At 38.1% G+C, this 72089-nt stretch overlaps 3 protein-coding genes across 3 annotated transcripts in view; all 3 read right to left on the bottom strand.

The window, feature by feature from the left end:
• Positions 1 to 25883: 25883 nt before the first annotated feature.
• LOC139126092 (guanylate-binding protein 1-like) lies at positions 25884 to 45511 on the bottom strand. Its single transcript, XM_070692146.1, has 10 exons — positions 45407 to 45511; positions 40627 to 40896; positions 37654 to 37861; positions 36112 to 36310; positions 32642 to 32921; positions 31694 to 31992; positions 31288 to 31560; positions 30824 to 30943; positions 30104 to 30163; positions 25884 to 27095 (listed from the first exon to the last, which is right to left on the bottom strand). The coding sequence occupies exons 1-10, from the start codon at positions 45420 to 45422 to the stop codon at positions 26862 to 26864; spliced, it is 1959 nt and encodes a 652-aa protein (XP_070548247.1). The 5' UTR covers positions 45423 to 45511; the 3' UTR covers positions 25884 to 26861.
• A 21535-nt stretch (positions 45512 to 67046) lies between these two features.
• On the bottom strand, positions 67047 to 69332 carry LOC139125916 (uncharacterized). Its single transcript, XM_070692001.1, has 3 exons — positions 69152 to 69332; positions 68613 to 68672; positions 67047 to 67930 (listed from the first exon to the last, which is right to left on the bottom strand). Exons 1-3 carry the CDS (start codon positions 69170 to 69172, stop codon positions 67709 to 67711), a joined length of 303 nt encoding a protein of 100 aa, XP_070548102.1. The 5' UTR covers positions 69173 to 69332; the 3' UTR covers positions 67047 to 67708.
• Positions 69314 to 72089, bottom strand: part of LOC139125770 (guanylate-binding protein 3-like) — a 7676-nt gene continuing 4900 nt past the window's right edge. Inside the window, exons 5-6 of the mRNA XM_070691866.1 lie at positions 70111 to 70409; positions 69314 to 69601 (exon numbers count right to left, since the gene is read on the bottom strand). Coding sequence (XP_070547967.1) covers positions 69314 to 69601; positions 70111 to 70409 — 587 coding nt within the window. The remainder of the gene's footprint in view (positions 69602 to 70110; positions 70410 to 72089) is intronic.

Raw genomic sequence — 72089 nt, 5'->3', positions numbered from 1 at the left:
AATCAATTTGTGCAGACAGTGATAACGCAAAATGTAACACTGACATTGACGCTGACCCGTGTTTGAATAGGCGTATAGTGGCACTGGTTACTAATTTGACAACCCAGTGACTGTAGACCCCCACCTTGTGGTGAAGGAGAAAAACTTTGAGAGCTCGTGTGGCCGTGGTGCTTACAGTAAGAATTGTGCAGGGAATTTGGAAGACAAGGCGCATCCTGAAACCTCACAAATGTCACTAGTTTCAGTCAAGATCACGCTGCCGTTATGACGGAAACAACTGACTGGCATTTTGAAAGTGCAAGTTTCCTAAAGTCTCAGGATAAGAGGTAACTAATTTATGTGGGTCTTACTACTAGATTTTCCAGAGATGAATGTTACAAATCTATTGTGTATATTTGAGAAATTGATATCAATATGGGCACAGTTTCAAAGAAAGTCATAACATCGCTATGAAAGCAACTTATAATTGGAATATATCTCGGCGGCGAAAATGTGAAGCCTGTCCATTTCAGCAGAATCAGCTGCAACAGAGTGAAGTGAAAAACGTCAAGCACTAGCATATGACCAAACATTCATATTGGAAAATAGAAAATGGATGTTAAAATATTTACAAATAAATCCAATAACGTTAAAGGCATTAACTCGATATCTTTTTGCAATATTCGATATTGTCTGTTTGCGTCAATTAAAGGTTATGGCAAGTTTCTTGTTATCTAGTCCTCTTTGAACTACCATCAAAGCCCTTACTTTGTGTCTGGCGCAACATGTAGGGCACCTCCGCCTCTAACTATACAAGTCAATAAAAACGGAAAATAGGCAAGATAAACTCTTAACTTCTCTCTGCTTCGAGGCGGTTCGATTTTCAACGAAGGGATTAGCCTTCTCACTACAATTCTTTACTCCAGGTATCCCGGATGTCCAAGAAAACACTACGACATTTGCTAAAGAGTCTATGATAGCCCCGCGCCCACACGAACATTCACGTGCATGAGTAATAGGAGTTCTGTACATTCTACCCTCTCTGTGAATATTTCATGATTTACTTTACGTATTTACATAACCTGTGCTTTTGACCGGCCATTGCGTGGAGGTCTTGCTTCTACCCTTATGGCTGTTCCGATTAAAGTGGCAACGTCCTAACAAATTCACCTAGCACAGCTTAAAATGAACTGTATACAGTGTACGGATGTGTGATGCATTGATTTCATTCAAAGAATAGATATTCGTAATTTGTGCCAAATTCTAAGCTTAGTGTAATGGATACTTTATGTACATCTGTTGTGCAAAAGATATTCCGCTTGCTAACTACAAAAATTAGAATAATTATTAGGTGCATTTTCTCTGGGAAAGTACGCCAGCGCCGGTAGTATACCAGACAGGTTTAGCCTAAAGGGGCCGTCCTGGTCTTACTACTGAAGTTGATGTACGGATGTGAATATAAATAAAACACTTAAAAAAGCCCAAACATTAAGATACAATCGAATTGAAACATTTTCAAGTTAAATTGTTGAAAGATTGTTAAAACACAGACAGTTACCCCCTAATTTAGCCAATGTAGATAGTAAATTGCCGAAACAATACAGTCGAGAAATCTGCCTCGCCAGTACAGAACCTTTTTTCATGCTGTTGCAGTGAGTATCTGTTCAGTTATTTACCTATGAACAATCACGTTGCGCTGAGCATTCTTCAATAACAAGTTCACGGAAGCAAACCTCTGCTGCAGATTTATTGTTAGGCCTGTGTAAGGCAAGCCCATAGAAACAGCTGAAGCACATAGATGTGGAGAGTCATACTATAAAACTCAAACGGTCGCTGTACAGGGGTACAAGTTTCCCTTTGTGAGCTGACGTTTGAGTCAATGTATTTGCCAAGACGATATATTTAGATGATTTTAGGACACAAGGCCTTGAAAGCAATACCATAAAGTTCGAAAGAAAAACAGCTTTGCGAAGAAACTTCTCGGCAGACATATCCATCCATCACTCAATACTATTGAGAAAATTATCCAGCTTTCAAGGTAAGAAAATTAACATGATGTATGGGCGGCTGGAAACAAATACATTTTTCTTTTGCTGGGGGCGGATTATGCTTTAGCTTCAGATTTCTTCTCCATTATAAACTTTCATCAAAATGGCCCAAGGACTTCCGCACAAAGTCATTTTGAAAGAATATGTTTTCCGCGTAGTGAAATCATGAGAGAAGCTAATAGAGTAACCAGATATGAACTGAATATGCTCACGTGTTTTACAACAGGTTTATTAATGGTAGTGAGCTTCACAGAACAATGAGATATATGTTATCACTATATGTAGAAGGTTTTTTTCAACTTCGCACAGTACTCTCAGAGTTTAATTACAAATTACAAAACTTTACTTAATATGCAAATGAGCTGTTCATTAACTTGACACTGCTCAATGCTTTATGGGACAATTAGATATCCATCAGATCAACATTAGTAGCACGTTTTATTTAATTTAATGCTGTAATGTTAGAGTAATGTCACTAATTACAAAGTTCATTAAATATGCAAATAAACCCAAATTAACTTGACACTGTTCAATGATTCATAGCACAATTAAATATTTATTAAATCAATATCTGTAGCATGTTTAACAAAATTTTTTATGCCGAAATTTCAGAGTTATATAACTAATTACAAAGTTTATTAAATATGCAAATGAACCCTTAATTAACTGTACACTACTAAATGCTTTACAACACAGTTAGATATCTGTCGTATCAGTATGTGCAGTAGTTTTCATCACATTTGATGCACTTATTTAGGATTATATGACTAATTATATGATTTCATGAAATATGCAAATGAGCTAAATATTAACTTGACACTGCTCAATGCTTCTCAGTACAATTTGATATTTATCAGATCAACATCTGTAGCAAGTTTCATCAAATGTAACGCTGTAATTTCGGAGTAATATCACTAATTACGAAGTTCATTAAATATGCAAATGAACCCTTAATCAACTTCACACAACTAAATGCTCTGCACCACAATTAGTTTTTTTAATTTTCCGTGTTTCAATATTGTTCACTGGATCATTATCGATATCTTACTTTTAAACATGACTTTTAGATTAGACTTTTCTGACTTTCAGTCTGAAGAACTAAGCTGACAGCTGTATCGGTCACATGAGAACAGCTTTCTCGAGATTTAATGAGCATTCAGTAATTAAATTTGGGGGATGGTCACGTTTTAGAAAACTATCCATATGGAGGGTCAATTTTATAAACCTATCTTTGGGGGAGGGTCACTTTTAATAGAAGCTGATTTTATGGCGAAACCTTCGATTCGGTATGTGATATTTCTTGAAAAAGAAATCACCGACGAAATACACCTGTTCTTTTGTATACATATTTATCAACAAGTTTCACAAGCAAAGACGATGCAGTGGTATTCTACATTAAACACCTTACACGGTTAAACTTGATGAAAGACAAGAGACAAAAACATATTGGAAAGGTGGTAAGGTGTATGTCAAGTATAAAACGTCTTTAAATGCATAAATATTGGTAGTTTTATATCAGAGAAAAAATGTTTATAGTTCTGTCATAGACTAATATATATAGTGAATCAACATTTCGGTGAAATTCCAAAATCCAATTTCTTGGCCTCACATGGACTTGTAACCACCCTCGTCTAATCAAGTACATTTATATCAAATGAAAAAAGTTTCATTGTTTCCTCATAGACTACCATGTATAAGGAACCAATATTTCAATGAAATTCCAAAATCAAATTCCTTGCATACGTGCGGACTTGTAACCACCATAATCTAATCGAGTACTTAAAAATGAATCATCAAGCGTCTATAAATACACAGATTTGGCTAGTCTTGTATTGGAAAAAAATAGTCATAGTTTCCTCATATACTACCATGTATAATGAATCAACATTTCGGTGAAATTCCCAGATTAAATTTCTTCTACACATGTGCACTTGGAACCACCCTTGTCTGATCAAGTAAATTTATGCCAATTATCAAACGTCCACAAATGCACAGATATTGCTAGTTTTATAGTTGAAAAAAAATTGTTCATAGTTCTCTCATAGCCTACCATGTATAGTTAATCAACATTTCCCATGAAATCCTAAAATCTAACTTCTTGTACACAATGCACGTTTTACTTCCAACTTCAAGCAAAGTACATTTACATATATTATCAAACATATAAATGTACAGATATAGCATATTTTGTGGGGGTTGGGTGGAAATGGCAATAGTTTGTTTGATAGACGGCTGCATGTATCATGATTGTTTTTGAGGAAAGCACTATATCAGACACATCTGACCTTCTTATAGCTACACAAAATATTGTGACCCTCCAGTAAATGTACGAAATATCATGTTCCTTCAAAAAATGCTATTGTGATAAATGGCGACCCTCTTCCTGTAATTTCTGTCCCTAACTAATATAACAATTAACCAATTGTTATGTAAATTAGCTGATACTGTTTCAGTTATTCCTGAGCAGTATACTGCAGTGGTTGGGGAGGGGATGGTCACGTTTTAAAATATCCGAAAGGGGAGGGACACATTTTAGACAGGAGGACGGGGGAGGGTCACATCTTACAGTACAGGCGTGAACGAAATTCCCTCCCCCCGTAATTACTGAAGACTCCCTTAGTGTTTTCTTTGAGGACTGCGCTCGATTTCCAACAGTTGATACCAAACGTTTAGTATGCAGTATCCAATTTCTTTGACGACTTACACTCCTATGGGGTGAGATTGGTGCCAAAACACTTGTGTTAACATTACATATATTTCTCTTTCATATGATTTTTTTCGTTATGTTCACATTTTTAATCAAATGTATTTTGTTTGTATTTTTATTTCAGTATAAAAACATTTTTATTTTATTCTTTCATTTTGTTTACATTTTTATTTCATTCTTCGTTTTGTTTGCATATTTTATTTGATTATGTTTACATTTTTATTTTATCTTTTTCATTTTGTTTGCATTTTTATTTGATTATGTTTACATTGTTATTTCGTTTTCTCATTTTATTTGCATTTTTCTTTCATTATGTTAACATTCTCTTCATTTTTTATTTTGCTTGCATTTTTTTTCATAATGTCAGCATTTTGTCGTTTTAGTTTGTTTACATTCTAATTTCAGTATGTTTATGAAATAAAATGTAACATAATATGGCAAAAATGCAAAGAAAATGAGAAAACGAAATTAATCTGTGAATAAAATGAAATAAAAATGCAAACAAAATAGAAGAATAACATGAAAATGTAAACATAATGAAATAAAAATGCAAACAAAATGAAAGAATAGACTAAAATGTAAACATAATATGATAAAAATGCGAACAAAATGATAAAACAAAATAAAAAAGTGAAAAAAAATGAAAGAATGAAAAAAATGTAATATAATTTAATAAAATTCCAAACAAATGAGAAAACAATATTAAATGTAAACATAATGAAATATGTAAATACACGTGTTTTGGCACTAATTCCACACTATACACCACAGGTCCGCGTCCTTAAAGGTAAGAATCAATTTGTGCAGACAGTGATAACTCAAATGTAACACTGACGTTGACGCTGACCCGTGTTTGAATAGGCGTATAGTGGCACTGGTTATTAATTTGAAAACCAGTGACTGTAGACCCCCACCTTGTGGTGAAGGAGAAAAATTTTGAGAGCTCGTGTGGCCGTGGTGCTTACAGTAAGAATTGTGCAGGGAATTCGGAAGACAAGGCGCATCCTGAAACCTCACAAATGTCACTAGTTTCAGTCAAGTTCACGCTGCCGTTATGACGGAAACAACTGACTGGCATTTTGAAAGTGCAAGTTTCCTAAAGTCTCAGGATAAGAGGTAACTAGTTTATGTGGGTCTTACTACTGGATTTTCCAGAGATGAATGTTACAAATCTATTGTGTATATTTGAGAAATTGATATCAATATGGGCACAGTTTCAAAGAAAGTCATAACATCGCTATGAAAGCAACTTATAATTGGAATATATCTCGGCGGCGAAAATATGAACCTGTCCATTTCAGCAGAATCAGCTGCAACAGAGTGAAGTGAAAAACGTCAAGCACTAGCATATGACCAAACATTCCTATTGGAAAATAGAAAATGGATGTTAAAATATTTACAAATAAATCCAATAACGTTAAAGGCATTAACTCGATATCTTTTTGCAATATTCGATATTGTCTGTTTGCGTCAATTAAAGGTTATGGCAAGTTTCTTGTTATCTAGTCCTCTTTGAACTACCATCAAAGCCCTTACTTTGTGCCTGGCGCATCATGTAGGGCACCTCCGCCTCTAACTATACAAGTCAATAAAAACGGAAAATAGGCAAGAGAAACTCTTAACTTCTCTCTGCTTCGAGGCGGTTCGATTTTCAACGAAGGGATTAGCCTACTCACTACGATTCTTTATTCCAGGTATCCCGGATGTCCAAGAAAACACTACGACATTTGCTAAAGAGTCTATGATAGCCCCGCGCCCACACGAACATGCACGTGCATGAGTAATAGCAGTTCTGTACATTCTACCCTCTCTGTGAATATTTCATGATTTACTTTACGTATTTACATAACCTTTGGATTAATGCCATGTTCGGACGAGTATGATTCTGCATAAAGAGCGTGGGCGTAAACGGATTAACCGTTCGATCTAAACTTGCTGTTTGCTGTCAAGTCCACCGCACGCGGGTATAAGGAGTTATTAGTTATAGCAAGAGTGTAAAAATTAATTAATTTATGATTATAAATTTTATTGATAAAAATTCAAATTTTTATCATTATTGTATACTAACAAAAGTACCCTGCTGCACTCAAATCCTAAATGAGATAAGCATCTATGCAAAGTTCACGCAGTTGTTGTACAGACCCTGCCATTACTAAATTTTATAAATATTTTTGTTTATAATTATTGTTTATTAATATTTCTGTCACTACATGGTGCAAGGCTGTACGATGTCGAACCTCAGACAAAAACAAAACCGATACCTCACATCAATCAATCAATTAATCAATCAATCAATCAATCATATTAATTGATTGAGCGAAAAAAAGTACTAAAGTAATGCCAAACAAAATATATGAGTGCAAAAGCCCGCTGATCCTAGGCATTTTTAGCATTTTCAAAACTGTAGTCCCGGTCAATAAAAAGAAAATTAAAAAAATTCCTCCAACCGACCTACACTGATTTCGGAGGTATTTTACCAGAAACACGTTGATAGGCCTGCTGTTCAATAGCGTTTTATCGAATGAGAACAAAGTTATAGAAAGTCCGACAGAACAAGCGAGTCTTGATAATGTGCTTACATTTATAAAGGTTCATCAGTTACTAACATATTTAATTAGCAAGGACTGATAGAATCCCACGCCTCAGTGGGCCAAGATGGAATATCTCATACGATTTTAGCAATTCCTGTCTCCAAATATTTCTGTTAATTTGTATATAGTACTTATTCATCTTCATCAAATGTTTTGCAAAATATATTTGTAATATCTTCTTCATTTTTCAAGTACACCATAATAAGAGGGAGAGTCACAGAGTGGTTTTCGAAATTGATCTTATAAATCATCGTCAATTCAAATATTATCTTATCTAAATTGCGACACTGAGACTTATTACCAGACTTCTTCTTTGCCTAGTTGTAGACGCATGCGCACTTGTATGCACGCCGCTTGCTTCGGCGAGAATCCAAAAATGTGAGTACGTGTACGTTTTCCCCTTGTCCTGCATCAAAGGTGCGGCATGATACCCTAAAAAGGAAGCAAAACAATCTCTCTGCACAAGATAAATTAAAACAAAGATATAACTGTAAGGTGACTGAAGCAAGCCATATCAAAAACATGTTTTAATCGATATTTTTTAAGCTAGCAACGTGATTTTTTTTATCTAGGAGAGACTAGAAACTGAAAGGCCAGCAAAGGTGACACACATCATGGTTACTCAACCCGTTGGGTAGAGTAACTATGCACCTCTCTCTCTCTCTCTCTCTCTCTCTCTCTCTCTCTCTCTCTCTCTCTCAACTTTTTAATTATATTTATCTTATAGAATTTAGGGATTGAAGCAAGCGTGATTTTTATGTTTTATTAGGAAAATTCACCGGGCTATTAAAAGCGGGCTGATGTTTAATAACGTCTCGGGATTACAATGCTTAATTCGCGCATAAATATAAAAGTTCTTACCTATGCTCACATTTAAATATAATCACATTCATGTCAATCAGATTTACGTCCAGGCTATGACCAACCGATGCAGCGTCACATAAAATATATTTTAGTGTTATTTTATGCAGGATTATTTTGGTCGAGCGGTTTTGACTGTGATGGCTTCGCTAGGTGACTGGACTCAGATCTAAAATATAATGAATTCACTCCGATCCAATTCCATGATCACGTTCGTAAGAATTTGTGAGAATCATAACCACACAATCGTGCAAATCAACATCGAACTTCTACAGTGCGGCTGAGAATCGAAAAGTTATCGCGTTCTGCTTTTCCCTATTGTTCCTGTCGGTACTGGATCATTATCCATATCTTATTTTGAAACGTTACTTTCAGATACAGACTCTCGGTCTGAAGAAATAAGCTGACTGCAGTCACATAGAAACTGCTTTCTCGAGATTGAGTGCTTTCTATAGGACCGCGCCTCAATTCACTATGGTCGATACCGAACTTTTTGAATGATGTGTCCGATTTCTTTCACGTACACTAAAGGTGCCAGAAGGGTGGGATTAATAGATTGCCCACACCGTCGATTCCACACTCCCAGTGGCCAGGAATGTGAGAAAAACTTGTGTAGATAGTGATAAAGCAAATGTAAATGTGAAACCATAGACCGTAGAAGAGAGACTTTGTCTATGCTAAACCTCACCAGTGTTTTACTTGGTAGAGTAGATACTCATCCGAAAACCTTAGATTCTGGACCGCCGCTTTCAACATCGTCCTTACGCAAATATCAACATCCCCTTAAGCTCTCTCTGTCCCCTTATTCGTTTGTCAAAATGTTAACAATGAGCAACGGTTAACCCTTTAAATTGTGCGTATGGCAAACAGCAACTTCTGTCAGCTGTGTCCATTGCATTGAGCGATTTTTTTAAACAAAGGACATTTAAAAAGAGCTCGATCTTCAACAGGTACAAGCGGTCATTCGGCTACATGAAGTTTGCCAATAACCTCCATTCGCCCCTAGAGACTCAGAGAGAGAGAGAGAGAGAGAGAGAGAGAGAGAGAGAGAGAGAGAGAGAGAGAGAGAGAGAGAGAGAGAGAGAAGAGAGAGAGAGAGAGAGAGAGAGAGAGAGAGAGAGAGAGACAGACAGACAGACAGGGGGGTCGACTAGTGCAGTTACTTCTACATCTGATTTGGTAGGGTTATTGGTCTTACACTACTAGTGATTAAAATAAAGTATGAACTTCTCGTTCAACATTTGTTCCATAAGGTCATCTGTCTGTCAGATATAACACTTGTAACGCTTTCGACATCTCCACATTTTATATTGCCCACTTACTTGTGAAGAGCTTGTCGACAAGCTGTAATTTCTCCACTTGAGCGAGTGGCTATCTGCAAAGTCCATCATCGTCCATCATGGTTTAAGTGCTTTTAAAATTGAAGGACAGGCAAAAATAACTTTTCAGGTGGTAAAGGCGTTCTCTTGGCTACGTCCTCTCGGCCAAATTGCCTTCTGTATCCGCCCCTAGAAGACCTCTCGATAGACGTTAAATTGAAGTGGCGAGTCGAAGGAAAACAAAAAACTTGAAAGGAAATGATCGAGGGTGTTTCTACATCCGATTCGCGGAAGTCGCTTTCTTCGCCCTTAACGAACAACTTTTAAAAAACTTGCAGGGGACTATATAGCCTTGCATACAGGTCTGTGTGTTCCAAGCGTTATACGGCCTCCGGAGGCCATATAACGCCAGGAACACACAGACCTGTACGCAGGGCTAGGGACTATAAAGGCAGCTTTTCGAGTTTAGGGATATGGGGGTTTGGCTCAATTTCTCCTATTCGTGGGCCAAGGCGCACGAACTATATGCTGCGTCGTCTGGTTTTAGAAAATTAAAATGTTTGTTGGGGGAGGGTTAGCGTTAAAATCAAACTTGAGACGCAATGAGTTTCATGCAATGTTTTAATTACTGACTATCTCTTACATATGGCTTGTGAGCAGCATGATGCAATGTTCGCCAGAGTGAAAACACGGTGGGCATGTACCTGCCTTGCCTTTGTTTCTTTTGTGTACGCCAGCCACCGCTGGCTTTGTACACGAGATTATAGCAGAGTACACCGAATAAAAGTGAACGGAACTTCAAAACTCTGGATCGAGCGTAGTGAGTAATGTGGATACGTCGTACTGCCATGATATGAGTTGAGATGAAGAAAACGACAATAAATTACAATGCCTGTGTGTCTCAGTGAATGTTCCGAGATATCATATCAGTTCCTGAACACGATTTAAAAAAAGTTACGTCTGTTTTTTAACAGAACTCGTGTATATGATAAAGATCGCTTGGTATTCCGATTCTGAATTATCCTCTTCATCTACACTTCCTGTGTTTCTGTATAAACCTTCAAGATTAGTTCCAGCGACGACGACGACGACGAAGATGACGATGATGATGATGATGATGATGATGATGATCATCATCATCATCATTATCATATTTTATCAAAGTTAATCATAATAGTAATTTTCATATTGATTATTAAAATTAATAACTAGCAGCCTGGATTTTCCAGTGGGATCATCATCTGTTTTCCTCACTGTACAGACATAATAGAGACCTAATACATTCGTCTAGCGCGTGTGCCATGTCATAGAGTACACGCATCCTATATTCGCCAAGGGCGTGTTACAACCGATAACGTAGTCAGTAATGAACCGATAACGTAGTAATTTTTCCTAACCGATAATGTATCAAATCAACCGATAACATATCAACAAAACGCATATGCACCCTACAGGCCCATATGCGTACATAGGCCGATATGCTTCAGGCTGCGTTCAGAAAACCTCTCTTGGGCGGTAAACTTACCTGACTTACGTAAAATTGCTTAAACCATGCCATTTTTTTGCGTCAAAAGAACGTTGTTTGTTTCAATATGCGCCTTGGCAGTGGATAACTTAGGCTTTTGCTGAAACTGTCTTCAATGAACATTTCAATCTATGTCTCAGCAAATCAAAAATACAAATCTGGGGTCATCGTGCAAAGTTTGGTACTGGCGACACAAAATTACCGAACACTTACGATATTTGAAATTCAAGATGGCCGCCATCCCTGTGCTAACTTTATGTAATAAAATTTTCGATTTTCGAGAAAACTAAGATGGTGAATTTTTTCTTGTTCGGAGAGCTTTATAGGGAAACCGTAGTTGGAGCTGCGCCTGTGCGAGTTTCTTGTCAATGTTTACAAACAATGTATTTCGTGCAAGATATCTAGATGCACCTCATCATCATAGCTGCAACATTTAAATCATATGATGTAGATTATGACAGACGTGTTTTAACTTTCATCAATCACCATCGTACCTTGGATACAGTGTTTACATTGGTCGTATGGGTCCCATACGACCTTTGAGCGCAGTTCCGATTACTCTATCCCTTTAAGCTACAAATGTAGATCTGGAAAGAATCGTAAAAAAATTGAGATCAGTCCACAGTCCCTCGTGGGCTATTCAGCTCTGGGACTATTCGCCCCGTAGACGAGTGTACAGAAGCGAGAAACAGTTCTGTACACTCGTCTACGGGGCGAATAGTCCAAGAGCTGAATAGCCCACCTGGGACTGTGATCAGTCCGAATATCTGTCCCAGTACTAGTGTCCTTGTACGCGCCTCGAAATTGAAAGACCTGAAATTTTGCTTAAGCATTCCCGTTCGAAATCAAGCACAAAAATCAGGTTTCACGCGACAAAATTCAGAATTAGAGAAATAAATTATCCAATATTTACCTGCACCTGGAACTCAAAATGGCTGCAAACTGTACGTTAACTCTGGGGAGAATTAAATTTTCGATTTTCACAAAAATAAACCAGTGAAAAATGAAATTTCTTCATGAGCTTCGAAATGAGCTTCCTCGAAGGCAGACCAAAAACGTAATGTAAAACGTTTGATTCTGAATATCTGTCCCCGAGGCACATCCTACCTTAAGAGTATAGGACTCGTACGAACGTAGCTATCGAGATTACATGTACATTGACCTTTTCATCTAGTGCAGAATGTTTGGAAATTTATGCTGACAGTCTATACACAATAATTTGCCGTGCTTCCACAGCAGAGATATGAAAGCAAGGTGTGTGAAGTAACCAGACTGATTTGTACCTGTTGATTCTGACTGAAACCATATGGGACCCTCTTTCATCACCCACACTTGATGACAAAGAGTAACTTCAAGTGGAACAGTATGCATATATATTCACTGGCTATGAGGTATTAGTCCTGGGGTAATTAGCTTTACATCTATTATGCTTCGGGCCAGAGTCACTCAAGAACCATTCTTTGATATGACCTCGATGATTTTTGTGAGACTCATATTGATAGACTCAAGGCGAATAAGATGCTATAAAGCTGTTCTAAAGTATAATCAGAGAAACGGTATGTTATTTACATTACATTCAATCACGTTGATTGTCAGTCGGCCGCGGTCCAAAATCGGGCCGGCCACCAATTAAATCAAGCTTGCTACTTTTCAGGGTTGTTCCATCCATTGTGAATACCTAAGCCGTAAGTCTTGCCTTGAATGTTGTGGTAGCTTGTGTTTTTAACATTCTGCAAACCTCTATACTACTGTCTAGTTGTACTGAACATAGACCCCCCAAAAAGAAAGTTTTGTCAAGGCCCATGAACTGAAGTAGGCCTAAATGTGATGTTTTATGTTAAGTCTCGTATATTTTCTATTCCTGTAACTCTTTTTCGGTTTTAAGTTTATCATCGTGGCTTGTATGTTTTCATGTTAATCCGTGGGAATTTTCTTGTTGAAATGTCACATCCCTAGAGCTGATCACGTCACTATGACTATCAAATGGGAGCTGCGGGCTTCAGAATTATCACGGACTACATGTTTATTAGGACTTATATGACATAATAGATAGTTTGATTACTCTGAATGTGTTTATATTGTGAAATACGCAAATATGTAAGCTTCAACTAAACAAGACCCAGGCCTAATGATATCGATGCCGCCATGGCGTCACTGATTTTTGTTTTTACTAGTGCAAAATTTCCGTTACGTGGGGTCTGAAGCTCGAGTTGCGAGCTAGCTGTTGGTCAACTCCCATCCATCGTACCGCGTTTTACAATCTGTTGAAATCTGTGATTGTTTTTCGATTTCGCGGGAGCTCAATTACGTAAATAGCACAACGTCTGCGTATTACAAAAGTGTCGCGAAAGATTTGACCAAAAATATAACAAGATCTGCGGTTTGTTGTTCCATTGTTGCAAACTTACAGAATTATATGGGCGTGTGGTTCATTTACTTTGGATAGAACACCCTACTATACTTTGCGTGAAGGAGAAGAAGTTCATGTGAAGTCGCGTATACCGCTTTTTAGTTTTCTTTTCCCTACGAATAGACACTCGAAAATCTTTTTTTTCGAGTATCTAGTGCTTTAAGTAATATATCGGCCATATATTCATCACACGCAAGTTTGCTTTTTCAGTTTCATGGTGTAAGAATGCACAAAGTGTTCAAAATAATATGTTACATTTTCAAAAAATGTTTCAATCAACTTTGAGGGATACGGCGGACCCCTCTCTGCCAACCCCTCCCCCTCAAACAAGCAAGCAGACTGAGTTTGTGCCTCTCTTTGCTGCGTATAGGCCTAAGCCGAATCGATATTTATAGAACCCCGCATTTAAATGCCATTTGTTGAAATGGCTTTTGCAAACATTCATCGAATGCAGATTTTTCGAGATGTGAGAGGAGTAACCGAGTTTCCAATTTGTTTCCAGTGACCAGTTTTTATTTTTGAACAGGATAAAGTGACATCTGTTTTATCATATGCAGAAACTTGAACTGTGCAGTCCGCCGTCACCCCTGCAGATCGAAGATATAGTTCATATCGGGTGGGGTATCCTCCAAAATTATTATGAGTTGAAAGGGGGAACCTGTAAAAACATGAGAACATTTTCTACACCCCCGCCCTTGACTTTGTGAACGCAGTCTAATGCTGTTGGATGCGCCAGAGAGGATTGTATGACCCGTCAGAGAGAAAAGAAAGTTAAAGCCTCAGTTATAATTTGCCGAAACTATATTGATAATATCATGGAGGTACCAAACTACCTCCATGATAATACCATATTTAATAATTCTGATATTAAAGAGGCACTCCCACTTGGTAACATTTTTAAAACACATTTTTTTTAATGCCAACGGTCCATATTTGATGTGGCGACTGCGCTTGGATCGCGAGATATCGATAAAAACATGTCAATTCCCGAGCGTATTTTTCACATCCAAAGGTTTACGATCGTTTCTGATTTTGACCCGAAATCATCCGAAGGTTTGTTGTTGGGGCTAATGTGCAGCGCTGAATAAGATCTGACCCAGTTGGGTAGCTGAATCTGACCAATATAATGAAAACAATGCAAATAGACTCCCTAAGTGGTTGTGAATAGTAATCAAAGTGAGACTTGAGTGGACACCGTGGGTTATCAGTATGTATTAGGGAGATGTGTAGATATTTCATGGATAGTGTTTGACCATTGCACATTTATTATTTTTGTGAGGTAGGCGTACTTAAGTGCGTCTAGCTGTTAGTTTGGTAATTATTTAATTATGGAACAGCACATGTTCATCAGACAGGCGATCATTAAATGTGCACACTAATTTAGAATGTAAGGCTTAGATTTCTATAGAAAAACTGGATATACAAAAAATTTTGAATTTGTTTGCATGCATTATTGATTCACTTGAAATCATCATCGTAGACAGCGAGCCTCATTGTGCTCAAGTTTATGGGAATAATCTGACATAGAATGCAATTTAAAAAGAGGATTTTCATTGATAAATAGCATAGAGAGTAGTAGTCTCTCTGTACAGACTGTAAGTAGTGACAAAGAAATGTCAATACTGTCATACACAAATTATAGAGTAGGTATTTAATGTGAATGAGAAATCTACAGGCTTACTGACCATTTTCAAAACTGAGAACAAAGTGTACTGAGAAGTGGAGAACTGTATCACACATGACAATTTGTGTAAACATTTATTATTCTCAGTCTTTGGCGCAAAACATCACTTAACAGTGGTGAGAAAGGGGATGACTCAATTTATGACCGAAAGTCTACTAATGATAAATGAGCATGCATTTCTGCTTATTTGAAATGAGTGTTATTTGTTTTGAAAATTATTTTTTTTCCATTCAAATGTCACATTTATGTGTGTGAATTGAAGGCTGCAAATATTGACTTATGATCACTGAAATAAGATTCAAGTACATGACCTTCAATAGGATCAATATTGGTGTAGATGTGATCAAGGCATGAATTATAATCAGTTGTTGGAGAGTGTATCAGCTATTTGTAATCATATGTTTCTGTCATTAACTGTAAAAGTTTCTGTTTTCTGACAGAATTGTCTTGCATATCTACATTAAAATCACCGATTATGACAATGGGGTCATTGGGATGAAGTTTAAGATGCAGGTTAAAAATCGCCTTTTCAAAAGTTGAAATTACAGTATTTGGATTACAATATGTACCAATAATTTGCAAGATACCAATAGGTGTTTGATACTTTGATAGTTTGAATTCAATGCCACCATAATCAATGCTTTGTGGTGTTTCAAAATAGCCATGTCTGGAGTAAATAACAGTGCCATGTGCTGATCTCTGATTTCCTGATGATGACCCATCATGTCTGTAAGTTACATAGCCTGGTAAGTCATAACTGGAACTACCATTTGGGGACAGTTTTGACTCTGTACAAATTATCACATCTGCAGCTGTTAAACTGTAATCACATGCAACATCTTCATAATGGGCATGTAATGATCTCACATTTTGATGTGCAACTACAAAATAGGTCTCATCGTATTCGTACAGAAATTGTAAATTTGGTTGTAACATTGCTTCAGTGCGTAAACGATTCATTTCTGTTTGAACATCACTGCTGACTGTTATATTTTTTCGATGCAGATTCAGAATATGAAGACCTTCTAGATGAGTTACACGACTCAGTGCAACATAATGTAGATGATACTGTTTTTTGTTTGGCAGATCTACAACAACCTGTTGGAGTGTGTCACCTTGTGAAAGGTGTATTGTTTTCGCACTAGCTGGACGAATAGGAAATTGTTTTCGTAAGACTTCAGCATTTTTATAACGACCTACTTTGAACTGTCTTGATATTTTTTGTATTGGAGTCCACTGAGCTTTGATACCACTGTGCAGTAGATGTTTCTTGTCATGACGTGTTTTGCTGCCTACAGACTGATCATCAAACTCAATCCACAAATTGGTGACATTGTTGTTATCTAGTATATCAATGAATCGGATTATTCCTGATGCACCATTTATGAGGCCATCTTCAACTGATAAATTTATGCAGAGGTCAATTCTCTGTCCAATGGCAATATGCAATGTATGTTGTAAACCCATTGTCTTTTGAGCTGCTTTTGGAACACTGTTTAGGATTTTAGTTTTAACAGCTTGATCAACATCACCAATAACTGTGTCTACTGCTTCAGTGGTTGTCTTAAATCCTGTCAATTTGTTAAAAGCTAGCATGTTATGTGAATTAACACTGGCATTGCTGTAGAAAATGTGGACTATGTCAGTAACATGTTCTGTGGTTTCATATTCATAGTTCAATTGCACAATACGAGTCTCAAGGTATTTAATGTCATTGTCTGTATGGTTTCCTTCTCGAAGTCGGTTTAGTAACTGAGCAAAGTTTGCATCACCTTTTTGTCTCATTATTTCTGTTAATTCAAACATTGTAAAACATTCTTGCCAAAAATTTGTTGCTAAAGGCCCATAGTTCACATTTAGATCTTGAAAAATCCAACCATCAAACACAGGTTTGAGTTGAAACAAATCACCGGTACTAATGATACTGACACCACCAAACAACTTCTTGTTACCCATTATTTGCTGCAGCCGTAGATTCACATAATTGAACATGCCATTACAAACCATTGAGATTTCATCAATAAATATTACTTTCACGTTTCGATACTTTGCTTGCAATGTATTGAGCTTATCTGTTGAGAGTGCTCTGTAGTGAAAACCTTGACTAGCAGGTATTTGAAGTGCACTGTGAATAGTAGTACCACCAAGATTGTATGCAGCTTTTCCAGTTGGTGCCATTAGAATCATTGTGATAAGGTCAGGGTTTTCACCTGGTAGACTTTCAAGGTATCGTTAGAGTGCTTGGTATATTGCTTTGACTACCATACATTTGCCAACTCCTGCTCCACCTGTCAGAAACATTTATAAATGAGCATCTTTAGTTTTTACCCAATTGAGAATATGATAAAATATTTCTTTCTGTTTTTCATTTAGTTTCCTTACAAGATTATGGAAATCCTGCTTGTTCATTCTGGGTTGCTGTAAATCCTCAATGCATGGGTTATTGACAGCAATACCTAGGTCTTGACCAATATCATAATTTGAATATTCAGGTTTGTCTGGATTGAAAGATGCATAGCCATTGTTTTCAATTGAGCCCTGGTTAGCATCTTGTTCATCATTGCATTAGGTGCTACTAGTACTGTACTCACAGCATTATTTTGTTCAGCGTTTTCATTCTGCAGATTCTCTATTGCTTGCTGGAGAACTTCAGCATTATGTTGGTATTGACATCTCTTTGCATCTACGTCTGCCTTCAACTGCATATATTTCTCTTGATATGAATCACAATTCTCAAGGAGTTCACTTTCAGACTTCCAAGGATGAAACAGCATTAATAGTTCTCTGTAATGATTCTCATGTTCTTTTGCTTTGTGGAAGTTAACATATCTAATTACTTTACATTTTTGACGTTTTTTGTAGATCAGTCCACCAACTTTGTATGAAACATGTGACTCAGATGATGGTTCTACAAGTTCATCATCATCATTGTCATCATAGCGGTTTGTTTGATTATGTTTTGTGTCATCTTTGTGGAAGTCAAACCAAGCTGCAAAATCTGCCAGACACCATGCCAAGAGAGGTTTTGGGCGACGTTGGTACTTTTTAATGAGACTGTCAGTTTCTATGTCAGTTGATTCTGGAGGCATTCCTTGAATTTCACAGAGTGGTTTCAACAAAATTGTTCGACTGTCTGGTGGTGATGTATTAATAAACACAAAATCACGTGTAGCATGGCGCAGTGACATTTGAAGTACCAAATATACAGCTTCTTGAGCACTCACTTCTACATGGTTAAGAAACTTATTTCCAATATGTCTAACTCTGTCTTTGATATCTTTATTACCTTCTCTTGCTTCCTTGGTGGCACGCTCTAGTAGGTTACTCATACCTCGCTGAGCCTTACTTATAGATAGATAGAGATAGATAGACAGAATATAAATATAAAAAGATGTTTATCCGTTTGTATGTTTATTTATTCCTGATATTGTTCATTGTTTATGTTTGTGTGTATGTTTGTTTGTTATTTATGTATTTGTATGCCTCTTTTATGTTTGTATCGTTTTTGTTTATTTATTTATTTATTTGTTGGTTTATTTCTTTGTTTGTTCTTCCTGGCTTCCCTGTGCACACACGTACTCAGTACGTCCGAAGTGAAGGACGCCATGATGGAAACGCCGATTCACGGGTCAAGTTTAAATGCCTGTAAGTTTGTATCCAGACCTTGAGCCAAACTGAAATTACGTCTGAAGATTTCTAAAACCACGAAGAATCTATTGCAGGTCTTCTTTTGGGCGTAAATATCATTGCATGTATTTGCGGCATCGCTAAACTTGGGCCATCAGTCGATCCCAAAAAACCAATCATATCGTTAAAATGACAGTTTCAAAGCATAGAAATCCTAAAAAAATTACATGCGAATACTTTCCAACTGTATCATTCAATATCACCATAACGTAGATACGACTGACCAACGATGACGGTAAAATTCAGTGATGAAAATCTCCGTGAAAAATTACTAACGGTCAATCTCCGACTAGAGGGCGCTGTCTGAATTCAAACGTAACTCCCATTAATGTATGCTAATTAGGTACCCTCCGTTCAGGCTGTTCAGCTTGGTGAAAAACACATTTTTTGATTCGCCAAAGGCCTGTGGACTCGCTTATTTTTGCACAAATGTGCTACATGGACATATGAAAAAGTTGTTGAATACTCACTGTTTCAGTGAATCCGCCATGATGAGAGTTCTCAAATCAAAAACTGTTGCCGAGCTCGAATACAAAGGTCTTCTCATTAAATTACGTCATTGTTATACAAGAGCTAGCATTCGAAAGTTTGTCACCCTGATTTTTTCAAAGTTTGGAGAAGGCTGGCATTTCCATCTGAATGATTGAACGACGTGAAACGCAAAATTCCATCGCATATTATCTGGCAATATGTACAGTAGAAATACTGTTTACCTATACCGTCTCTCCAGGTACGTATAAGCTTATACTCTACAAAATGGCCACAGGCGGCGTGAACTTTCTGAAAGGATTTCCTAAACGTCCCAATTGTTACCTTAGGGACTCACTTGTGATGTCCTGAAAAATATTCTCTGCAGTAATTACAGTTTCTGTCAACAGGCAAAGCTCAACGACAAGATTATAGCACGAGACGTAGTGTACAGACTACACATTCACGCGCAGTAAACTCAATTGCGCACGCTCATATTGGCATACTACACTAGCAAACGAGTGCGCATGCGTGAAGGTAAATTTGCAGCAAATACACTGGCATACACTCTCCACAGTTGCTGTGCCTTATTTTGTGCACGCCCACGACTGCCACGAGGGGCCTGCATTCGAACACCTCTTTTTCAGAATTTCCACAGCTTCAATGAACTGTTATTAGATTTCTATATAATACTTATAGCCCCTAAACTTGTAATAATAATACCGGTAATAATAATAATTAATATAAGTATTATATAGAAATAATAACGCGAATAATAATAGGTTCAATTTCCGTGAAAATTTCACAATTAGGGTATTTTGGGTCGAAAAGACCAAATATGATATCGATTTCACTGCCCCATGTTTCCATGGTAACCATTTTAGGGGTTGAAAATATCAATTTTTGCAATATTCCATGAAAAGTTACTTTGATTGATATGAAAATTATTTAGTGGGGGAATTTGGGTCAGAGAACACAAAAACAGACTTATTTTAATGTTTCAAGTTGCCATGGTAACTATTTTGGCATTGAAAATGTTCCTTTTTCCCTTATTCCTATTAAAAATGTACTCAAGGACATAAATCCCAGTATTTTGGGAATAACCTTATAATTATACACCTTTTTAAATCCAATTTTACCTCGAAAAAATCAAAATTAAAGCCTTTTTGGGGATGACCATCCCGCACTGCACTGAGCGATCGCGAGCAAACTGAGAACGCGTTGAGTGCGTCCGCTAAGCGCACAGAACGAAATTTCAAACCCGCGCAGCGCAGTGTACGTGTGAGAAATTGTAGGCCGGCAGCATAATTTCACCCGAATTCACAGGCTTTTGATTCACCACTACTAACGTTGTGAAGTACCCAATGTTTAGAAGTATTTCCCCGCATTGACGTAATGGTGTTTTGAGGTCAAATGTCAAATAGCGTCCAATAACACCAAAGTTATTGTACTCCGCGGCAAAGTTATTGGACTCTGCGTCCTCTGATACCGAAATTTACTGTACGAAGAAAACTCCAAAGATTGCAGACGCAGGTGTATAATAATAAAGATAATGTATATTGGGGCCATTCTGGTCAAAATTATGTTTTCCGTTAATTTTAGTGTGTTAGAATTAATTTTATATAGACCAGATATAATTTTTCAAGCATTTTTAATTTTGGTTCATGCAGTCATCTCAAATAAGTGTTGTGTAGTATATTACTAACTTGGCATTCATCGAATTAAGTTTATGCCTTCAAATTAATTTTATGTGATAAAATTAATTCTACTAGTATCTAAGATTAATTTTGTGACCCCAATTCCCCTTAGCACCCAAGATTCGCTGGTACTTATTTATTTTATGGATTGACAATTAATGATTTCTTTGTCTCATTCCAGGAAGAATAATGAAGACAAATTATTTCTGATTGTTTAACTATAGTAAAATTATGACCATGTAGTGGTGCATTATTTTAAGGTGACCTGGCGTGACCCCATAAACTCTATGACTAGCAAGATCCCTTTCCATGGTAGCAACGGCTTAATTTGAACATGGTGCCTGTATACCTTTAAACACTTTTTTAAAAACCCAGCAGGCCAAGACAAGGGGAAATATTACAAGATATCACGTTTAATACTGCCCTACTTGACATAGTATAGGGCTCTCACTTGTGCGAACGTAGTAGGAAACACTTATTGCAACAATTTACCCTACATATAAAGAATCGGCTGTCAATGGTTCTACTCCGGAATAAAAAGGACGCGATGTGTTCTACAGACTCAGTACGCCCAAATAATCACGTGATGCCGGTACAAACAAGCCCACATGTGTACTAACGCGTATGGAAATACACGTACGTCTATGCGCACATGGCTTTGTTTGTACCGTGGTCGATTCGAATTCCGGGTTTGCCCTATTAAACTGCGGTTACTAACCAACCGGAGGTAAATAGTGAGACTATACGTGCCCAGAAATACGAGCGCAATAGACTAATCGTTTTGGCGCGTGCCAACTCAAAATTATAGAAAACCGCAAAGACTAGTCGTTTTGGCGTGTGCCGGCTAATCGGCTAACAAAAAACAGGAAACCGCAAAACCGCAAAAAGTGATAAAGAAATGTAAATAGCTATAGAATAGTGTCTATAAAAATCTCTACATATGTATATCAACCAGGGAATAAGATTTTGACCTGTAGCACGATGCTCAATGGAATAGCCAGTATTATTGTGAAAGGCGTTCGTCATATCAAACTACTGACGTGCTACAAAATAATTAATATTTCCACCTTTCAGCTTGGTGAAAAACGCATTTATTGATTCGCCAAAGGCCTGTGGATTCCCTTATTTTTGTACAAGTTCTACATGGACATAGGAAAGAGTTCGACTCACCCTCTGGATTGTTGAGCATAGAACTGACTGTTTCGAATTCAGTGAATCCAACATGATGAGACTGAGAGTTCTCGAATCAAAAACTGTACTGTAGCCGTGATCGAATACAAATGTCTTCCCATTAAATTACGTCATTGTTATTCAACAGTTAGCATTCCAAAGTCTGTCACCCTGTTTTTTCAAAGTTTGGAGTAGAGAGCGGCATTTCCATCTGAATGACGTGAAACGCAAACATTTCCATCGCATATGTTCCGGCAATATGTAAAGTAGAAATACTGTTTACGCTGTAGTTACGTAAGCTTATAAGCTTATACTCCACAAAATGGCCACAGGCGGCGTGAAGTTCTGAAAGGATTTCCTAAACGTCCTACTTGGTACCTAGGACACTCACATGTGATATCCTGAAAAGTATTCTCTGCAGTAATTCCAGTTTCTGTTGACATTCCATCATTTTTTAAGCTAACGACACGATAGCACGAGACGTTCTACTGTCACGCGCATGCACTCTCAATTGCGCATGCTCTGGGAATCGCGTCGCGCCTCTGAAGGGCGCGCGCATGTTCCAACAGAGAAGAACGCGACTACCAGACTACACTGCCAGACTACACTGGTTAGATTTATATAATGAACTTTTAATGTTACCCCTAATGTATGGAAAATATTCGTTCGGTGGTCGCAGCATGGCAATTTCACTGCCATGCCGAGAGAGAGAGAGGAGAGAGAGAGAGAGAGAGAGAGAGAGAGAGAGAGAGAGAGAGGAGAGAGAGAGAGAGAGAGAGAGAGAGAGACAGACAGACAGACAGACAGACAGACAGACAGTTAATTTATATTGGAAATCTTTTTCATAGGAGAGAGAGAAAGAGAGAGAGAGAGAGAGAGAGACTTTTGATGCAGAGAGAGAGAGAGAGAGAGAGAGAGAGAGAGAGAGAGAGAGAGAGAGAGACTTTTGATGCAAGAAAACTGCGCTGCACGTAGGCTACATCAATTGGAAGTCACCCCTATTGAGAAAATTAAAATATACAGCACCTCTCTATCAGAATTCCCACACAGCCTCAATGCACTATTATTAGATTTCTATATAATACTTATAGCCCCTAAACTTGTAATAATAATAATAATAATAATAATAATAATAATAATACTCATGCAAAACTAAATATGACCCTGCAAGGAATACATTTTGCATCAGAGTCTAACATAACGCAAAATACGCCCTCAAATGTTTTGTATGATGATACTTCCACATCTTCTGTTGACACAATTGTAAAGATTTCAAGCACAGTTATGTGTATTACTCCAATGAAATTGTGAGGTGCTAGTGAAACTGTAGTAGAATTAAATGTATGTATGTATGTATGTATGTATGTATGTATGTATGTATGTACACTTCGAAGTGTACACAAATCAAGACTGGCGATTCTTTAGTCACAGGACACGGATAATCGTACATTTTCAGATTTTGTAAGGCTTCAACCACAGTCGCTCGAGAGCTATTCAGCTCTGAGACCCTTCGCCCAAGAAGCGAGAAACAACCCAAGTCTGGAAACGGAATGGCTATTTCGTATAGGGATTTTGCCACCATGTCAACTTCCATGTTCGATTTTACCGTGAAAAGTAGCAAGTTCATCTATCATGTAACCGTCGAATTCGGCCGAAAATCACACGAAACGAGCGTTTTTGAATCAGATAAAGTATCAGGTATAAATTTTTAGAATGGTAGGGAACGATCGACGGTTGCATGATAGGCGAACTTGCTAATTTTCACAGTGAAATCGGACACGGAATGTGACATGGCGTGGTTTTTATAGCCATTCTGTTTCCAGACTTGGGGTATTTCTCGCTTCTGTATACTCGTCTATGGGGCGAATAGTCCCAGAGCTGAATAGCTCTCGAGCGACTGTGCTTCAACCTCAGCCAATATGTATGAAAAATTCTAACACGCTTGAAAACCTTTCTTAGGGAAGCTACGTTTGATGGTCACTTTCCCCGTTCAGTCGTACGATTGTTTCATGAAGAGGAACGAAACAAAGTAGTGTCAAGACAGCATATGTATCGTTGCCTTTGCTTCCCGGTTGCTGTTCAAGTTGTTGGTGTTGTTTTTAGTTTTGTCGGGGAGGAGTTGTAGCTTTTATAAAAAATTAGTTCATAGATTCGTCAGTTTCCCTCCTGTAGAACACTGGGCCTCACTGAAAGTTCCCCCTATGATAATAATTTGAATCAGACTCAGAAGTCTGGGAGTTCCGGCACTCAACAAGGAATGAAATGCAAACACAGTTCGTTTGGTAATGACAATTAATGTGTTCTATGACTGACCATGGGTCTGTATTCTCTAGTCTGGTAATTTTAACCATCCGTTCGTGTATTTTAATTCCACGTTTCTCTTGTCTAAGCAATCACTAAGCACGTTCAGTAAAGAAACAAAGAAACTTTCATATAGTCTTTTTGAGGGCGCACTTCTTATCGGAACTTCCAGGGTTACGGTTAACCCATATTGAGTTTCACACCTTGAATGGAGGTTGCTTCATCATCACTCGTCCGCTTAACCTCAAGTTCAAAAATGTGATTTCATGGCAAAATGGTTTCTATTATTTATCATACAAAATTGTATTTCTTTAAATCAAGCATTTTAGGGGACCTCGCTGCGTATTCAACACTTTGTGCACAACTTCACAGAGCAGGGTTTTTTTTCCAATTTCCCACATTTTTGTTTGCACATGTACGACGCTTTGCAAGTTGCACAGGTAAATGATAGCATTACTTTGCTAATCAATCCGTGTCGCGATGTTTGTTGAGAGAGAGAGAGAGAGAGAGAGAGAGAGAGAGAGAGAGAGAGAGAGAGAGAGAGAGAGAGAGAGAGAGAGAGAGAGAGAGAGAGAGAGAGTGAGTCAAACAGACAGACAGACAGACAGACAGACAGACAGACAGACAGACAGACAGACAGCGACACGGAGACAGACAGAGACAAATAGACTAAGACAGAGACAGATTTATGCTCTAAATAGATTGCAGAACATCATCTACACCATATCTTTACTGTTAATTCCTCAAGACATATGATGATACAACTGTACGGCTCTGACCATGATAAGCACTTTGTCGACATCGTTTCTCGTAGGCACTTCAGTCATTGCACGGGCTACGCCCTTCACCCCGATACCTCGTTAAGCAAAAACAGCATTTCCGCTTTAAATGACCAATGTTTGCTCGGTAGATTGGAGTAATAGACATCAAATCAGATCCAATAATCATTATCATTCAAGGTAACTACGAAATTTACCAGGTCAAAGGAATATATCGAAAATGACAAAGGCAATGGGGTCATCTTGAACCACGAAATAGTGGTGGTACCAGGTGTCCGGAATAGGTAAGCGTACCCTGCCAGCTAGCCGCACCCGTCAAGATTGACCAAAAGCGACAAATCCATTGTTATTTGGTGAATTCACCAATTTACTTTTGTGAGTCAAAATTAGGTATGCTGTCACTCATCATTTGCGAAACAGACAATCACTGCTTGAATTTGCATTGGTGTCAGGCTCGCTTTTCCACCCACAACCCAATGTTCTTTTATTTTGTTAAAATGCAACATCGTCTACGAAAAAGAATGTCTGTGTGTGTGTATATATATATATATATATATATATATATATATATATATAGATATAGATATAGATATATATAATGTGTGCCTGTCTCTGTGTCTGAGTCTGTGTTAGAGCGTCAAATATCACGACCGAGCTATTATTAGACCATATGATACCGCTACTTTATTAGCATTCTTGCTGGATAAAATATACTGCTTTTTTCGCACTATTTGAAAACATCACAAAATACTGCGGCAACTATTTTGCACATAATTTACCAATTATCCTGATAAAAATTTAAAAATTAAAGAACATCAAATGTCACCAAAAGGAGCAAATCCTGTTTCATCATCTGAAATGTCGACGGGGAACTTTTGATTTCGTATTACAATTTATAGTACAACAACACTTTCTCATATACTTTTCATTTAATATTTGAATAGGCTGCTATTTAATAAATGAATTCTCACTGCAAATATAGGAAACTGGTAATAAACACAATACCTTCAGATCAATCTAAGATATATTGGTAAGTCCAACGTATATTAAAAGCAATTTCCATGTACATAAACTACAAAGTTAACTGTAGTCCGATTAGAATCTGAGACAAAAAAATAATTCATTAATCTTTTAGTCTGATGCAAAGAGACTAGTTTAACAGCACTGCATATCGAAACATTCTGAATAACTTTAACATGATAAAATAAGAAAGATATAAAATAGATGGTGTTGCACAATTGCTTGAATAAATTGTAAAGCAGCAGCCAATTGCTCGACAAAGATAATCATAGAACAACATATAGACCAGCTCAATACAAAGGTATGAATCTCTGGTGGTATGAAAGTAAATTCGCAAACGTAACAGAATACTGCCATGCCTTCGCGAAATGGGGCGGGCTACATAAAGGCGAAAATCACAAAAAGGAAAACTAGTAAAAGATAGTGTCCAAGAAAAATGTAGCGATCATCAATGGTCATATAATTGATACCGCCAGCTTCTACACACTTTCGCTAGCATTCTGGATGCAGACAAATAATAAAAGAAAAAAATTACTTAATGTCCATCCTTTGAACCAATAGCATGATACTGCCGATGAAGTATAGAAATCAACTAATGGGATACTATCAAGTTCTCTATTGAGATTTCTCCGACATTGTCATTCTTCGCTGATATTTTTTTGTCAGCTCGTCTATTAACGTTTCGTGTTCTCTTGAGAGCTCTGTGTTAATCATTTGTAGTTGTTTGGCAAGTTCATGATGAGTTTTATACAGCTGTTGAATCTTCTTTGCTATGGCTTCACTTCTTTCCTTGTTGTCATCATCAGATTGTTGTTTTTGCCTTTCAACGTCTTCACGCATTAACCTCCTCTGAATAAAAAAAAACAAGCAAAGAAAATTATAATTCCTCTTGGAAACGGTCACCACTCGGATAAACACGAAACATCTCCAAAGAGGCACAATGATGTACATGCGAGTACTTAGTGTCAATCATATCTGCAGCATGTCAAGATTGTCTGTTTTGTTGTAGGTCGTACCAATATTGTTGATGGCGACACCTTATATTCTGCATTTGCTAAGTATAGTTTCTATTTGCTTTCAAATGAATCCAGAGGTCGAAAAGGGAGCGTTCAGTTATTATGGCCGGGGCGGGCTGGCAAATTCTTCCTGCGCATCAGTCAAAATAATTGAACCCCCCTACCCGTTGCACAAAAAATTTATGACCCCCCTCCCCCCCCACATTGCCCTCTGGGGGCGATTTAATGAAGAGGGATGCTCAAATTTTTCACAAATGATCCTCCTTACAACTCACAAAGTGTTAATGTTCAAATTTCCCCTTGTGAGTTGCTATAATTTTGAAATTACCCCTCAAAGGGATCGGACAGAAATTACAGGTGGATCACAATATTTTTGCGCAAGTGTGTGTACAAAATTTTGATATTTGGATTTAATTATATTGATAGTCAGCTGTTGATAATGTTGAGTCACTATACATGGTAGTCTATAGGAAACTATCTTATACCTTTTTCAATACAAAACTATACCTATGCATTTATACATACATGATATTTGACATAAATGTACTTAATTGGAGTAGAGTTATATGTGGACAAAAATTTACTTTAGAATTTCAACAAAAATGTTCATCCACTATACATGGGAGTCTATGAGGAAACTATGAATATTTTTTCCAATAGAAAAGTAGGTAAATATATGTATTTATGTACTCTCGATTATCAATATTAATGTACTTGATTAGACTACAAATGGATATGTGTGCAAGAAATTGGATTTTAGAATTTCACCGAAATGTTGATTCACTATATACATGGTAGTCTATGCGGGAAACTATGAATATTTTTTTCTAATACAAAAAGAGATAAATCTGTGTTTTATAGACATTTGATAATTCATTTTAAAGTACTTCGACTAGGATGCTGAAAGGTTGATATGTGTGTAAGAGATTTGATTTTGGAATTTCACTGAAATGTTGATTCACTATACATTGGAGTCTATGAGAAAACTATGAATATTTTTTGTATAATGCTAAACTAAATTAATTTGTGCTTTTATAGGTGTTTGATAATTGATACAAATGTATTTGATTCCAATAGGGTATTTTAAAGTTCAGATGTTGACAACAATTATGGTATTGGAATTTCACCTAAAAGCATTATATAACTTTTCATGGTACAAGTAGTCTACAGGTAACTGTTAATTCTTTCCCTGACAAAACTTGCTATACCTCTAACATTATATTTGAGTAATACGAATTGTTCTTTGCCCTCAGTGAGCTCGATTTACAATAAAACAAGCCTCATAGCTGCCAAGTCAAGATGTTCATGTGATAGATAATTTTACTTTTGTTCAGATTTACAGTTAAATGACTTCAGAGGATGAAATAATGCAGCGAATCATTTTTATCTCCCTGAATATTTCTGAACACTGAAACTGCTTTTTGACGGGACGGATACTTATGAAAGTTAAGTGACCCCCCCTTCTGAACTGTTTGAAAAATACATGCCCCCCCCCCCCCGTTTTGCAGTTTTCAAATTTAAGGTTATCCCCTGGATTTTGCCGGCCCACCCCGGCCGTAATAACTGAACGCTCCTTCACGGAGGATAGACTGCAACCCTCAGTCTTGACAGACCGCCAATTTTTCGGAACGCCCTTATTGTTTGCCGGTTAATCTCTGCCCAAGTTAATGGTTATTCTGGTTGCTTAGGGGGAGATTAACCTGCAAACAATCAAAGATATTCCAAAAATAAATTGACGATTCTGGTTAAGACTCAATTTCAGTTATATATGCTTTAATGGATTAGCATGACCCACACGTTACAGCGGTAAACAAAATGTCACTAACCCTATACGGTTGTCGTCAGATACGACTTATTAAAGTGGCACTCCCACTTTGTAACATTTTTAAAACACGTTTTTTTTAATGCCAACGGTCCATGTTTGACGTGGCGACTGCATACGGATCGCGAGATATTGACAAAAACATGTCATTTCCCGAGCGTATTTTTCACATCCCGATTATGACCTGAAATCCCCCGAGGGTTTGTTGTTGTGCTGATGGACGATATTCTAGGGAGTCTATAATAAGTTCGAACGATGCAATTAATTTACGTACCACTATGAAGACTATATACAGTATTAAGACTTTACCTCAGGTAAGTTTTTTGAAAACTTCTCCCTAGTTTTTGTCGTTTTCATTAATCTCAGTTGTATTATATATTTATCCAATAGCACATAGATATCAGTTTTCTACCAGTAAAATATTAGCCGCCTCTGATGACTACATTTTGTTGTCTGCCACACAGTTACGTGACTTCGATACATAGCGGCCGCCACGTGGCATGCGTCTATGCATAGTACCACGCGGCGGCTGCTATGTATCAACCAAACGTAACTTTGCTAGTCACCTATGCGAATTCTGTTGGAACCAGCAAACATTGTTTTTCGTTTTTTTTTGCCTGGTCAGTAAGACTCGGATTTCTCCCCAGGGGGGGGCATGACCGATCACCAACGCGAGTGGTACTGTGGCGTACAGCAGCGTTAGCGTAAATTCGTACTCCATAGCTTAGTTGACAATGGCCCCAGTGCCGAACGTTTGATGTTCGGAAGCTGAATTTAGGTGGGCCACCGGAATTCAAATTTTACTTTTTTGAGGACATGTTTTTATCGAGATCTCGCGAGCCGTGCGCAGTCGTCACGTCAAATATTGACCTTTGGCGTTAAAAAAATGTGTTTTAAAAATGTTATCAAGTGGGAGTGCCACTTTAAGCATGGACGATATGTAAAGAAGTTGTTATAAGATTGGAACCAGAAAAATGTCTTATCCTGTTTGCTTTCTATTAATAGTATTGCATACTTACAATGTGTTGCTCAACGTTTTGCTTCATTTCTAAAATTTGTTTTCTGAATCTCTCCCTCTCCTACAATACAGAACAATTTCGTCATCAGCAATTTATCGTTCTCCGAAACAACCATTTTTATTCGCACATGAAAAAACTGTGGATTTCAAACTATAGAAACCTTACATTTTGAAAGCTTTTCTAAGCTGTTGAAGATGTTATCTATAGTTATGGTTATGGTCTTAAATTGTCCAAAAACTTTCTCGTATAGCCGTGAGATAGAAACACCTCGAAGCTGCCCGAACAACGGTGATTGTACTATACATTCTGCCATCAACAAATGAATGACAAGAAGCCTCTTAAGCGGTAACTTATCCTTAATAATTACCATCTCCTCACGAAATAGCTGTAACTTTTCAATGAGAGAAACACACACACTTTGGTATAATATAATATAATATAATATAATATAATATAATATAATATAATATAATATAATATAATATAATATAATATAATATAAAATAATATAATATAATATAATATAATATATTATATTATATAATATAATATAATATAATATAATATAATATAATATAATATAATATAATATTATATTATATTATATAATATTATATTATATTATATTATATAATATAATATGATGTTATTTCTTATCGTATACTTTTAACTTATTATCTTTTCTAACAAGCATACTTTCAATTAGCACTTGGTCCATACCTCTATCTCTCCGCTCTCTACGTTTACGGCTTCACTTTTGGCGCCGTCGGCTTCAGGGACATTTCTGCCTTCGGTGCGACTTTTGCGTCTCTTGACAGTCTCAGCAATCTCAGCAATTTTCTGAAATGAAGCAAAAGAAAGTCGATGCTTGCTTTATTAGCTTCGTATAAATATGTGAAAACAATTCTTTTACTCGCCACACATTGGGGACATGATGATTTATAAGGGACATGTTGTTGGCAAGTCCAAACTTCTTATGGACGACTGAAATTTTGATCTCTACCAGAATGGAACATACACAAAAAATATATGAAGGTTTGAAGACTTGGACACGGTAAAATACATGTGTTCTTTCTTTAACGGCCACAATTCAGTGTGACGTATGACTTGAGGAACGTATCCAAAATGTTCCAAGTAGTAAACTGTCATCAGTTTGTATATCGTTAAAATGTAATATTTCATACCTCTGTTACCTCTGTCTTATACACATAATCCTTTCGTGGACCTCGTCCTTGATGGTTGTACAATTTTTTTACATGCTCGATTGACTCATTCAAGTCTGCTGATATCCCCGATTTTCTTGGACCAGATTCACTTGTAAAGGGGCGGAGGTGTTCTTCTACCAACTGTCTGGCAAGATTTGTGCAGTATTCCTTGGACTTCTGTTTATTCTTCTCAATTATGGCACGCAGGTATCCACCACTAATTTTATCTTCGTCAACCCTCCCACAGCGGTCCTTGAGATAATGCAGTTATACACAAAGTCAGTAGAGCATTCTCTCGGAAAAGAGGGTGACAAATTAAAAGGGCTAAGCTGTGTAAAAACTGCAATATAGTTATGAAAATCATATATTAACAAGCCGACTATACCTGTAGATGCTTCCTTTGCCTGTCGATAAGATCGGCAGCGTTGAAGCATTCTGTGCGCTCTGTAAATTTGTCCAGGGCTTCAACAACACACTCTTTGTGCTTGGTAGCAATTTTACGATTTTCACAAGGAAGCTCGGATGCAGCAAAGCTGTCCATGTTCTTGCAGTAATCTTTATAGGCCTCTTCTTGTTCTCGGAACAAGAGTTCATCCAGCACCTTGGCCCCCGCTGCATGTACGTCAAGTGTTTGTCCTTCAAAGTCGAAATTAGCGACGTATTGCTTTACTAATTCTGCAAATTCTAATTAAGAGAATTAATATGTCATTAAAAATCTCATCCGTCTCATTGATGTTTGGCTTATTCACAAAGTGAGATCATTATATTGAGGATAAGGGATCTATGCAGGGAAGACTGGGTGAACTGCAGGTGAAGCCATCACTACACTGACAGATCACAACTCTATCAGCAAAGGCCGAACTACTTGTGGTATAATTTCAATCATACTTTCATACGAAGCTTGCAAAGTGTCGCAGGCTTTGTTTGAAAGCCATTGTGTGTGATTATTTGAAAAAAAGAAAAGTACTCTTTAGAGCATACGCCCAAAACTGCCCAAAATCAGTCGGTATTATTTAACTTGTATCGTTGAGTCATTCTACTGGTGACATGCAAAATGTAGATAAGCAGCAATTTTGGCAAAGTAATCAACAAAACGCTATTCAATTCCAAATTATAGTTTACATAAATATACACAACCTAATAAGAAGGCCTATCTAACATTCTATGGGAGGATTAAGTAAACGTACGTATTTTCAACTTTTGCTTTGCTACTTTAATTTGCTTGCCTAAGTTTGCTGAAACCTATGATTACGTACATTTTCTGGTTCTCACCAATGGAATTGTAGTACTTTCATGTGTGATTGAAAAGCTAGGTTCTAACATATAAACTCACGTTTGCCATGAATGTTTCCAACGTAAGGCCAAGCTTTCTTTGGTTTCATCAGTTTTCCACAACGTTCAATAAACTCATCGACCCCATCATTGAATGATGAGCTCAATCGCTTACGAGTGCCAGGCAATCCCATTTGCGCTAAGACCTTCGGCTTATGTGATGGCATTGACAGTGTCATGGCATCGAACTCAGGAAAATATGATAGCAGTGCTTCACGTTGACGGTTTTTCTGTATAGTGTGATCTGGGGTTTTATCATCTTCCTCTTCCAACTTTAACACCTATACGATATTAGCAAAATACCATGTAACCTCAACGACTTCTTGGAACATAAACGTGTCTGTGATGTAGGACCGTTATACGCGTAAACGTTCAAATATGAATAAAATCCTTGGTAAACGTGAAATTCATTAAGGCGGCAGGTGAAAATAGTATCAAGTGCAGCGTACCTCATCCAATACTTTCTGTCATCATTGATCAATTTACAGTCAGATAGAAAGCGTCATTTTGGTGGTGATATTTGCAAAACGCCTTTCTTGAAGTCTTGGCTTGTTAATTAACTGGGTAACTTTAAAAAACATCTGAACATGGTAAGGTTATAAAAACGAAGATGCTAGATTTCTCTCTGACTGAGATGTATGATGACAGTGAAATTTCTGAAACATTGACTGTTACAAAACACGTATTGCACTGGTCACATTCTGGTATCAAAAATGCACATTGATTCTCTCAGGGCTAGTAAATAGTGTTATGTAAGTCATTTTCCCCCACACTCATGACCTGAGATTAATTAGTCCAGAACATTCTCAAGGTAACTGTCCTTCACGGAACCTTCTAGAAATTCAATTAGTCGTGTAAGTTGAGATAGTTTATAGTTTATATATACTTCAATAGAAGTTCTAGACTGTTCTTATATTCTCTCACATAACCATTGGAGTATAAATGGGGGACCGCACAGCTTTTCAGTCAGACATCTGGGATCGTGTCCCTGACGTGTTACTTCAAGTCTTTGGAAACTCCGGCAGTATTAATTGCAAGACTTTTCAAGACCTTCACAGCAACGCTGGATTTATTCATCGGACTTATTACACCTCAAGCCTGCAAGCAAGCTAAAGGACTACTTACTCTGTCTCAGTGTCTGACTCAACTTTGGAGATTTGCCGTCCCGGCTGAGATAAGTAGCCTGTACACTTTTACAGTTTGTATTCTATCCATTGACTTAGCGATAGGTTTAATGTTTTGTAATAAACTCCGTTTTAAAGAAAACTGCTGAGTTCACCGTTCTTTTATTCGTTTTTTTTTCTCACGTAACAATAGTGTGCATTGGAATAAAGCTATTAATTCAAACTTTATCTGTTCCTGGTCACAGGGTACACGATTTTGACCATCGACTATTTCAAGGGAAGTTTGATCACATTGTATCACCCACGAAAGATCTAACTACTATGTGAGATATTAAGCTCGATAAATGCAGACTGGCATGGATGCCACCAACGATGAAGTTTTGATCCGAGTCCAAATCAAACTATTATTCATGACCGGACACCTCAATTTTGATGATTTTGCCCCTGATTTTACGGAGTCATAATCGCCAATATAAACCATACTTAATACAATAAAATGGGGGTGTAGTTTATTTTTAAGTTGCATCAACGCATTTTGCATTTGCATATGTAGAATAAATTAGACTAAATGTAGTTTGACTGGCAGAGTGAAAGAATGTAGTTACAGTTAGGGAGCTTTCAGTAATTACAGGGGGTAGGTTTGGGGAATTGGGGGAGGGTCACTTTTTAGAAAACAGCTCAAGGGGGAGGGTCACTTTTTATAAACCTATCTTGGATGGAGGGTCACTTTTGACAGAAACTGATTTGATGGCCAAAACTTTGATTGTCTGTGTGATATTTCCTGAATAGGAAATCACCAACAAAATACGTACACATTATCCACAAGTTTCACAAGCAAAGAAGATGCAGTTGTAACCTTAAAACTGATAAACGACAAGCGACAAAAACATATGCAACAGGTGGAAAAGTGTATATCAATTATCAAATGTACATAAATGCAAAGATATTGTCAATTTTTATATTGACAAAAATTGTGCATAGGTCTCTCATAGACTACCATGTACAGTAAATCAACTTTTCAGTGAAATTCCAAAATAATTTTTTTTTGCATAACCATGGACTTGTAACCACTCTAGTCTAATCAAGAACAATAATTTTAATAATCCAGCACACATAAATGCACAGATTTATCTAATTTTGTACTGAAAAAAACTATTCATAGTTTCATCATAGACCCCCATGCACAGTGAATTGACATTTTGGTGAAATACGAAAAATCAAATTTCTTACACAAGCATAGACTTGTAACCACTGTAGTCTAATGAAGAATATTAATATCAATAACCAAGAGTACACAAATGCAAAGATTTACCTATTTTTTTGTATTGGAAAAAACTATTCATAGTTTCATCATAGACACCATGGATAGTGAACCAACTTTTTACATGAAATTCAGAAATCAATTTCTTCTACACGAATGCACATTTTACTTCCCTATTTAAAGGGACATAAGCTGTAACTTGTGGCAAGTTTTTCAGTATTCTGCTTCTGTATATCAACTACCGTGTATGACCCTAATCCGTTTGTCATGCTGAAATTTCGAGTATTCTTTTTGTCAGCACAGCTTGTAATTTGTAGTGATCATTGTTTATTGTTTACAAATAAATTCTAGTCCGGACTTGAATACGATTTTCACCAATAACAATGGAGAGTATACTCATATAGGTTGTGTTGATATGCTAAATACTTGGCATTAAATTACAGTTCAGGGATTCAGTGCAGAAAGTGTAGGGAAACAACAAAACTAAAGTTCTGAAAAAGTAGCCAAAAGATACAGCTTATGGAGCTTTAAGCAAAGTACATTTAAATACATTATCAAGCATATATAATATACAGAATTAGCATGTTTTGTGGGGGAAAATTGTCAATAATTTGCCTGATAGACTCCATGTATTATGATTTGATATTTTTGGATGAAGCACTAAATCAGCCACATCTTGCCTTCTTATAGTTGCACAAAATATGGTGACCCTCCCTCAAATGTGTGAAATAACATATATCTCTTCAAAAATTCTTGCGTGATAAATTGCGACTGTCCCTCCAAAACACCAGCCCTCCCCTCTGTAATTTGTCCTTAACGTAACAATTGAACCAATTGCTATGTAAATTAGCTGATACCTTTTCAGTTATTCCTGGGGAGAATACTGCAGTGGTTGGGGGAGGGTCAAGTTTTAGAATGTCGGACAAGGGGGAGGGTCAAATTTTAGACAGGAGGATAGGGGAAGGGTCACATTTTACGGTACAGGTGTGCACGAAATTCCCCCGGCCCACCCTCCTGTAATTACTGAAAGCTCCCTTACTTGTACCGATGAATTACAACAAAATTGATGTTGTTCACTCAACCTACCTCTTTCAGTATATAATCTTTTATATCAACTTCGTCATCTTCGTCGTCTTCCTCGTCTTCAGTAAAAGAAAAGTTCAAGGTCGCATCACGAAGGAGCCACATGAAATTAGGGAAGAACTGGATAAAGTCTTTAGTCTGAGCGTTTCTACTGTCACTATAGTTGTTCCCCTTGATGACTTGATCAAGTGTATCGACCAAGCTAGAAAATAAATCAGACAGAACATGTCTCCGTGCGTTTAAAAGACAATTAATGCAATGTGTCTCTACACAGAAAATGTCTCAATGCATCAAAATACATTAATATCCGTGACAAATTACCTCACGCCCTTCTGCAGTAGCGTACAATGCTTAAGCCATAAACCGAGAGACCCCGTGGGCCATTTAATTTTAGTTTTATGATTTTAAAGATTACTGTAACAAGTGTAAAGAGGTGCGCGCCCTCTATCCTCCAATATAAAAAGTACTGAAGTGAATGTAGCATGACCAACTCTTCAATTATTTCATGATCAAAGTATTCAAACCTACGGCTCACAATTCTATGCAGAGTTATTTTAAAACCACAAAGATAAAAGGCGCTTGGTTTATGGCTAATATATTATTTGCAACTGCAGAGGAGTTGGCCTCCAAAGATCATAACCTCAGCTTCCACAACTGAAACTGAATGTAGAGATCACGATAAATGTTCATTGTTAAAACTTAAAGGTGATATCAGATTGAGCAAAATTGTTCGTATTTACGGAGAGGATTGTGGGAATTATGGCCGCACTCTTTGGTACCATATATAACGTCCAAATACCTGAACAGACGGCAAATTTCCGAACACTAAATTATTGACAATACTCTATTGCTCGGGGAAACTGTCTTTCAAAACTGCAGAACGAAAGAAATCGACAATCTTATTTGCACTGAAAATACATGGAAAATATCGACTCTTTTCAATTTAAATTATCGACAAATCATTCGTAATTTATTTTTCTGATTCCGAAGTGAGCAATGTTACCCCACGTGTGTTATGATCGGTTGCCAGAGAAAATTAAGTTTTCTTTAGCAAAGTATGAGCGAAATTTATAGGTTTATTTTTCGAGATTAAGCTTAATAATTTAGTGTGCGCCGTATCTGATCTTGCTCAAACTTTCCTAAATGAAACTTTCAACGACTCTTTTACCAAACCAAGAATAAAAATGCGGAGGGTCACTGTGCAAAGTGTTGTACTGGAGGAACAGCTTACCAAACATTTACCGATATAATTGGAAATTCAAAACGGCGGCCAACCATTTGTTAGTCTATATGAAGGAAGTAAAATTTTCGACTTTTCGAAAAACTAAGACAATGCTTCTGCTACTCCAAGATATTTTTAATAAGCCCCAAGAAGTATTAGACCAGAAAAGTAGTGTAAAAAGTTGAGAGTCCGAATATCTGCCCCTGGGTGCTTTCTACCGAAAAAATCTATCACTTTTAACAAATATCGTATTACACATATGATATCAAGTTCTGCAAATTTGTCGAGATAAAATACACAGCGAAATACACATTGACATATACCTTAACATCTTGATATCCTCAGCAGTCAAAGTTCCTTTGCTGTTATAAATCATAACAGATGAAAGTATGGAAATCAATGTGAAGATCTGTACGTCATACGGGGTATGGGCGTCGTACGCACAAAGTCCCTCAGTGTCCATGACAACAACGGTAACTTCAGTTCCGTTTTCAAGTCGTTTTTTAAATGGAACAGTGTTAATCCATATACCTACAAAGTAAACACGATCAGCGATACAGTATTCAGATAGTACCGAGAGCTTGTCATTTGAGTTTAGAAGTTTAGTGTTTGGCACACACAGATTTCTTGACTGTAAAGTACAAGCTGTTTTACTCTAACACACAACATCAAAGTATGTATCGATTGCCTCACGTTCTCTTACCATACAAAATAAATACGGAAAAGTAATATTTCCCCGATTCAGGCGTATCATAGGCTCTGAACTTCGCAGTCTCGGTCAGCCCATACATATGCCTCTGTGTGTCTCTGATCAAATCTTAGACAAAATAGAAACATGTCCGTGAGTCTGTCAGGTCTGGTCTGTGTGACGTTTACCTGACGGTTATCGTCATACTTCTGATATGTAGTTCTGCGTGGTAGGCCTGTATGTGTGTATAGCTGGTAACACAAAGCCCTGTCACGAAGAGCAAAACTTCTAGAACGTAAGTCCGCGGAAAGGCTGTCAGTAGTGATCTCCAGCAATTGATAGTTCACGAAATACAAAGACATTGTTGATGATTATATGCGATTGGTAAGTACAAACGGCGAAGAGAGATATTTCGTTTGGCAGCATCGACAGTAAAGAACATTTCGGTATGCTTTTGCAGAACCAGTTTAGTAACTCACTCTGAGAAACTACAACCGCACTGCAGTCATGAGTATCACTGGATGTTGATCGACGTTGAATTCATAAAAAGCCATCAAAACTGTAACTGCAACAATTGTAGCACCGGGCTCAGCTTTACGAGTGTGGCGAGTGTCCGGCTTTGACTACGCCGCCTTCCGGCGTAGCCAAAGCCAGACAGTCTCATGGGCCCATGGGCCGGCCTTTTCTGTCGTATTGGACGGTATAGCACCGGCCCCGGCCGGCGCGCACAGCCAACACCACAGAAAGAGCTGGCGCACGGCCGGTGGGCTACATTGCTTCTATCGAAACTTATGAGTCATCAGCCACAACTTATAACGAATTAGAAGCATGCCTTGTGACAACCGATAACGTAGTAATTAACAGATAACGTAGCAAACCCGATAACGTAGTAAAAATTTACCGATAACGTAGTAAATCTACCGATAACGTAGTAACGAACCGATAACGTAGTAATTTTTTCTAACCGATAACGAAGTAAAGATTTACCGATAACAAGTAATTATTCCTTACCGATAACGTATCAACAAATTTACCGATAACGTATCAACGAACTGATAACGGAGTAAATCAACTGATAACGTAGAAAGTCAACCAATACCACATCAAAACAACCAATAACGTATCAAATAAGTGAAAATGTATCTGATCAAGCGATTAATGCACTAGATCAATCGCCTGATAGATAGATAGATAGATAGATAGACAGACAGACAGACAGACAGATAGATAGATAGATAGATAGATAGATAGATAGATAGATAGATAGATAGATAGATAGATAGATAGATAGATAGATAGATAAATAGATAGATAGATAGATAGATAGATAGATAGATAGATAGATAGATAGATAGATAGATAGATAGATAGATAGATAGATAGATAGATAGATAGATAGATAGATAGATAGAAAGATAGATAGACAGATAGATAGATAGTAGATAGGTAGATAGGTAGATAGATAGATAGATAGATAGATAGTTCGATTGATTACTCAATCGATAGATCGACCGTTCGATCCATCGATGTTCGATAGATGGTCGATAGATGGTCGACCGATCGATAGATAGCTTTATCGATCGATCAATATATCGATTGATAAATTTATGGGTAGATGGATCGATAGAACGATGGATCTATCAATCGATATAATGATAGATGAATCAATCAATATATCGATCGATAGGATTATTCGAGCGATCAATTCGATAAATTGGTTGACAGATAGATCGATCGGACGGATCGATCTGTTATCACGTTGCCTCGTACTTAATTGTCTTTTTCTTCTTCCGTTTAGCGTAAATTGCTACAAATTTCTGCAGCAAATCAATATTGGGTCAATAGGGTCATATTAGTGTTGTCAACCTACTGGAATTGGTTTGGGAAGTTGTTTCTAGTCTTGCTATACTAGCTGTACAGTTTCAGTGTGGTAAAATTCAAAGAGATAGTTAAGTACTGATGAAACAGAGGCAGGGGAATGAGCGGCTCTTGGTTTACACAGAGAACTCTACCATGAAAGACAACTTTTATGTGTCTGTATAGGCTATAATTCAGAAAGTATTGTTGTAATAGCAAGATTATAAACAACGTTTCAAACCAATTCCAGTAGTGTAGCAACATTTAGATCAAGTAAGTAGTTCGTACTGCAACTAAGGTTATACAGGCGAGTGTGTGCGGTGTGCTTGACCACTACGGGCTTCCTCCAATCTCCATAATAGGTTGACAGGGCTGCGTAGTTTTGAGCCAATAATCGCCTGAATCGGAAAAATTACCGTAACTGCCACTTTTTCGAGAGGTAAAGGCTCTGCTACAGTGTTTTTATTTTGAAAAATTATGTACGATAAGAGAACGTGCGGCAATCTTCACATCCTTTTGATATTGTGTGTCAAAGTAAAACAGCTTGTACGTTACAGTCAAGAAATCCGTGTGTGCCAGACAATGAAACTCCAAACACAAAAGACACGCGTTGTATTTACGCGCATGTTAGTGTATAGGACTGTTTGCAAAATGTGTCTTCGGTCCCGAGATTTGTACTCAACTAACCAACCAACTGAATGAAATTTCGTAGTTTATGAAAAATGAAATAACATCCATAATGATAACAAACCTGTCGTCAGTGGCCTCATTTTGTTGGACATTTTAAATACGCATTCATCCGGTCTTGGTTCAATCAGCTCACTTGCTATGTATGATTTTCCACATCGAGCAAGTCCAGTGACAGCGATTGGACTGATGAGGCCATCGATGGAACGTAGGATGTCCAAGGCATCTTCACATACCACCAGTTTACCACGACTTTCGGTTTTCTTTACGAGAGTACCTAGCTCTGTGACCCAATCAAAGTTGTCGGGGTAACAAAGCGGTACTGCCTTTTGTTCTTTGTATGAAATAAAGATAATAAAAGTATTAACAAATTAAAACAGTAAACAGAAAATGTATGCTCGTGGTTTATCTTATAACTGAAAGGTGAGAGAATGAACGGTTGGAATCAGCGGGAGGATTAAATTAACTTTTTTGTCCTACTTATCAAAAGATATTGAAATTTAGTGTGAATTTGGAGTTTCTAACAATGACGAGGCCAGATTCCACCGCGTGAAAGTGCGAGTTTACGTTCATAGCTGTCTACTGGATGTGTGTGGCTGAACTGCAGTCACTTTCGTTTAAATTACGACATTACTCAATAATCCATACTATCATCGTAAACGTTCCTATCCATTTGTATCCGTTTGCCGGAGAAAGGACACTGTCAGCTCCCCACTGTCTCAACAATAAAGCATTTTGTCAACAAAGATTATTTGGCCTCAATTTATGTAGTTTGAGTTCAGTGACTAAGGTCAAGAATCGCTGTTTCTATAGGGTTTATGAAGCATCTACTTGCCCCAACTGTGTGGCCGTGCTGAGGTGGTGTTGGAGGACCATGGGCAATATGTCTCACATTATGTAAAATCAATTTTATTACCATCTGGCCTAATATGGAATCAATTTCACTGGTATTGAAGACGTTGTTGAGAGGGGAGACACAGTTCCTAGGTTAACGAGGTCTATTGTTAGTGTTTGACAATACTGGGGAGGGGAGGGTGGTGGGGCTTGGAGGATGGACAGAGAGCACTTTTTGCCCCTGCTTCGCTGAAAATTATTTGTTTTACGAGGTGACCATTTCTAGCGATTCTGGTTTTGCATGCCCGCTCAGAGAAGTCCTTTTGTACTAGTTTGCATGCTGCGTGCACAACTCACTGTAAATTCCCATTTTTTGGTTGAAAGGTTTCCCCTACATGACATAAGACAGGCAGCGGCGAACAGGGAAACAAATGTATGTCAACATTAGGGAACAAGCACTATTAACGGCAGGGGGCAGAAGAGAAAATGGGGGCGGGGCACGAAAATATACAGTCTGTTCAATGGCGGCCTTTCATTATTCAGAGTACCATAAAGGGGGCTCAACTTTTCACTCGATGCAAATCATACCGATAAATCACTCTGACATGGAGAGAAAACAAATGTTTCATAAAACAGTTTTCTAAGGCTATGCAATGAAGCAGCTGTATTTTAATGACTGATGATCATTTACAGTTTGTGCTTGTGAGCATTATATTGCTGACTGCACGTCAAAGTGATGTAATGAGAAATTAAAATCAAATTTCTTATACATAACTGCCTTCTCAATCACTATTTAGTGAAGTATGTTCATATCAGTTTTAAAAATTATCAAATGCCCAGATGCTGTGTATTGGAAAAAACTATTCAAAGTTTCGCCATAGACAACCATGTTAGTACTTAAATGATATGACACTTGTGAGTGAAACTCAAAACCATAAAACCACGGCTTATAATGACAAAAGCTGCCTTTTTTTCAGCTATAATTTTAGTCATGAAAAACTCCACTTTTTACTTAAAAGCTGTGATAGAAAGGAAAACAGTTGCATCAATAAGAACGAAAAATATCTCATTTTTCGCTTTCTAAAGACTGAATGACGCAATTTCAGGCTGGTATGATGCTTTGCAAAACAAACTTCCAAACATCCAGATATCTCTGCTATATCTTTCCCCAAAGTAGTTACGCGCGGGAGAAATTAGAATTAGAGTTAGAATAGGAATGACTTGATTGTCCATATGATGGAAAATTGTCTTTTTATCACTCGCAGTAAAATACATACAATAAAATATAAAAAAGTTGAAACGGCAGACAATAGAGGCATCACAAAGACACTGCTGATCAACGGCACAACGGCAAATGCAACTGAATGATAAAATTCGTGGCTAGCATGATTTATTTAAGGCAAGTATGACTCCATGTTGTAATTCAGAAACACACTTACAACCCCATTTAGCATTTCAAAAACATGGTGACCCACATCACCAAAGTCAAAAACAGGGTGACTCCACCGACCCCAGGCTGAAGAAACTGACCAGTTCCTACTAAGCATGTGAAATGGTGCCTTACATGCCAGATAATAGACCTAGAATATATCTCATGGAAAGAGCCAATGTATGAGACTTGTTCCACGGTATGGTAATGGCTTGACCCCTCGACTGTCTGAGCGTGTTTGCTTTTATAAACTCTGTCCCCGCTGCCCGGGCAACAGAGAGAACTAGTATTGTCGGGAATAGTAGCGGAGTAGCCCTTGTACGAAAACGGCTTTTCGGGACTTAAAGATATAATTGTGGACATAGACTGAGAAAAAATATCATCAAAGATACCAAAAAAGGTCAACGAAACGAAGCTCAAATTAGATTTGGCCATCAGCCCTTCACTTTACCTATTACCAAGCAGCTGCAGAATGGGTAATGGTCATGCACAGCCCAATCGGCTATTGGCATGAATTAGGGTACGCTACTCCTGATATGAAATTCGATTATATATGATGATGTCAAGAATACAAAATTACGTAGTTCAGGTCATGAAATTGAAGGGCCACCATCAGCCACTGTACATCGGCCGTCATCACCGATCCACGCTTGTTAAAAAATCACTCCTTAAAGAGGCACTCCCACTTGGTAACATTTTTAAAACACATTTTTAATGCCAACGGTCGATATTTGACGTGGCGACTGCGCACGGATCGCGAGATATCGATAAAAACATGTCCCCAATAAAGTAAAAGTTTGAGCGTATTTTTCACATCCTGAAGTTTCAGATTTTGACCCGAAATCCCCCGAAGGTTTGTTGTTGTGCTGATGGACGATATTCTAGGGGGTCCAAAAACGTTCGAATGACGCCATTAATTTACCTCCCACTGCGAAGACTTTATATAGGCCTACATCATTACCTGTACCTCAGGTACTTTTGTCGTTCGCACGAGAAATTTTCGTAAATTTTGACGGTTTTTTGGTTCGTTGATAATATAATGGAAATAACAGACTCCGTGCTGACCATTAACGTTTAGTTATGGGTGCGGGCGAGAGGAAAGCCAAAATTAACGGGCTCAGCAAGCCTCGCCCGTTGATGTTTGGCTTTCCTCTCGCCCTTGCCCATAAATATACGTTAATGGTCAGTGTGTCGTCCGTTATTTATATAGTTTACCATGGGTAATTTTTGTATAAATTTATCATACATTTTCATTTCTACTAGAAAGGGATTTCGGGGGATGGCAACTTCATGTCATGCAATTTTTAGAGATGCAGGTGTTCGAGCTGACACTTGCTCGCCCCAGCACACCTTACAGCACCTCTGAAGCCGCAAGCGAAGTGGACGCTAGTGGAAAAATGGGTCGAGGCTACTTTGTGTTGTTGCTAGTAGTAGAAGTAAGGAACTCCTGGGGAGAAACCAGAATCATAAAGGACAAGTTGATCAGAGTGTGTCGGCCAAAATGGTAAGTAAGGAATAAAGCTCAGTCATTTTTGACTGGACGCTTAGCGTATTTATGACTGACAAAATAATTTATACTGTAAAAGGGTGGTACAAATCACTTACGCTCCTAAATACCCCAGGCATGGGACTGGCCAAGAAAATGATAAAGCTCCTATTTTATATGTATTTCAATGGTCGGCAGGTTTGTTTTCAAGTTGACACTTCCTTGACCCGACGCCTTAAAATTGCACGTAGACAAAAGTAATACGATCAAATTTAGGATGTAGGTGAAAAATAGTGAGCCACTATTTTCAGGCATAGACCCTCCTGTGTTTCAGGGTTTCTTCAACCCTGTGGGGATCCTCTCAATATTTTCAGGTAGGAATGTACTGACCAATATTAAATTAAACAAAAATGACCCTTGCTAGGGAATTTATCTACACATTTTTACTTTTTACCGTTTGTCTTCTGCAAGTAAAGACTTTCCGTTAACATTTGGATATTTCCTATTCATGAACACTACTACTCATGTTTAGAGACTGTTCGGATAGAAAGTCGTCTAATGTTAATGGATTTGTGAAGAAGTGATCCATTATCAGAGAGTACTCCTATTCGTAATTTACAAAGGGAGGGAGAGTAGCTGCTGTGAATGAGTGTCAAATACAGGACTTCGTGTTATGATACAGCAAGATGTTGGTATTTGAAGTGACTGTATGTAAGGGGAAATTTATGATTAAGTTTACATCGAGAATTTTATTTATAAATAATTGCTAGAAAACATCCATGATGAGGATCACTTTATTGTGAAAGGTCTTTAATGTTGTAAGAACAAAATTATCAAAAGCTTTAGCTACTGCCAGTTTTGAATCGCTTTAGGAGATTGGTCCTATTTTTTAATCATACAGAAGAAATCTGCGTAATGCTGTAAAACAACTGTACTTTTCGTACGTTTCAAGGACCTATCTGAATTGAACAGTATCTTAGTGTTAACACAGCCCATGGGTTACCATGAAGAAGTGTTTGCTTAAAGTAATCTCCCGTCACAGTGCTAAAAAGTCAAAAAAATTCAATATAAAAATAAAAAGGCGTGCTGACTTACCTAAATCACTTGTCATTGCTGCATTGACGAGCAGGACAGGAATGTCAAATCTTAGAGATCGATCGTCGTAGAAGACACAGTAATCACAGAGCTCGAGGTGATTAGAGTGAGTCGCCCCCGAAGTTGTAGTTGTAGGGACGCCTAGCGTATTTATTCATGACAAAATAATTTATACTCAAAAAGGGTTGTAAAAATAACTTACGCTGCCAAATACCCTGGATATTGGATTGGCCTAAGAATAATAACCCCGCTGTACTTATCGGATTTCGCTGGTGGGCACACATGCTTTCTTGACACTTCTATAATGCAGCACTCTAAATTTGCACGTCACATCAATCGAGTTTGAGAAGTGGGGTGAAAAGTAAATAATGGAATCACGATTTTTCTTCACCCCGGACTGTTCTCTGAATACTTTCAAGTTGGGCTATAAAGCTGAAAACATCCCTTCAAATATGACCCATACAAGTGGCACATACCAATACATCTTTCTTTGAGAGTACACCTAGCTCTTCCCTCACTTTTGAAAAAATAAGAATGTTCAACAGATGTAGAAAGAGTATTTGGTGTGAATATTACAGAAAATGTGTGTCATTATACATCTATAGATGTAACGGTTCAAACGACTGTATTCTTGTGAGTGCCGAATTAAAAGTTTTCAAAATTATTACGTTGATACACTTTAACACTGTCCCCAGAATATGGCCGGATAGACTGATTTCATGCATTGTAAAATCTAATATTCTCTGCTTATCTTATACGTAAGAGGGATGTAACAGAAAATGGCAATGCGGTAATGTATCTGATGTTATCATATACCTACGTTCACGTGGCTGTGTAAAGCTATGGGGGAAAGCGCCCTCACATCCATGCATTTTTTTACGTATCACGCCCCGGTCCGGTGCCCAAATATGAGCAATCGTGTGCATTTCTGAACAACCTCCATTCTAAGGTTACTACGGATGTTGCTATCCGCAAAGGTTCCATTCGTACACAAAGCCAGCGCGACATTAGGAAAATGTCTGCTCGCTCTGATCATGGAGGTCAAAAGAAAGACCAGTGGTAGTGACACGTGCCGACAGTGGAGCCGCGGCGGTGACATCGGCTTATATTTCTAAAGTCTAGTGAAATCCTGTGTGTACTAAGTGCGTGCCTTTTCAGTATAAATTGCAATAAATTGACACTACTCTTTTGTCATTCTTACAACTCGACTACAGCCTGGATCTTAGTTGGTCACGAACTATTTGGCACGTCGCTTTGGGCGTTTTAGAATTCTGCAGGTTACAGGTAAACAAATGACGTCATTATATATGTGTCAATTCGCGACGGGAAGCGGCCACCGCTTTTCTGAAAAATCGACGCAAATGGCGATCTCGATATCGCAAGCATCTCCAAAACGATGCTGAATATTATGTAAACTACATATTTACCATTCCATAAGGTACATGATAAAACCTTTACGGCCCTGATACTGCTTTTGCGGGGACCTTGGTCGTACGGCGTATGTGCCTTCGCACGCTCGGGCTCCTCCGCCGTATGACCTCGGTCCACAAAAGCCGTATCAGGGCCGCAAAGATTAGTTTTCGACAACTTCAAGGACTTAATTAAAAGGCACCAACACTGAGCGTAGGGACGACTGTGATTCATCCGACACAAAAACAGCAATCGGAGATCTGGAGAGTGGTTTTAATTTTAAAGCACCAACAAGCGCAGATTTTTGACTCAATGCAGGCGAACCGCCATTCTATTTCATCAGTGACGGTTTGGCGGTTCGCCTGCACTGAGTCTAGAGCCTGTAGTTTTGCGCACATCGTCTATGACATCACCAGTTTGTTGCAAAACTGCTTCTGGAATGTTGCCCATTCATCAAACACTTTGATAGTATAAGATGTCTTTTGAATGACCGAATCTACCTGACTGTGTTCGGCGTAAATGCTCCAAAACTCAGCTATTCAACCACGATACGATGGCATGCGAGGTATTTTAATGGTGGCGCATTATATTGCACATCAAGCTATTTTACAACATCGTGACTTTGTAAAATGTCAGACGTTGTAACAGAGGCTTTTTCAGAAATTTTTACAATCGGCGTTACAAACAGAGAAATGACATTTCTTATTGCTGCCTAATCACAAGGAAACTCACATGCTATCGAATCTTATTGATAATGTTGAAATTTCTTGTTTTAAAAAATATCCTGCAGGCAATTTAAAAGGAAACCACGAATGAAGTATCCTAGTGTTAATTGAGTTTCTCCATCCGATGAAGACAATTATGACTTGAAGAGCGACTTGTTTCGGTAAGAAATGCGTAAAATAAAGATCTCTATAATTTCTCCCTTATAAGCCCTCCATTAAAGGAAATGTTGAACGTCAATCTTGTAACGATCTGTCATCAGTAAAATCAAGACTGTTACCGTTTGAGTAACATATCCGTTCGAAGTCGTGAATAATGCAGCAGCATTAAGTCTACTCAGAGACACAATTTGAAAAGTTCCGACCTGAAAATTTGAGACAACAATAAAACACTTGAAATGCATTCGCTATAAATCCCTCATCGATTTGCCTTTATCAAAACTGTCTGTGTCAGTATTATCATGGAGCAGGTATATGGGCTTATAAAGATACCACATATTACAATAAAAAATTGGCCGACAAGTGGGAGATAAAACTTCAGAGGATAAAAACTGCAATAAGTAAAAATGGATACAGTAAATACTGACAGGCCAGCGGGAGATAAAAACACTTGCAAAATCGCGGAGAATAAAACCAGAGATTATTTCTTCCTTCCTTATATGCATCGGCACGTCAGAAGAGGGTGGGAAATTGTGCAAAGTTTAGAGAGTACAAATGCAGTAGAATATCGTATATCAGGGCCATTCTTTTTAACCATTCCTTTCTAAGATTCAAGACCCCCGTTATTAACTCTTGCCCCCAAAAGTATTTATCGCCCCTTTGGGAAAGTAACCTTTAACCTCATTTCTATAGGTACAACACACCTGTGATATCATTTGTTTGTCACTTTGCAAATTATTGAGTGTTGCCGCGTAATGTGCTCCAGTGCATTTGATGTTTAATAACACATCAACCCTTTGTGGATAGTGAAACCTCACCAATTTAAATCTTGTTGGGTAATTTTATTCACAGCTTTTGCGAAATATCATTTAAACTTGGAAGTACCACTCTTTCCGAACAATATTTAGTGCCTGTCACATTTCTTCCTTTGTAATGTCTGTGCCATTGTCATGTGCAGAAACGAATAAAATTACTGAGTTAGCATTTCCAATGCATCAATTGATGCATTCTAGATATCTATCCACGCGCAGCAAGCTTATTATCGAGGATATACTGTTGCGGCGCCGCGCGCATCTTGCATGGGTTTTGATGCTAGACTGCAAGGTATTTAAATGACAATAATTTGATCAGACCATCAGACATTGAAATTCTCCTCTAATTTCACATGGAATGCTTGATATCAGGATTGGGGTATTAATTGCATCGGTGGATATAATGAGTGAAACAATCGTTCAAGCCTGTCTAAGCATCAGTAAACACAGCGGTTAAAATATTCAAATATCAAGAACTGGTTGCTGGTTTGCCTTTGTACATATGAAACAAGCGTATGCACAACCCTGCAATCAACCTACTACACCATCGACCTAGGAACTGGACAGAAATTAACGGACGGAGGGGGGGGGAGCTGGTTTATTCCAAACTGACGATGTGCTGGAAATAGTGATACTTCAAGAGTGCTTGCAAGAAAAACAGTTATCCTACATAATTTTCATGCGCAAGAAACAGTGAATCCCCCTCCCCACGTTTTACACTCCATATCAATAATATCTTAATATACATTTAACTTCCCATTTGACCTTTGAACTTTCAAAGAACACTCTTTAAGCTTTCAAAATAATCATTTGGGTGAAATTCCAATATCATATCGGTTGTTCACATATGCTTTTTCAAACATCTTATTCTCATCACGTACATTTATATCAAGTGCAAATCATTTATAAAAAGCACAGATTTAGCTAGTTTTGTATTGTACAAACAATTATTCAGTTTCCTCATATACTACAATGTATAGGAAACGGTATTTTGGTGAAATTCCAAAATCATACTTCTTGCACACACATGGACTTGTAACCACCCTAGTCTAATCAAGTACATTCAAAACAATGATCAAGTGTCTATATACTTAGTTTTGTGATGGAAAATATTGTTCATTGTTTCCTCACAATCAACAATGTATAGTGAATCAACATTTTTGTGAAATTTCTTGAACCAATATGTTCTTGTAACCACCCTATTCTTACCAAGTAAATTTGTATCAATTACCAAACATCTATGTACAGATATTGACCTTTTTACATTTGAAAAATGTTCATAGTTTTCTCATACTCTTCCATGTACAGTGAGTCAACGTTCTTGATGGAATCCAAAAATCAAATTTCTTGTATACACATATACATTTGCCTCACACTTCAAGTACATTTACATAAATCACCAAACATAAATAAATGTATAGATATAGCTTGCTTTGTAGGGGAGATTGGCAATTGTTGCCCAATACATTCCCATGTACAATGATTTAATATTTTTGATTGAAGCACTGTATCGGCTACATCTTGATTTCTTATGGTTGCGATAGTTGCGCAAAAATGATGACCCTCCCCGGAAGGCATGCGTGAAATTTCATGATCCTTCAAAAACGCTCAGGCGAAAAATAGCGGCCCACCGCCTATAATTTCTGCCAAGTCCCTTACAAAGGACATTACATATTCTGCAAGACCATAAGGCAATGCTGTGGGCACTCAGATTTTCCCATACTGACCACAGTGCCCAATACACTAGCTTTTGATCTCTAATATGCTTGCAGTACATCCCCTACAAGTGACAATTTATTTGTAATTTCTGCCACTAAATATTCATTCTCAATAATAGAAACAATTAATGGCTTCATCCGTCGCTTTGATTATAGGTATACCTAAACATGACTAAAAGACATAGCAGCTAGCCTGTAAACGACTTAGCTTATGAAGCTAATTCCCCTTCTTCCTGTAAAACATAGACACAGATTATATGGGGTTTTCTTACCGTGAATACATTTTTTTTCAAAGTTCTCTTTGAGTCTACTTGAAGGAGCGCTAATTTCGATTCATTTCTGCGTTTTGAGAATTCTCAATAATTTAAAGACAGATTGTTGAAGTGCTAATCATGTTTACCCATCTGTGCTGTCCGAGTAGGCATGATCATAGACCCCCGAGAAGGTCCATGGCTTAAGGCAGCATTATTTACGACCCTAAAGTGGCGTTGTTGCTTTCTCTAGCTAAGCAGAAAACAAACAAAAACAAAGTGAAGGAACCATAAATTGAATTTTTTCGTTAGTGGTGAGAATTTTCAAGTGCTTTGATGTAGCAACGTAATATGATAAGTGGCATTTATTCAAATTCACGGCAAGTGCTGTCAAAATACGCTAAATACAGTTTTATTTACTGCCTGGAACAGAACTCCTGACCCACTGGAAACAATGACAGAGTTACGCTGCATATTTTCTCCTAGTTGAGACACAGTGGGCAAAATTCAACCGACTTACCTTAATCCAAAAGGAGTAATTCTCGTCCGATCGGTTACGAAGGTAAACCTCCCCAGGAAAAACAAATTGTTTTGGTCATGACTGTTTTCAAAACTTACTTCTTTCATCCATGTCAAACTCTGAAAATAAACCCCCGAGCCTCTAATACTTTTACATTAACAAATCTCTGAAGAAGATTCTCTGAAAGCTGGCAGTCCCATAGAGGACCTTTTATTGTTGAACATCATCGTCTTCCAGTCTGCCGCGGCCGTCCAGTCCAAGGACAATCTCACTGGGTGGATTGATTTCCTTCTTTGGATCATTTTTAGCTCACGTGTTCACACACGTGAGCTAATGTTAGCGATGTCTGTCTGTCTGTCTGTCTGTCCGTGTGTGTGTGTGTGTGTGTGTGTGTGAGTGTCTGTCTGTCTGTCTGTTTACACGATAACTCAAAACGCTTAATCAGATTCAAGTCAGATTTGGTAGAGAGGTACCATATGCTACTTGCAAGAAATGATTAGATTTTGGCTAGTGTGGCTTGCATATTAATGAAGTTATGCAATATCTTTTTTCCGTACAATGGTTTCCCTATGGAGACGGTAATGACAGTGTAGACATATATCAAGAAATACTGCACAACACCACTCCAAACTATTTTTGCGAAATGATCAAATAGTTGAATTATAACACACCACATGCTCACTCTCCAGAATACGTCACGTGACGGAAAAAAGGTACTTTTATAACACGCCACATGCTCATTCCGTGTCATGAGTTGCCAGAATACGTCACGTGACGGGAAAATAGATACGTGTAGTCCAACCGAATCAACAAAAGTGACGTCAGAGGGTATTTTTTTTGGAAAACTTTCCCCAGGGAAATACTTTTGACCAAATTTGGAAAAGTGTCCGGTCACGTGACCGTAGTGTCGTCTGCAGCTATGAAACAATGGCGGGTGACTAGAACGTAATGCTCTCCCGGGATGAGCGACAAGCCTCTCTCTATAACATAGATTTTCCATTCCAACAGCGTAATAACTTGAACAGCTCATCAACGAAAAAGATTCAAGTGCTACAAAGGATGTTGCCAGGTATACTTAGACTATTTTTGGAAGAAAGTAGTACCATGTACTACTGTAACCGCTGTGAAAATATAGCCATGTAAAGTTGTCAGAATGGATTGTTGTGGTGCAAAATATTAAAACATATTAAAAATTATTACACCTCACTCATTCAACGTGCACTGCCATTGGTTAAACACGACTCACGTGACATGTAAAAGACGTGATGATGCCCTCTGCGAATGTGATGATGCCCTCTGCGAACTTGATGATGCCCTCTGCATTTGATATTCCATGGATGACGTCATTTTACTTACTGCGCATCCTTTCTGCGCAAAACAAATTGTCGTTCGCTTGTTGTACTTTGCAGTTGGCAACTTATGGCTGCGAAACGTCATGCAGAGCTGTCACCGGCACAGTTAGACGATATTTTGATGCAGGTAAACAGCAAACGAACGAAAATGGCAACAAGGAATGCAATTTCTGTGTTCAGCGACTATACAAGCAACAAATTTGGATACGCCACCGAGGAGATCGGCAAACTTTAGCGGCAACCCTAGACTCAGCACTGACAACATTTACGCTGAGGTTCGGACTCAGAAGGCGAACTGTACTCGAAGAAGTCTTTGTGGTTTTGTGTCTTTGCATGTTTGCTTGTTCGGTGTAATAAAAATAATAACACATGAGAGCTTGGGCAAGATCACGATTTTTGCCTGCCCTCGGGCTGGTGGTCATGATCGAAATACTGATGATGCCCTCGCCTATACGGCTCGGCAGGCAATAAATCGTGATCTTGCCCTCGCTCTCATGTGTTATTATTTAACTATAACATAACATAATGCAACATGAGCGTGTGGCATGTTATAAAACACCTATAGCTTGGTCTTTCTTCGGGATATAGCGCCCGTTTTACCGCTAGTGGCCTTGTGTTACCAGAAACACATCGCTATACCCCTCGGCCGACGGACTCGGGGAATAGCGATGTATTTTTGGTAATGCATTGCCCCCTCGGGGTAATAAACGGGCGCTATAGCCCGAATAAAGACCAGGTAATATATGTTCCCTAGTCCCAACAGAATCGACATATGTGATGTCAGAAGGTAGTTTCGAAAGACTATTAGTCTAGGGAAATAGTTTCGGATCAATAGGGAAAGGCGCCCAGTCACGTGACCGCAGTGTCGCCTGCAGCTTGAAACGATAGCGGGCGATGAGCGCCCAAGATGGAAACCTCTGGTTTATTCACTGGGGGGGGGGGGGGGGTCATCAAATGCGAATCACTGAACACAATCACAGAAAAAGTTATTGTTATACAAAGCCAATTTCTCAGAGGCTGTTGTTTGGTTCCATGCACACCGTATGTGTACGTTTGAAACTGCAACGGTGAAGTAAGGAGAAATATGTATTTGTCGATTACGTCTATGAGCTTGGTGGATACATTCACCCATATCCTGAGCGCTGCCTTTTTGATGATATTCAGCAAGTGGCGCACAAGGTGAAGGTCACTCATGAATTTCCTATAAGTGCGTCCTAACACCTTTATGGTTAACTTTGTTTCAGCTGATTGCTCTGATTATTACTGTCTAGACCGACTTGATAGCAACAGTGCTCATTAAAATTATGTCCAGGTCAGTAAACTAGAGTCATAAGGTAGGCCGCAGTGTTATTCGTACCGTGGCTTGGTAAGAGCAGGCAAATGTATTTACACACATCTACCGATCTGGTTGTAAATTTTCTGTTTATAATGCGTTGGTAATGTTGACACAACGTTTTGTCCTAAAAGTAGGACTTTATCAGGTTGATGTAGATGTCGCGAATCGCCAGAACACGTCACGTGACCGGAAAATTGATATATCCTGCCCGTACTGGTTCGAAACAAGTGACGTCATAGTGTATTTTTTTGAAAAAGCGTCCGTTTACATGACGGTTCGTTTTGTGTCATGTGCAGCCCGGGGTTAGGGACGAACATCCGACTAAAAACAGCAAGATGTTCCATTCCAACAGCACAGGAACCTGAAGATTTCATTGATGACAAATATTCACGTGAAACCAAGGACGTCATGCGGTGGTCTAAGGATAATTTTTGCTATTTTGTGGAGAAATTGGTACTATAACCGCTATTGAGAATCGCCCAATAAACTCCTCAAAATCATGTATTGTTGCAGTGCCAGTACATTAAAGCACATGGAAAGAAATGACATAGAACAGCACAAGCACGTGGTGTGTTATTAAAAAAAACACTTATTACCTGATCTCTACTGTTCGGGTTATGACGCTCTTTTGTACCCCCTCGTAACAGTGGCCGCTACCAGCAACAACTCGCTAAATGAAGGGTTTTCTATTCGATGTTGCGATTATCTTTGCTGCTATGCAAACCTCCTGAAATTTCAAGCCACCTTCACGATGCTTTGTTCCATGAAATTCAATGACAAGTATATCCCGCGTGCACAACTCAGCAACATCTCACATGTGATTTAGCTTTGACACACACTCAGACAAAATCACGCGAACATTTATTTGTCCGTTTCAAGGAAAGGATAGGCGACAGCTGTTTTAGCTGATGATAAGGTTGTCCCAAAATCTGGAAAATGCTCGTATCGATGTTTCTGAATATCTCAAACAATGGCATTCACCACTAGGTAAAATACACTTCATAAGCGTGTTTGTTTCAGAGTCAGTTGCATGCCGACATGAGTTGACCGAAAAGTCGGGTACCGTATTTTACTGCTTTCACTGCTCTCGATGCAGGAAAGGTAGACAAATACTTGCTCACTATGCTGATGCTGATACGTTTGGTTTCTACAATAACAGTACAAACGTTAGTTTAAATGCCTTTCTGCACCTCTGAGCGAAACCGAAAGACATGAAGGAAAGGCTTGTCTAGGAAACCCTGTAAACGCACGTGTTTACACTTAGTAGGGGAGGTTAAACAAAGGCCCTCATCATTATTTCAATCACGCGTAATTAATAGAAAACCACGAAGAACGATCTGCATACTTAATTTGTGTCATACCTTTTTCGCAGTCGAAATGTCAGTTATACCAAGTCCACAAGTTGGCCTCAAGCAGATGATATCGCGATGGTTGGTAACAGTTAACGGCTGTGGGTCGTTAGCGGGGCGACTTAAACTTCTGTCAATAATTTAACACTGGCTGGCTTTACAATTTGGAATGCAAACGCTACAGGGTGAACATTTATGATGTGTCAATAAATGACATCACATACACAGCATTGGTTTTAGGGCGTAGAATGTCTGGTGATAGTATGGGCGAGTACGTACCAATTTCTCTGTGAAAATGATTATTATTAAACACCATCAGTGGCCACCCATTGTCACTGGGAATACAGGCTTTCTGTTTTGCAAAACGTAGGTTTCAAAATGAAACTGTGTATGTCGTCAGACTTGAATGATTTAATATAAGTATACCTGGCATCATAAAACCCGGACAACTTTGGTTTTTGCTTGTTAAATGCTAAGCACTTGACAAGGAATGGTTTCTGAGAGTTTTTGAGATTAACGCCTTGACCATCTTGATTGCCGGAAAAATCCGGCGCCATAATAAATTACCATGTCCTTAAGTGCCAGAAAATTCCGGTAACATCCTATGTGTGTTGACAGCATGCTCGGTACAGAAATTTGACAACATTAAATTTGCGGACTACCCCCTTCCCAAACAAATGCTACAAGGTCAATGGCATTGAAGTTTCAGAATTTTCCAAGCAAAGGTTTTCTTGTTTAAGGTAGAATACGCCTCGGGGACAGCTTTTCTGACTCTCAAACTTGTATAATACTTTTCCATTTTGAAGGTTATGGAATATATAAATTTTCACCGCCTTTATTTTTATTAAGCTTTATTTTTCTCCATAGAATTACCACAGCGATGGCTGCCGTTTTGAGTTTCAAATATCAGTAAAATATTATTGAATTTGTTTCTATAATACCAATTTTTGCACGGTGACCAGTAGTTTCTATTCCACATCTTGAAAGACAATTATTGAAAGGTTCCTGGAAGAAAAAGTTTGAGCAAAAATGTAAGTCTTTACCTTTCAAGACACATACTACCTTAATTGGCGAAAACAGAGAGAAAACGTTGATGTTTCAAGTTCCTTCCAAGCAACAAGTTTATCTTTTATGTCAAACATAAAACACGATAAACGCATTAAAAGGTTGAGTGATTTAAATTCGTTTGCTTGCATACACGTTAAGGCTAATCCACGTACATATCCGTTCGTCAGAGTAGTAATGTGAAAATTAACCGTTTCATGTCCATGTTAGTTCAAATACCCATGCAAAAATAAATATGACTCTGCAAGGAATAGAGTTTGCATGAAAGTTTAACATAATGTTAAATGCACACTCAAAGATAGTTCAGAGTCAGTTTGTATGGTGACACCTCTATAAATCTTCTTTCAATAGAATTGTAAAGATTTTAAGCATAGTTATGTATGTTACTCCTATCGAACTGTGACGTGCCAATGCAACTGAAGTCAAGTTAAATGCATTGCCTCTCATTCATGTCTCTCTTAACAAGCGGGAAAAATTGTTATTGCCTATCGGCCGTTGACTGTCATGTCCGAAACGGAAAAAAGCTGTAATTATTGATGATTTTCACAACTTCTGTTTGGTATATCAACATCAAGTTGTTGTGCTACTCTCCAAAGCATTGGTAAAATACAATGCTATTGTTGACAACTGAACTCTATTCCTGACCAGAATTCAGTTTTCCACAATAACAATGCAGTCTAAACATATAGAGGCTGAATTGACAAATTGAAAACTGTATATGAAGTATATAAACATGCTTTTGGAAGCAGAACAAGGGTCTTTAGTTGAGATTAAAATAAAAAGAAACAGTGTAAAAATCATCAAATGTTACATTTACTGGTCCTTCCATGACCAGTTTGTGTACACTCTAAAATAGGAGACGTTCAAAATATATCCCATAAACGCCCATGTGACTAAAATGAACCAATCACCGTGTCGATAACGTCATGCGGAACACCGCCGCCAACGTTGAGACGTACGTCTGTGGTCTGACACATGCGCATATCGCGACTGCTCGCTTCCGCCTATCGAGGAAAACAACAGAGTCGCAGCAACAGAATCATAGAACTTAAACATCGTAAAGTTCATGCCATGGACAGAAGACACTTTCATATGGTCTTCTAGACGTTTTTAGCTGAGGACGCACAATTGATGTAACCATCGGATGGCCAGTCATTTCATGTCTTCGTCCACAGTTCGATAAACGCCGGGAAAACAGACCTGTACGCAGGGCTTAAGGCTGCAATATTCAGGCGACCTTCCATCAACAATGCTTCCCGTTTTCAAAACCGCGCACCGTTGCGCACCTATCCGTGGGACCCAAGTGTTAGGCATTATTAGAAAGCTGGTTTTCTGCCCCTACGAATGATATAAGAAATAACTAAGTAAGCTAGAACTACGATCGTAAAACGCCCGCAAAAATTAGTCGACTGTCAACGTTAAAATCGCGGGAAAGTGTGATGGCGATTTGCGTATTTCAATGACTAACTTCAAAATGATGTAACGAGAAAAATCTCACACGTACAACCCTCAAAAGCTGCCATTTTAAAGTGTAGACCATTTTGGAGATATTTCGTTCGAAAGACACCGAATATCTGTCAACTGCGGTTAAAAAACCTGCCGAAAGTTGCCAATGGGTTCGTTCCCGCAAAATCGTACGTTCACTTCCGCTTTTACAAATTTAAATATTCATGAGAAATTCCCTTCTGCCATTGGCCAATACAAAAGGTCATGACTTCAGCAAATGTCTCCTATTTTAGAGTGTACACGAACTGATGACTTGGCAGGAACTTCAAAAAATTCAAAAGAAGGGCGATGTGATATAAAAAGTGAAGCCTAGGTAGTATGTGCATTATGATAATATTTGTCTAGGGGCGTAAGGTACTGACTTGATTTCTGTTGAGTCAAAGGAATTACAAAAACTGTTTTTACAATACATATTTTTGCTGGCTTTATGTTGATCATTGACCTATCCTGTTGTAATTTATGACTTCAACTATGCCGGTGTTTAAATACTCAAAATGTCAGTTTTTGAACACTTTTGCCATCATATTTGAAGTACACCACAAGTTTCACGCGGGGCCAAGCAAGGATACTGGAACCAGAGTTCAGTTCGGATATATTGATGAGCTGAACAAGATCCAAATGAAAACGATCTTTCAGATCTGTAGTAGGGATGTAAATTTTTGCCCGTTCTGGTAGCGATCGCCGAAGTACTAATTTCTTACACAGTTGTGTGTCATTAATCGAACAGGGTAGCAGATAACCATTGTTAGGGACTTTATTGACAAACCTTCTATATCTTTCACCATTAGTCAATTGCATGTAAAACATTTTCATTATTATTTGGATATTTCCGTTTCTGTATAATGACTATATCTACCAATGTTTGTGGAATTATTTGTACGAAAAGTCGCCCTCATTTACGGATTTTTGAAAAGTGATCCATTCTCTGAGAGTACTCCACAAAATAAGAATGTGGTTGGAGAGTTTTTAGCGTGAATGCATGTCAAATACACACAAATTGTTATAGAGCACAAAATGTCTATTTGGAACGGAAAATTTAAGAGCAATAAAGTTTGCATCGATAAAGTTCATATATTGTCAGTAACACCGAAGGTGGGAATTACTTCGTCCTGAAAAGACTGGTCAGCTATAATACCACTGAGTCGAACAAGTTCGTAATGTTTTAAGAAAAGCATTAAAATCTGTGGTTACTGTCAGTTTGAAATTGCTTGAGATATAAATCCTATATTTTAATAGAAAAGAGATCCGAATAATGCTGGTCAAAAATGTCTGTGCCTTGCATCTAAATTGAACAGTATAGAATTTAACACAGCCTAACGATTACCACCAGGAAAGTGTTTACTCCTGGATCAAATATTATACTAAAGAGTCTAAAAATTTCAACATAAAAATATAAAAGCGTGTTGACCTACCTAGAGTACCTGCCATTGCTGCACTGACAAACAGGACAAAACTGTTAAATCTTAGTTAGAGTTAGTTTGTCGTAGAAGACACAGAGGAAGAGTTGAACAGTGCGGTGTCGTCCGAAGTTATAGTTGAGGAATAAAGCTAAGGATAGTTTTGAAGGGACGCTTAGCGTGTTTGTTCATGACAAAATAATTTATACTCAAAGAGGGTTGTATAAATCACTTACGCTGCTAAATACCATTGGCATTTGATATTGAGCTGGCCTAGGAATAATAAACCTACGTTTTTTTCGGATATCGCAGGTCGGCATGTTTGCGTTCTTGAAACTCCAATAAACCAACACTGTAAACTTAACAATAGACAAAAAGGCATACCAATCAAGTTTTGTAAGTGGTTGGGAACGTAAATAGTGGAATCACGATTTTTCTTCACCTAGGGGTGGTTCTCTAAATATTGTCACGTTAGATTGTGCCGCCAAAGCTGAGAATATCTCTTTAAAATGTGACCCATGCAGGTGGCACATACCAGTACATATTTCTTTCAGAGTAACCACTCCCTTGTTCTTCGCTCCTCTTAAACTAAATAAGAATGTGCAATAGAAGCAGGAAGATTATTTGGTGTAAATGTGTATGGCGTTGAATGCCTGCCAAAATTAAGCTATGCCATTTGCATTTACGACATGACTTTCGTAATTACGACATGACATGATGAGATGCAAAATGCGATTATTTGGACATGAAGACTTGACATTCGTAATTACGACATGCCATGATGAGATGCAAAATGAGATTATTTGGACATGAAGACTTGGCATACTTACATGAAGAATACGAGAATTTGACTATAAGAAGATTCAATTCATGCGAAATAACATTTGATCATGCGCAATGAAGACGCGTGATACAACATGCGGACATGCCATTATGCGATGCAGAAATGAGGTTATGGGATGCAGGATGAGGAATCGAAGCTTTGAATTAGTGTACCTTTTCCAGCAAACTAGGGAGTCCCCTTATATACACAATGCACTGGTGTATTTGAAAATATGGCCTCGAATGACAGTAGTCCGGGACTTAGCATCAGTACTGTAAAGCTAAATTAGAATTGTCTAAATATAAATATAAACTTATGAAAGGTTAGGTACAATTAGGTTGATCTAAATATCATTCTATCTAAACTTTCTAAATTAGCTGAAGTTTAGAAGGCACCTTGCCGGGTTGCATTTTCTTTCTAGATGATGACATCGGATAAAAACGATAATTATCGCTTTCTTAATATTGTTCTAAATTTATAAATTAGTTGAAGTTCAGAAACTCGAGCTTCGAGTGAAAACATTTTTACAACGATATATCAAATAAAAATGATAATTATCTCTTTTTAAATAGCGTTCTAAATTTCGAAAAAAAGGCGATAAAAGCGATCGAACGCGTTACCTTTGAGACTGCGCAGTATTGAGTTAGTTTCTGCCGGATTCACCCCACTTAAATGTTTCATATGAAATCCGGGTATGAAACCTGGTACCTGTAGAACACAAATCATCGCGTTCACCCCACTCACTCGTATACATATCACAGACTTGAACCGAGTCCTACCATTGTTAGTGTGCAGAAACGAATAAAGTTAAGGAGTAAGCAGTTTCAATGCATCCACGCATGCATTCTGGATATCTGTTCACAAGCATTCAGCTTATCGTCGAGGATATACTGTTGGGGCATCTTGCATGGGCTTTGAGCCTGTGGTATATAAACGGGTCGAAAAGGGAAGGTAAATGATGCCGAATGTGATCAGATCATCAGAATCGTAATCTACCTATTAGATAACATGGAAGGCTTATTATCAAGTTAGCCAGTACGTGCACAACCCTACAATCAACGAATTTAAAAAGAACAATTCGTATTTTGCCATATCATAAGGCAATGCAATGGGCACTCAGATCTCCTCTCTTCTAACCACAGCGCTCTTTACATAGCTGTTGGTGTCTTATATACACACTCTACAAGTGAACATTTATTTGTAATTTCTGCCACTAAGTTCTCAAAATAGAAAAGATTAAAGCTCTTCTGACAGCTGTCGGTCGAATGCTATCCTCTCTTGGGGGAACCCTGTCTGCCAAATATGAGAGAACCTCGTTGGGCATGGCGTCATGACTCGCTTTGGTTGTATGTAAGCTTATACCGCACCATGACTGAAAAGCAAGGTAGCTTGCATGTAAACGGCGTACCTTATAAAGCAAATACTCCTTGCTCCTTTAAAACAAATCATGTGTGTTTTTTTCCTTAGCGTGAATACACGATTTTTTTCAAATTCTCTTTGATCCTATATGAAAGAGCACCAATTTTGATTCATTTCTGTGTAGTCAATAATGTTGACGACAGATTGTAAAAGTGCTAGTCTTGTTTACTGATCTGTGGCGTCCGAGTAGTCATAATCATAGACCCTCGAGAAGGTCTAACGCTTAATGCAGCATTATTTACTAACATGAATGAGCGTTGTTCCTTTCTCTTGCAAAGCAGAAAATAAACAAAGATAAACTGAAGGAGCTATAAATTGAGCTTTTCAATAGTGATGAGAATATTCACGTGTTTTGACTTGGCTACGCAATACGATAAGCGCCACTTATTCAAACTGACCCAAGTGCGGTCTACGGCTGACTCGCAGCGTGTTTGCAAGGTTATATCTGATTGGTCGATTGTCACTATTCACAGCAACTTAGGGAGTTTATTTGTATTATTTCATTATAACGGTAAGATTCTGCCAACCAATTGGATAACAGCTTCGAAATCGCTGCAAGTCGGCCCGCGGTCTAAATTGGCCTCGAATAGAACTCCTAACTCATTGGAAAAGATGACTTGGTCATTATTACTCGTGTAGAGATGGACGCTGCATATTTTCCCGTCCGCAGTTCGGAACTAGAACGTAGGCAAAATTCAGAGGACTTACCTTGATCCCGAAGGAGAGGCTCTATAACTTTCTTCTTTCATTCTGGTCGAATTCTGAAAATGAACCTCCGAGCCTCCAACTCACTGCATATGACTTACAGTACAAGCCTCTGGAAGCTGCCTGCCCAGCAGAGGACCTTTCCTTTTTGAACGTCATCGCCAACCAGTTTGCCACCAAGTCAAAGGAAAACCTCACTGGTTGAAGTGATTTCCTTGTTTGGATCATCATGTTTGTCTGTTCGATAGCGTGTAACTGGTTTTCTATTTTTAAACCATGGAATGTTGTTGCAAAATTCTGGTTAATCCGATTGTATAAATTTAGTTTTGCATTCAGAAGGTAATGGTGCGGTTATACGTTTTAACATGTACCAGGATACCACGGGGAATTTCGCAAACATATTCCATTGTGGTATTCTGACAAATACAAATAACATGTAATCGAAACGACTTTAGGGAGTTTGAGGTCATTACTTGATAGACTGCATATACAGTTATCAAACAACTCGAGCCACGTTCCTGAGTAACGCTATCATGGGAAAAACGCCCCCACATTTATATGATAATAATCTTTACAGCTCTTATACCGGTTTGCGGACCGAGGTTGTAATGCGAAAGGGTCCCATCGTGCGAGGACAGGTCTGCAACACCCGCATCGGGGCTGTCAAGGTTTTATCATATACCTTAGAAAATGACAAATGTGTCGTCAACAATATTGTTGAAAACATTGGTGATAGAAATACCCTCAGTATCAAACATTTACCGGCGCATTGCCATTTTAGTAAGTATTTCGGAAAAGCGATGGTCCGCCACGTATTTATGAACACAATGACATCATTTTTTACCTGTAGAACTCGTAAAGCAACGCACATGTACGTGTACTAACAAAGAATGAGACGTAAATCGAATTGTAAGAAGAACTCGGGCGTGATGTAAATTACCGTAAATTACATTACGCAGGCAGCGAGATGCGATCATCAGAACAATTCAATTGAAAGACATACTGTACCTTTAGGCGATGAAATGACCATTTAGGCCCGCTGGACGACGATCGGTGACGACTAGGATCATCGCCACATGGTCTTACTCAAGCATATTCAGTACACTTAAAAGTTTTTCAAAAAATGCAGACATCATATTCCGTTAATACTGGATTTCCATAGAAGTATATGATAATTTGGCGTAGCACGCCGAATCACACAGTATATTGGCAAGCGCATGCATTTCAGAAATAGCTTTTTTCTGGGTACTACGCGCGTTCCTATCCGCAAACGTTCAATCCAGTGCGGAACAACGTCCTCGTTCTGATCGTGGACGACTGTGAAGTTAGTGAAGTCGAGACTTCAGAATGAAATATAGCACTAAACTTGCCCTATCAGATTATAACGTTGCTTTACGAGTTCTACATGTGAACAAATGACATCTATGTATATCGACATGCGACGGGGTGCGGCAATGGAATTTCCGAAAAAAAATTGGCAATAAATGTTTGATATTGCATGTATTTCTATCTGCATACTTTGCGCAATATTGTTGTTGTTTGTCACTCCAGGGACATAATAAAGCCTTTACAACCCTCCTACGGGTTTAGCGGACTTCGATAGTGTAATGTCCTCTCTTGTAAACATTTTATCTCTAAGCATTCTTCACGTGGCCAAGGCGTGCGAAGGTTGGTTCAAGATCGTATAAGAAGAAGATAGCGTTACAACTTTAACTAATGTTTGGTTATAACTTAAGTATAAACAACAATCGAGAAAGGGATATCCCATGGTGTGATCTTGTTTAATCTCAAGAAGCAATCAAATACTGAATTTTCATGTTATGACCATTGTATACTGATGATAATAGATAGATAGATAGTGTCACCAGGTGTTGAACTGATGATAATTTTTCAGTTCTAGTCTAGAAAAGTATATAACTTTGCCGAACATGTACAAAGTATTCGAAACCGTAAACATCACATTTGCCATCTTATGATAAAGATCTAAAGTTGTGCTTACATCTGACATCATGGTGCGTCAGCTTTAGTCACTGAACGTATTACGATCCAGACTGGTACTTCAGCTAATATTCCCCTTAACTACGAGCGCAACAGTAGAATGGCGCACGGTCCCTCGCACGCTCGGGCCCTTCCTTCGTACAACCTCAGTGCGTAGAATCATCAGGGCCGTAAAAGGTAATAATAACGAATGTATTACAATTCTGTGGACGGTTACTTTACATGAAATTTCAGAAGACTGCATGTTTGAGATCTTTTCATGTACACGGAAAAGGTCAATTTCCTGAATTTTAATTCAATTTCATTTTGTGTAGCCCTATTGTCATAAACTTATTTCCTAAAATTTCATCGCAAATACTAGAATTGTGCGTAAAAGTCGAATGGAACTCTACCCCAATGACGGTTTTTAATATTCCTAGGTTCAAAGAGCAAAGCATCTTTTGCAGCAACTCGTTGCGGTCAATTTGAATATTGTAATTGTTGCTTATGGTGTATTACAGGAAACTTCAATCACCCACTTCATAATCAAGAAAAGTTGGTCACCCCTTTAACTTTTGTATGTCATTGAAAAGAAACAAAGCTTTTTTTCACGTTTAACACAGCTAAAGAGTAACTGTCTATTTACTGATAGGAACAAATTCAAATTTTACACTCTTGGAAGAAAAACTACCATTCTAACTACCATACCAATGTTTTGCTGCAGCAGTTGCAGAACATCCATTCGCCGTCGGATATCAATTCTATGAAAACAGCAAAGCATGAACGAGCTGTAAACTTTGTAGAATTCGAAATTTACTTCAACGTCGTATTCTGTAAAATTATATATACCAACAGGCCTGTCATATGCTTAGATATTTTCGATAAATTCTGAAACTGACGCAAATGATACTCAGAAACTTTTTTGCAGTGAGCTGCAGTGCTCAATAAGGCTGTATCACTGAAGCGCAGTGTCATGGTGTGATTTCACTGTAAATGTTTAGTCTATCCAATTACTAGTATACGGTAAAGTGGCAGCAACTCTAGCGTTCGGAAAATTGTTATTTACAATAAGAAACTTAGTAAAATGTGAACATATGAAAAACACCATCATTTTCGAAACAGAATGTTTGATGATAATACCTTTACATTGAGTGATTTCGAAGATAAACTTAAGTGTCTATTTTACTTGGGTATGATTTTGTCAAAGATCTGGAGGAAAAGTTTGTATCCTACGAGCCATAGAGATGGAGTGGTGTTGTGATAACTCAAAAAATACCTGTTCTTCTTAACTCAGTACACTTTTTGAGGGTAGGGTTTGTACTGTCATCCACGAGTACACAAGTGTATGGCGATATAAGCCCCTTTCACCATCCAAATTCAGTATAATACTGTATGCAATCTTAACAAAGACCATGTTGATTAGGTGAGGAACTTCAAATTCCGAATCTTTACAAAACTGTGTTGCTTGAAGATTTATGAGGCATAGTGGTAGAGTTTAGCCGTGCAATGGCGTAGGGATACGGAATAAGTTAACCATAGAAGCAATACAATAAACTTTCAAATGGCGAATATAGGGGCGCACTTCTAACTGGATAAACTACTCTAAAGGGGCGCTACACCCAAATCGCAAATATTCATTCAATTTTAATTAATTTGTTAACCCTATATTGAATATTGGTTGGGTTCAGCTTTTAGCTTGTCAACCAGTCGTAAGTTGCGTGATACAAAAGTTAAATGTATGCAAAACACCAGATTTCCTGGCTTCTTTTTCCTCCCAATTTCAAAATATCCAAAGAATTAAATCCACTCTGGCCAGGCCAATTTTTCTGATTTTTTCACATTATGTCCTTTAAATGCTATATAACAAAACCACAATTTTGTTTAGCAATAAAATTCTTACATTTTGAATAAGAGGTATTGTAATTTTGCTATCATGATTTTAATTACTTTTATTTGAATGTCAGTTTTTCAACCCTTGGGGGACAGATAATGCAAAATAAAATAGTCGTTTTTTTTTCTACGTTTACTCTTCCTTCAAGTGATTACATTCCAGAAAATAGCATCAAGTTTTTTACCTTAATCAATTTTTATCGTTAATACCAAAATTGATGTTTTTTACCCCGAATATCACCCAATTCATCCTTTAAGTCAACTGCTGCTATACTAAACTTTAGAGTTTCTGCCTTATGAAAATATATAGTATGAGGGGGTTTCCTTGTCATCTTCAAATCGAAATATTGCTTTGAAAAAACTGTGTTGGCAACATGCAGCTCCACCTTGAGAAGTTCAACCTGGATCTACACCCGGTGTACAAACATGTTGGTCATTTGTCTGACAGAGACCCTGCGATTCGCGTTCTCCCCTGTTGGAACACGCGCGCCCTTCAGAGACGCGACGCGAATCCCAGGGTCTGGACGTTCTTGCCAGCGACCGGTCGGATTTCTGCCTGATCCGGGTACTTTATAGAACTCCACACATCCGTTAATCAAAACAAAAATGACAAGTTGCATAGCCAAATAAAACGAAAAATGAAAAATAAAAACATACCACGTATATAAGTCTACCAGCTACTAGTATATATTCTCTCCGCCCAGTTAGATAGGTGTTTCTTTTGACGTCACTACCCTTATGAATATTCATATACTTGCAAGAACTGACAGTCGCTGTGTCTGGCAGCGCGTGCTCACAGCTGCACAGCGTAGTCTTCGAATGCAGGCCCATCGTCGGAGCGCACAAAACAAGGCACAGCGACTGTGGAGAGTCTAGTTGGTCATATTCAAGTACAGAGAGCAGAGATTGCTGTAGTGAAAGAAGATAAAATTGAAACAGTTGTTCAAGATAATTTCTTTTTCCTGGAAAACGCCGCTAGCTCGTCACCTTTTTGCTGATTTTCTTTTACGGTAATAGTTAATTCTGACAGGCAAGGCAGGTATTGAAATTGAATGTCATTTCTGATTTACGTTACTGAACAGCATTTTTTAGAATTGCGCCACAATTAAATGATGGCGTACTGATTTGATGGCAGAGTAACAAATTTAGGATTTCCATTTAGGCTAACTACTAGTTTGCATTGTACAAAAATCAATTTAAATATGACATGATGAGCATTGTTCCTGATGCTGATTACAACAATTTTAATGAAGCTACAATCCAATGACAGTAGTGTCTGAGAAAAGACAATTTACAGTACAGTGAAATATACTGAAACACAGGAGCGGTTTCAGTTCATATCCTGCTGTTTGACATCTGATCTCCGATGCGATAGGGTACACGTAGATGACAATGCCAAAATAATAAAAAGGTAATTCTCATCATATTGCTGTTCTACGTAGAAATGAAAATGTATGATAATCAGGAAGTCTTAACATTCTTAAACGTATTATTCGTGGCTAGTTGATCATAACTAGTGTTCCCATGTTAGTGTGATTACCCTAACATACCATTCCAACTTTGTGATTACTATCTGCTTGGGACAGTAAAGTACAAAATAAATCAGTTAAAATCGCTACACATTTTTATATTTAACACATAAATGATAGATGAATGAACTAACAATAATGTGACCGATTACGGCGTTTTTTTAATCTAAAGATTATCTATGCCTAATATACATTCTCCCACATTGTAAACTTAATTACGATTGATTTTGTAAACGTTCTCACAGCTATTAGTTTGAAAGAAGAAAAGAGCAAAAATAACACAAATTATGTCTTCCATGTCGCCTTACTTTCATTTCTTAATTGCAAAACACTGATAATTATATATGAAACGACATAAGAGTCTAATGCGCAAGTGCTATCTTTTCCATTTTCTTATTTAGTTCTTCCATGGAGATGTTGTGTTCCTTGATGAGTTCTTCGTTGATATTCATCAGCGCCTTGGTCAGTCCGGAATGGATCTGGTGGAGTTCTTTTACTTGAAACGCTATTGCTGCACTTGTTTCTTCGTAATCAGCCTTCGACTGCTTTTGTTGTCGGGTCACGTCTTCACGCATAGCCTTCCGCTGAAATTAGGACATATGTGTTAGTTAGCATCATCGGAAACATGCTCAAACAGGCCAGCAAACAACCCGTCAAGCCAGCCGTCGGCCAAATATCAATTAAATTATCTAAAAAAATTGTACTGCCTAAAAATAGGACACATGTATGCATGTAGGTAGGTAGGTAGGTACTACAGGTAGGTAGGTAGGTAGGTAGGTAGGTAGGTAGGTAGGTAGGTGGGCAGGTAGGTGGGCAGGTAGATGGGTGGACGGGCAGGCGGGTGGATGGATTGGTGAGTGGGTAGGTAGCAAGGTGGGAAGGTAGGTAGATAGATGGGTGGGTCACGGTGGATGGGTAGGTAGGTAGGTGGGTAGGTAGGTAGGTAGGTAGGTAGGTAGTTAGGTAGGTAGATAGGTGCATGTAGATAGGCCAACGTATAAAAATGTACGAATCTATGTTTGTATTTTATTTGTATTGTGTGTTCATGCAGCAAGTTCACAAAAGTGTTCTTCATAGGTAACTCTTCTTCACCAAAATTAAAAGCCCGTATCTGTAACATGAAAAGTTATAGATGACCATCTATTATCAAGCTATAGATGAAAAGTTATTGATACGAACGGAAAATTTACACGGTTAATTGGTTACTCAAACCTATGTATTTCAACGGTGGTATTCTGACAATTGTATAACTATTGTTGTACTTACTATGTCTTCTTCAACTTGTTGTTTCATGGCCAATATCTGCTTTCTGAACTTCTCCTTTTTCTAAATAGAAGCAGAAAACCATTCGTAGAAACCAAATCAGTAAAAAATAAATTTTTATCCCGGTTTTATTCAAGACAACGAGAAACGTTTTAGAGCTCGGTTCAAAAAGCACAAGTGTGGAGGTATACTGACACTAATTATTCGGATTTAGAAATACTATGACAGGTGCTGAAAACTATCAAGGAGCTTCAGCTCAGTTTACATTCAATTTGGTAATTTTCAATGTTATGTTGTCGTCAGCCTCTACTTAGCAGAGGCAACACATTAGGTTACGGATACATTACATCATCGCAATTATACTTGTATGTTCTGTATTTAATAAATCTTTGATTATAATGCCATAAGTGCATCTATATGGACTACAATTTTTTTCATTTATTATACGTTCATTATTATTTTCAGTATTTAAAGTCCGATTATTTTAGGCATACTCTCGCAAACGAAACATAGGGTCATGTAAAAGTACTACAACGTCTTACCTGTAATTCCTCCCACTCCATATTCTTCACTTGAGCTTTTGATATACCGGCTTGTTTACGGTTTACGTTTTCTATACACTGTCTGCCCTCCGATGCAGCGTCAGTAATTCTCGTTATTTCCTGAGATGAAATTAGATAATGTCACAGCAAAATGGCATTTATCTACTTTATTAAGGAAACTAACACTACTGTTTTATACACGTGCAACACTTGTGGACCTCGTGCCTGTTCCTTGTATAATTTCTCGACCAGTTGAATCTCTGTGTTGAGATCAACAGGTGAACCAGATCCTGCACTTGAACTTATCAAAGGATCTAGTTTCTGTTTGACTAGGTCCATAGCGAGCTGTTTGCAGAATGCATCGGATTTCTGGACGTTGTCTTCAAAAATGCCTTTGAGGTATCCGGCGATGATTACGTGGTGATCTTTGGCAAATATGCAGATTCGTTCCTTCAAAAAGAAAGATAGACACAAATAAATACGCAGAAAGACATACACTGCTGCGATACATGTAGAGGTGGAGAAAGATAGAGAGACTTAGGAACACACTATATGCCTAGTCAATGGGACAGAGACTAGATAGCCGGTCATCAAGCCAATAAAGAGTTGGATAGCACATTACGGAAGTTAAACAGATGAATTAATTGGCATTAGACGAATGTGTATCAGAGAATAATAGAGATAGTTATTGTCGACATAAAGAAACAATGAAGTGCATGTGCATATTAACGTGCACAGCACTAAACACAATGAGTAAATCTGTAAACAGTGAAGAACAGATCTCATCAAAAATCATTCTGAAACAAACATGTGAAAGACTTTGATACAGAAGTAAAATATTCATTAAAATAGAAGATATGATATCATTAAATCAAATGATCAAGTGCATTGAATAATAATGTCGACTTCTGTATCGATCATTCGAAAATTAGTGGAAAACATAGTAGGTTGATACCCACCTCAAAATTCTTTCTGTATTGGTTTAGCAGATCGACATCATTGATATACTTAGAATTTTTCTTGAAATTCTTCATTGCTTTGAAGAAATAATCGTTATGCTTTTTGAAGATCTCGTGATCAGGACATGGAAGTGCTGACTGGGCGAATTTGCCCATGTTGTTGCAGTACTCGACGAATGCATTTTGTTCCATTTCATCCAATGTTTCTTCCATCACTCTTTTCCCAACTGTTTGCATGCAGATTTCGGTACCATCGACGGCTAGCTCGTATACATACTGTCTTATCAGTCCAGCAAAGTCTATGGAAATAAATCCAAATTTCCTGTCAGAATATTTTTGCGAAATGATCAAAATGCAAATACTTTGGATTAAACTCGTCACATGCTCACTCCGTGTTGCGATTCGCCAGAATACGTCACGTGACGGGAAAATAGATATGTCTGGCCCCCACAGAATCGACAAAAGTGAAGTCAGACGGTATTTTTGAAAAACTATTTCTTAGGGAAATAGTTTTTGACCAAATATGGAAAGGTGCCCAGTCACGTGACCGCAGTGTCGTCTGCAGCTTTGAAACTATGGCGGGATGGGCGACGAGTCTCTCTCTAAAATAGGAAGACTTTCCGTTCCAACAGCGTAGGAACTTGAATATTTTAACAATGAAAAAGATTCAAGTGCAACCAAGGATGTTGCTAGGTATGTTTAGTGTTTTTGGAAGAAAGTGGTACTATAGTTACCGCTGTGGAGAAATAGCCAAGTAAACTTGTCACTGTGCAATGGATTGTTGCTGTGCATAATATCAAAACACATTTAAAACCATAACATAACACAACATTAGTGTGTGGCACGTGTTATAAGCACCCATAACCCGGACTTTATTCGGGCTACAGACCCCGTTTCCCAGCCCTCGTGGCCGTGTATTACCAGGAACACATCGCTCTATACCTCGGCCTACGGCCTAGGGGAATAGCGATGTATTTCTGGTAACGCACGGCCCCTTTGGGGTACTAAACGGGCACTGTATCCCTTATGACCAGGTAATAGGTTTTTACTACTGGCCTCTCTACTATTGTAAACCTTTAGCAGTATCACTGTGTTTTGGATAACCTCTTGCTTATAACAATATGTTGGCTCTAATGCCTGAAATACACGATTACTTGTTCCAAGTAAAATATCAAAAATTAATTCCAGGCCGTAAAGAATGACGGCTCTCTTAGAGTGTACATACTTACAACCAAGCACAGTGAACTTACGTCGGTCATTTCGCTACTTGTCACAGTTACCAATACACAATGCATGCATAGACCCTCTCCCTCACGATTCCTTAATGCAATGAAATATTCGATTCCTCATTGTTTTATTGTTTATATTTCGGATATCATATCTTATCAGGTCAAGAAAGGAAATTAAAATTGAATTCAAAAAGTGCATCGCTACTTCATTTTTGCAAGAACCCAAGGATGAGGAACAAAGCTCAAATATTTACGGCCTTAAAGAAGTGTAAGAATGGTGAATTTAGCTTGGTTTAAAGGGCCAATGAAATAATTCCCCCGCAGTGTGTGTATGCATTGGCTTAACTTTATGAAGGTATCCCCCGAAACTTTCGTGTGGCAGCTAGATTCCGCCATTATGGATGACACATCGACCGTTCAATAGTTAGACACGGTTGTCGGTAGGGAACAGCAATGTAAGACTCAGTGCACTCTATTCGTAATCAAAGGAAGGATAGCCGACCATATTTGAATCGGAAATGCTTCTTTTGAGACAAGGTCGCGATACCGTACAAGCGGAGGCCCTGTCTTATTCAATGTCAGCGAAGGAGAAAAACATTTTCATGAATATTACATAAACAAAAATCGGCCATTCTTCGGAAGGATGAAAGATGAATCAGCATCTACCACAAAATGCAACTAGACAACAACATTTATTTAGTTTCTTGTAAATACTGAAAGCACAATAGTGTCGCTTCTTAAACAAAGTTT

This window comes from Ptychodera flava, assembly GCF_041260155.1.
Source record: "Ptychodera flava strain L36383 chromosome 3 unlocalized genomic scaffold, AS_Pfla_20210202 Scaffold_26__1_contigs__length_13983176_pilon, whole genome shotgun sequence".
In the NCBI taxonomy this organism is placed as follows: Eukaryota; Metazoa; Hemichordata; class Enteropneusta; family Ptychoderidae; genus Ptychodera; species Ptychodera flava.
This window is presented reverse-complemented; position numbering and strand designations above follow the sequence as displayed.

Bases quoted from the DNA above. Each gene is read 5' to 3' on its own strand.
- LOC139125916 (XM_070692001.1), bottom strand. From the start codon at position 69,172: ATGGAGTGGGAGGAATTACAG. The intron at 68,673-69,151 runs GTAAGACGTTGT...GCTTCTATTTAG, and splicing joins TGGAGTGGGAGGAATTACAG to AAAAAGGAGAAGTTCAGAAA. The intron at 67,931-68,612 runs GTAAGTACAACA...TCCTAATTTCAG, and splicing joins AACAAGTTGAAGAAGACATA to CGGAAGGCTATGCGTGAAGA.
- LOC139126092 (XM_070692146.1), bottom strand. The intron at 37,862-40,626 runs GTTTGTTATCAT...TTTACTTTGTAG, and splicing joins AATGAGGCCACTGACGACAG to GTATATGGATTAACACTGTT. The intron at 30,164-30,823 runs GTATGGACCAAG...TCTGTATTGTAG, and splicing joins TAGAGAGCGGAGAGATAGAG to GAGAGGGAGAGATTCAGAAA.